Source organism: Solanum dulcamara, chromosome 6, assembly GCF_947179165.1.
Source record: "Solanum dulcamara chromosome 6, daSolDulc1.2, whole genome shotgun sequence".
Lineage (NCBI taxonomy): Eukaryota > Viridiplantae > Streptophyta > Magnoliopsida > Solanales > Solanaceae > Solanum > Solanum dulcamara.
In genome coordinates this window covers 37,470,053-37,542,141 of record NC_077242.1, presented here as the reverse complement: position 1 = coordinate 37,542,141, position 72,089 = coordinate 37,470,053, and the positions used below count along the sequence as shown (strand labels likewise).

General features: G+C 37.5%; 1 protein-coding gene and 1 pseudogene across 1 annotated transcript; both read left to right on the top strand.

Moving 5' to 3' along the window:
• The first annotated feature begins 12,429 nt into the window (after window positions 1–12,429).
• Window positions 12,430–12,549, top strand: LOC129893563 (5S ribosomal RNA; annotated as a pseudogene).
• An 11,141-nt stretch (window positions 12,550–23,690) lies between these two features.
• LOC129893487 (pre-mRNA-processing protein 40A) lies at window positions 23,691–68,579 on the top strand. The gene is made up of 29 exons (XM_055969023.1): window positions 23,691–23,847; window positions 24,252–24,314; window positions 25,123–25,185; window positions 25,274–25,591; window positions 25,712–25,849; window positions 34,515–34,579; window positions 34,756–34,825; window positions 41,350–41,402; window positions 41,499–41,556; window positions 41,640–41,983; window positions 42,080–42,149; window positions 42,632–42,730; window positions 42,814–42,882; window positions 42,953–43,030; window positions 43,160–43,246; window positions 43,770–43,804; window positions 43,902–44,007; window positions 44,320–44,400; window positions 44,537–44,629; window positions 46,178–46,231; window positions 46,380–46,496; window positions 46,874–46,972; window positions 47,354–47,401; window positions 47,487–47,579; window positions 56,268–56,375; window positions 56,473–56,537; window positions 56,654–56,756; window positions 67,681–68,073; window positions 68,166–68,579. Exons 2-29 carry the CDS (start codon window positions 24,282–24,284, stop codon window positions 68,295–68,297), a joined length of 3,072 nt encoding a protein of 1,023 aa, XP_055824998.1. The 5' UTR covers window positions 23,691–23,847; window positions 24,252–24,281; the 3' UTR covers window positions 68,298–68,579.
• The last annotated feature ends 3,510 nt before the right edge of the window (window positions 68,580–72,089 follow it).

The window sequence follows — 72,089 nt, the reverse complement described above, 5'->3', positions numbered from 1 at the left end:
TCAAATTTGGGCTTGTATTGAAGGAGAAATTGAGGTTTGAAATGAAGAAGTGAAGTCGAAATTTGCTCTAGGCCTTTTATTAAAAAACCAAGATTTTACCTTCGCGAACGCGGCCTAAGTGGCCCGCTAACGCGGAGGCCAGAAAACTTAGCCTTCGCGAACGCGGCATGAGGCCTGCGAATGCGAAGGCAACAACTTCACACTACCGCAAATGTGAAGAACAAGAACCTGGGTCTCCGCGAATGCGGCCAGGGGCCCGCAATCGTGGAGAACAAAATCCCCTGCACCAGATATCAGCTAAAAAGCTGATGTTTCTCAAGTTCAAATATTTCAACGGGGTGCTTGCAGTTCATTCGAAATCCCGTGTATGCAAATGAGATATGCTACCCCACCAAAGTCGACGTTCTAAACTCAATGGCGCAATTGAAATTTCCATATGAGGTCGTTATGACTGAAAGTGGGTCCCACACCTAAGGCTATTTTGAGCAAAATTCCATAATGGGCCTTGAAATTAGACTAAAAGCCTCAAGAAGAGAACGAAGGGTCATTCTAGATCAAACTAAACATTCTAGAGCTACCTGTGCTATCAGAATTTTCATCCAAGCGCATTTTCCAAGAATGTTGACCAAAGTTAATTATGGGCTAAATTTCAAAAGCAAAAGCTCCAAATGGTCTCAAACTCATAAGGGTTTCCTCAGTACTTGTTTCCACAATGCTACTAGCCTAATTTGGTCATTTCAGAGCTGATAAAACCGTCAGAATTCTATTCTAAGGTTGTTTTCTTGAAGTTATGACCAAAGTCAACTTTTCAAGTTATAAAAGCTCCAAAATAGGGAAACAGGTCTAAATCCCAAATAAATGACTAGGAGACCGCGCTACTGGCGCCTGTAGGTCATAAATGAGTTGGGCTCGCTATAGGAATTCTCTAATCGATGAAATGGAAGTAGTATTAGGAAAATGACCTGGAGAGTCATTACAACATCTACTACTAAAAGAACTTTCATCTGTGAAAGTAAAGACAAGGTTATACGTGGATGCTCAAATAAGCTAGGGAACTGCTCCCCCATCTCTTGCTCGGTCTCCCAGGTAGCCTCCTTGATCGGACGATGGTGCCATTAGACTTAACCACAGTGATGGACCTATAACAAAGCTGGTGAACATCTTTGGCTAGAATAGAACCCGATTTCTCAGCAAAAGTCAAGCGATCATCCAACTCAACAGAACCATACTGAAGCACATGGGACTCATCTGGAATGTACCGACACAGCATAGAGACATGGAAAATAGGGTGTACAGCTGAAAATGCTAGAGGAAAAGCCACCTCATAAGCAACCTCTCTAACTCTCCTCAGAATCTCAAAATGCGTGATATACCTAGGGCTAAGCTTAACCCACCTGCCGAATCTCATCACACCCTTCAAGAGAGACACCTGCAAGAACATCCGATCTCCAACCTCAAAGCGCAAGGACTGACGCCTACGATCAGCATAACTTTGGTGCCTACTCTAAGCTATCCTCAGCCTATCCTGGATAACCCGAACCCTGGCTATGGCATTCTGAAGTAAATCAATACTATACGACCCATGCTTTGAAGACTCAAACCAACCAACTGGAGTGCGACAATGCCTACCATATAAGTCCTTGAATGGGACCAACTGAATACTAGAGTGGTAGTTGTTGTTGTACACAAACTCCACCAAAGGAAAGTACTACTCCCAATAACCCTCAAACTCTTATACAAAAGCTTATAGCATATCCTTAAGAAGCTAAATAGTACGCTCTGACTGGCCATCGGTCTATGGATAAAATATCGTGGTAAGATCAACCTAGGTGCCCAACTCTCTTTGAAAGGCACACTAGAACTTGAAAGTAAATTAAGATCCCCTATATGATATAATGGACACCGGTACCCCGTTAGACAGACCACCTCCTGAATATAGATCTGAGCCAGACGATTTGTAGTAAAAGTGGACCGCACCAACAGGAAATATGCTGACTTGGTCAATCGATCAATAATGATGCAATTACCATCATTACCTCTGGGTGTCTGAGGTAATCCTATCACAAAGTCCATGGTAACCCTCTTCTATTTCCATTCGGGAATGGGTATCTCTAGAATACTCTACCAGGCCATTGGTGCTCGACCTTAACATGCTAGTAACTCAAATAACGTGATACAGACTAAGATATATATCTCATGATGCCACACCACCAGTGATGTTGTTTCAAATCTCGATATATATTTGCAGTGCCCGAATAAATAAAGTACCTCGAGAAGGATCAACTAAATAAAGTCTCCAACTCTGGAACACAAAGGTGACCATCAAACCATAGTATCCCATCTATATCTATAAAAGCCTAGAACCCTCGCTCACAATACCAACTCTTGAAGCTCTACCAATGCTCCATCCAGAAACTGTCGACCACGAATCTGATCCAATAAAGATGACCAAGTTCCAAAAGCCAAAATCAGTCTGGAATCTGAGATGTCCAACCTAACCATCCTATTAGCCAAAGACTGAATGTCTAAGGCTAGGGGTCACTCCACCGCAGGTAAATAAGCTAAACTATCCATACTCCCCACCTTCCAGCTCAAGGCGTCTGCTACTACATTTGCCTTTTCCGAATAGTAGAGAATAAAGATGTCATAATTGGCTAATAGATCAATCCAGCACCGCTGTCTAGAATTCAGGTCCTTCTGACTCATGATGTACAGTAGACTGCGGCGATCTGTATATATCCAATAATGAACCCCGTATAAGTAGTGCCTCTACATCTTAAGCGCAAAAACTACCTCCGCCAACTCTAGGTCATGAGTAGGGTAGTTTTTCTTGTGCGCTCTTAACTGTTTGGAAGCATAAGCAATAACTCAGCCTTGCTGCATCAGAACAAACACAAGACCTAAACTAGGAGAACACAATATACTGAAAAGCTCTCGCCCTCAACTGGAAGAGTAAGAACAGGAGCGATGGTAAATAACTCCTTGAGCTTACAAAAGCTCAACTCATACTTCTCGGACCACACAAAGGGAATATCCCGACGAATCAAATGGGTTAATAGGGATGCAATGGTAGAGAAACCCTCGACGAAGAGCCTATAATACCCAGCCAATCTGATGAAGCTCCAAATCTCTATAACAAATGTGGGCCTAGCCAACCAAAATAGCCTCAATCTTTGTTGGATCCACCATAATATCCCCCTAGACACCACGTGTCCCAGAAATGCCACATACTCCAAACAAAACTCGTACTTTGAGAATTTAGCATAAAGTTATTGATCTCTAAAAGTCTGGAGCACAACTCTCAAATGTTGCGCGTGCTTCTCACTACTCTGTGAGTATACTAGTATATCACTGATGAATATGATCACGAAAGAGTCAAGATAAGGCCTGAATACTCGAGTCATAAAGTCCATAAAAGTTGGGGGGCATTAGTAAGCCCAAAAGACATCACAAGGAACTTATAGTGGCCATAATAAGTCCGAAAACCAGTCTTAGAAATATCGGCAGCTCTAATCCACAACTAGTGGCTGTCGGACCTCAAGTCAATCTTAGAAAACACGGATGCACCCTGAAACTAGTCAAAACAATCATCGATATGAGGTATAGGGTAACGGATTTTCACCATCACCTTATTCAAATACCTATAATCAATACACATCCACATAATCCCATCCTTCTTCTTAACAAGCAGGATAGGTGCACCCTCATGGAGACACACTCGGACGAATAAAGCCCTTACCTAGGAGATCCTCAAGTTGCACACTGAGCTCCTTAAGCTCTATAGAGGCCACATGGTAAGGTGGTATAGAAATAGGCTTAGTGCCCAGCTCTAAATCTACGGCAAGGCCAATATCTCTCTCTAGGGGTAGGATAGGTAGGTCAGTTGGGAAGACATCAGTAAACTTCCTAACCATAGAAACTGAATCAGCCGTAGGGGCCTTGCTGTACATATCACGAACATATGTTAAGTATGCCAAATACCTAAATGCACCCAACCAACAGGCCCAAATAAAGGATATAATCCCAGTCGATGAGCGACTATCAGCACCCTGCCATAAGACCTGGGAATGCCAGGCATGGCTAATGTAACGATCTTGGCATAACAATCCAAAATCGCATGGTGAGGGGATAGCTAATCCATTCCTAAAATAACATCAAAGTCCAGCATATTAAGTCAAATAAGATCTGCCCGAGTCTCATGCCCTTGAATAAACACCATACAGGATCTACAAACCTAATCCACTACTAAAGAATCCCCTACAATGGTCGAAACATGAAATGGCACCTCAAGTAACTAATAAACAATACCCAGACAACGAGTAAAATATATAAACACATAGGAATACGTGGAACCTGGATCAAATAAAGCTAAAGCAGTTTGCTGACAAATAAGGATAGTACATATGATGACATCATTTGAAGCCTTGGCTTCTGTCCTCGCCGGAGCGGCATAGAAATGGACCTATCGGCCTCCCTCACGTCCATTTTCCCTGCCACTTGACTGGCCTCCCCAGGGACCTTCCCAAACACTCTACTGGTCGTCGCCTGATCTATACCTCTGGCAGAGGTGGTACTACTGCCAACGGTCTAGCCCAGTCGAGACACTCTTTAGCCTAATGCTCTAGTGAGCCCCAAACAAAATATCCTAAAGTTGAGCGGCCTGTGATAACTCATCCACGGTAGGAAAGAAATGGACTTTATCCCCTCGATCTCTACCTTGTAGTGGAACCCTCTAAATGGGGCTGACTACCCTCGGCTACTAGCAAGGCGGCTGGACTGACCCTGCTAATACCTACCCTGTTGGAAGCTGCTGCCAAGGCGACTAGACTGACCCTACTGATACCTATCCTACTGGAACTGCTGGTGGGGTCTATCATAACTATCATGGCCCCTAGACTGGGACCCACTGTAGTTACCCTGATACCTGGGTCTCTTATCACTGCCTCCTTAGGCCTGGTGATGAATAATCTTGATAGTGCGGGCATGATCCACCACATCAAAAAGAGAGCAGCCCGTAGAAACCAAGTGCTCGGTCCCCAACCTCAGGTTGGCCCTCAATCTACGCAAAAAACATCGTACCCACTCCTGTTAGGTGGGTAGAATCATAGTAGCATACCGGGATAGCTGGTGAAATCTGGCCTCGTACTCAAGAATCATCATCTGACCCTACTCAGACTAAGTAAACTGATTTTGGAGTCTGTCCCTAATGCTCTTGGGGATGTATCAAGCAAGAAAGGCCTTTGAAAACTGGGCTCATATCAATGGTAGTGACCTAGTTAGCTTGGATAAAATGTAAAATTGCCACCACTGCCTGGCAGATCCATAAAACTGGTGAGCGGTAAAGTCGACGCCTCTGGATTCTACAAGACCCAAGGAGTGGAGCTACTTCTAGAAGGTAGTCAAAAACTCCATGACATTCTCGCTAATGGCTCTAGAAAATATCGAAGGTGACAGCCTCTAAAAGACCTCTAACTTCTTCTACTCCTGTAGTGACAAGAAAACCTTCAGAACTACGGGTGAGGATGCAATAATTAGTAGAGGCGGCAGAACCTCAAGTGTTGGCTAGGTGGGTGAATCCCATAGTGTTGGTATGTCTGCCACTAGAGCTAGGGCCTGTGGTATAACCCCAATAGCCGTAAGAAGCTGAACAATCGCTGCCTGCAATGCTGGGGTCATAACTGGTATGGTAGAAGGCTGTGCTGCTTCTAGTGGGCCCTCCAACTGAGGAGGAATAGGAGCATCCCAATGCTTCTCTACATGATCCAAAACTATCTCTAGGTCAGGAGCTAGTGTTACACCCCTTCCTACTCCCTAGTGCCAACCTCTAGGCCTGCCCGACCCTGGCGGGTCATCACCATCTATGGCACCGCACGTACAAACCATCTTGTGAAAGAGTTAAACAAATGTGATTTCGGGAAACCAGTAAGACAAAAAACTGCACGAGATAATACAATATAGAAAACGTTCCAAATAACATATTATAGCCTCCCAAAGATAAGTTACGGACATCTCCACACCCAACCGTGAGACTCTACTAGACAGTACCTTAGTACTAATGAGATCAACCAACCTAGCGCTTAGATATCAACTTGTCACGGCCCTATTTCTCAGGTCATGATGGCATCTATTATAACCAACCAGTAGGTAAGCCAACCCGGAATGATAAGTTATGGGTTTGAGGGAAGAACCAAATCGTGAGTAGGGAATTTTTAACATAAGAAAAATAAATAAGCGGAAACAAAGTCAAAACCTGTATTTTTAACTAAGAATCCCTCCTAGAACCTAGAAATCACAAGTACAAAGATACTACAACATAAAAGATGAGTACAATTCTCAAAAATGGATCAAAAATATCACGACCCAAGACCGTAGGCCGTGACAGATGCCCAAACTAGGAACTCGCGTATATCCCTACTATCTGTAAGTAAATCTGTCCCCTATTTAAGTTATAGCATATCAACAGGCAAGATAACATATAAGCCGGTGAGGCTTATCATAGGCACCACTGTACATACATGCATATACAACTCATACACAACCCACATACATGTCCACAGACCTCTAAGAGTAAGAACAGTAACATAAGGCGGGAGGGGGCCCCCGCTATACCCGTGAACAAATAAATATATACATCAAAGGTTAATATCAAAACTAGGCTCTGACACAATAGAGCGCTTCTGAATTGCTGAGTGGAACTCCTACGCTGACAGATCCCCAAAGTGTGTATCTGTACCTGTGGGCATGAATGCAGCCCTCCTCGAGAAAGAGGGGTCAGTATGACATATGTACTGAGTATGTAAAGCATAAACATTATAAGGAGATTACAGTTGGCATAAGGATGTAGGGGGCAAGTATAACATTTAACCATTTACCGTACTCGCATCGTATAAAAGAAAGTCATACATATTACCATCATGTATTGTGCCTAGCCCGTTAGGGGACTCGGTGTACCATCTACATCATTCTTTCATCCTAAGCATATACATATTATTAGCGGTATGGAACATACAGCCCGATCCATGTATATAGTAAGTACATACTGAGGAACGTATGGCCTAATCCGTACATCGTATAATAATGTTGAGGAACGATGGCCCGATCCACATATCATATAGTAATACCGAGGAACGTTCGATCTGATCCATGTATCATATAGTAATGTCGAGGAATGTTCGTCCTGATCCACATATCATATAGTAATGCCGAGGAACGTTCGGTCTGATCCACATATCACATACCGTACCCAGCCTTTTATGGGACTCGGTGTCATTATATTATTATATACCGTACCTAGCCCTTTATAGGACTCGGTGTCATTATATCATCATATACAGTATCCGGCCCATTATAGGACTCAGTGTCATAATTATCATATATCATACCCGGCCCTTTATGGGACTCGATATCATAACCTTATTATTGCATTACCTTACCATCATAGCACCACACTTATGTCAAAGACATATCAAAAGGAAAGAAGGGTAGCTCTACGTACTTATGCCAAAACATGCCAAGAGAAAGGAGATAACTTCACATACTTACTACTCTCCATCATATAGAAGCCTTGAGAGGCAATAACTCAACTAGTATAGGAATTCTACCATCGAGAAGTGAATAAGACTTATGAGTCATACTTGGGGTTATATGAATGGAATTATCTCCACATTTCATATATCAATCACTTAAGGCTAAGACATGCCAAAAGAAAGAAAGGGTAAGCTTCACATACCTCTTACGGATTACTCTCACACGTTCGCCTCGTCGTCTCTTAAATAACATGAAAGTAATACTAAGGTTAATGACCTTTCACTTTCCAATTTCCAACTCTACACCCAAGTACTCATAGGAGTTATTTCCTTATTCATTACTCTCAACTAGTTTGTTACTAGTTTCGAATCTACCAAAAATCGGACAGCATCTCCCCTATAACTTCAACATCCCTGAGATTTCAACTCGGCCACAATATCCAGAACCATACCACCAAAAACAACCAACAGAATAATTACAAGTAAATCACTTCAACCTTACACAATACAAGCTCCAAACTATAATACGAAAATAGAATTTTTAATCTTTATTTCACAAAATCTTTAACCATACCAAACGGAGGGTAGTGTCGATAAAACCAGAAGAACCCATACCCTTTTTAAAATATTTAAAGCCCTAAAACACGCAACCCAACCAGCTGCACCCGCAACACCACAACGACAACCCACTACTCGACTTCGATTTAGCTATAACCACTTCAATTTAGTTTGTTTCTAACGTCAAACATCCTTATATAATTTTTCTACTTCCAACCTTATTAAAGACAATTAATATACCTCATAACAACATCATAAACTCCAATTTGAAAGGGAAGCCCTTATCTTGCCCGAAACTCGTCAAACTCGTCGAAACTTGCTTCAGAAGTTTCTTTAACGAGCCTAAAATTTCATAGTTGTTTTCTAACATTTTGGGCAACTCCAAACCATAACATTTTATTAATAACACCTTCATACCATCATGGTATACCCTAGATAATTAATTCACGGAATGAAATTGGAAAACTTACCTTTTTCTCCCCTTGGCCGCCACTAGTTTCTCTCTAGCTCTAGGGTTTCATCTCTTCTTTCTTTCTCTAGAATTTTTTAGAATTTGTTGGATATAAGGATGAATTTTTGATAAGAATTAGTCATCCAATATATATATATATAGGCCACCTTAGAAGGTGACACGTGTCAACCCCTAAGTGGTGACATATGTTAAACCCTAAGTGGTGACACGTGTCAAGCCCTCATTGGGACAACACACCCCTTTCCTCTAATCATAGGCTGCCACATGGAATATGGGTTCCACCACCCTTGCTCCAGCTGCTGCCATATGGCACTCTCTCATGCTGCCACGTGGCTCTCTCTCATGCTGCCATGTGGCACTCTCTTTTCCTCCTTGTGAGTTCGTAATCCAGTCTTACTTTACGAACCTATGTAATTCTTGCTACGTAAGCTTAGTATGTACTCCAGTAGCTTAAGTATGTAAGATTTCCAAGTTGATACCAAGTTTGTCATGACCCAAGCCTAGGGCCTAGACATGACATGGCGAATAAGGAACCCAAAAGTACCTCAAACAAGCCTCTTAGCATTCTTTTATCCTTTCATAGGTAATGATGATAAATAAACAAGCGGAAATTATAATAGTAAATCTTCAACTTACATATATCCAACAATACCTTTAACTATTAGATTTAACAGGGCTAAGACAAGTTCCTAGCTCACCCTCAATCATAATAGAAGAAATGTCATAGTAAAATATCTTAATATATCATAAGCTAGAAAGATAAAGAAGTATTATTCCCAAAACATGGGAACTCACCAAAAGTAGTCTTCAACGAAATCTCAACTAGCCATATGGAGGAGAACGAGGAGGAGCACTGATCCCTAATGGTGATATCATCTAGGCAAAAGAGTATGCGTTAGTACTTTGAATGTATTAAGTATGTAAGGATGCATGAACCTTGAGGAAATATTAAAACATTTATGTAATATGGAACATAATATAATAGATGCATAATAAATCATATAGATATCCTTTAAAACTTTCATTTTGTGGGAAATTAACCATAAAAAAATATTACTTGAAATCAAGAGACTTAATTGAAAGAGTTTTTGAACTACATGGGTGGAAGAACCCATGGATAAACACCCACATAACTTAGAGTAGAGCTTAAAGAAAATAAACATAGTTTATCATATAATTAAAATACTTTAGGCATGAGAGTGAAAGGAATACTCTCATTAAAGCCTTACATATCTGGAATCTGAAGCTTTAGTCAGAACCGAAAGACTTAATGAACACTCTTGAGTCCTAGCTTTTCTCCTTGCCGGAACGTTTTGTGTACTACCCGGAGTATATGAATCACCGGAATAGTATTTCTTCATTACTAAGAACTAAAACTATATTTGAGAATGTGTAAAGAAGTGTATAGAGAGAAGACTTGCTTGAGAAAGCTTGATGAATAAAATGAGGAAATAAGGTGGGTATTTATAGGTGGGAAAGAGGGACCTAAAAATATATAAAATAATTATTAAAAAAATCTAAAAATTTAATAAAAATTTATAATGTCATGGATGATGTTAATTGGAGGACAATTTATGTCATGAGTGATGTCAAATGTATCTAGATCTTTCCATGGTAGGTAAAATGAGTTATCTTTGACAGAATACCCCTTTTTTGAGCTGCTTTTGAACAAGATAAAATTCATTATTAAGATTTGGTGTTTCATAAGAATTGTAGATATAGAAGTCTAGTTTCATGTTGTTCAAGAATTAACCTATTTGGAGCATCCTACAGGGAGATATGAATTTTCTTCTACAAATACTCTATTTCGTCACAGTACACTATCTTACAATAATTAATTTATTTGACCGACATAAACTCCGAAACTTAAATTATAGTCTTCACAAAAGTTGTAGATAATGATCATGTGGTTACTTAGAAATTTGAATCGTCCAATTTGGATAATCCTATAAAACGTTATGCCCAAAATACAGAGACTATAACATTTTTAGGCGAGAATTGAAATATCGTATACAACGTTTTTAGGGGATGTTACAGTAGCTTACGTAAATAAGTCATGTCCTACGACTCATCATTCGGTCTCCAACTACTTCCAGATTCTTATAACTCTATTTTCAATCTTTTCTACTATAGGGTATCGCATTCTCTTTTGTTGTTTGATAGCGTTATAGATTATTCGGCTCACATGGTAACTCTTAAGAAGATTAAGAGTTCTTAAGAAGTCTTAAGAAGCTTTAAGAAACTTAAGAGGCTTACGATCCTTCCATGAAACTTAAGAGCCTTTCAAGAGACTTAAGAATGCATTTCAAGGTACAAAAGTATGGGGTGTAACATCCTTCCCCTCTTTAGAACATTCATCCTCGAATGTGAACCAAAACCTTCCTCAAGATCTTATACAGACTATATGGAGAGTTTCTCTATTCCATTGCAATAACATATACTTTCATCGAGCCATCACTATCAGAGTCCCAAAGGTTGGGATTACCTGTAGCATAAGGGGTAGGTACGGATACTTGTATTTTATTTCCTCCTCCACTTCCCATGTCATCTCTTCACGATTTTTATTTTGCCACAATACCTTAACGGAAGCTACGTCCTTAGTTCACAATCTTCTACTTCGCCAACCCAAGATGGCGATAGGTTGCTTCTCATAGGATAACTCCTCTATAACCTGGATACCCTCTACGAGATATACCCGAGTTGGATTACCAATATACTTGCAAAGCATTGATACATGGAAGACTGGATGTACCACTTCCAGATTTGCTGGTAAGTCCAGCTCATAGGCAACCTTGCCTATTCGGCGGAGGATCTGATACGGCCAATGTATCTGGGACTAAGGTCCTTTTTCCTGCTAGATCTCATTACTTTCACTGTGGGTGGTACCTTCGAAAATGCCCAATCATTAACTTAAAACTCTAGAAGTCGACATCGATTACCTACGTATGACTTCTGTCGATTTTAGGCAGCTAATAACCTCTTCTACATTAGCTTCACCTTCTATACAACTTATTGGACCATGTCCGAGCCCATTAGTCGTGTTTTACCAATATCAACCCACCAATTGACAACCTACTCTTTTTGCCATACCAAGTCTCTTCCGGGGCCATCTGGAGACAAGAATGATAGTTGATGTAGTAAATACTCTTAACATGGAGTAGGCAATTATCCAAGCTACCTTTGGAGTCAATCGTATAGGCTCGCAATACCTCTTCTAGCGTTTATCTAGTAAGCTTAGTCTGTCCTTTGGTCTGAGGGTACAATGGTGTATGAAGACCTATCTGTCTTTCCAATCTTTTCTTGGACTGATATTTAGTAGTTAACTATAACTCGAGCTCCTTCGTTTGAGACAATAGCTATGGGAACTCCATAAAGTCTCACTACCCTCTTGACCTATAATTTTACATAATCTCGATTGGACACGTAGTCCTTTATTGAAGGAACATGGGTTGATATTGTTAATCTACTGATAACATTCCATATAGAATTATCTGTCCAGGGAGTGCAAAGTGAGTCTTGTAGCCAAGGTCGTATTGTGGAATCTTCGACCTCGTATATTACTTCTTGCCTTCTTTAGATGACATCAACTGGTACCCTCGCCTTTTGGGTTTTGCTTTTTGCCCATCAGAGTTGGCTACCAAGTTGTGCTGAAGTCCCCTCACACAATGACCTGTATAGCCATTCCATAGTTTGCCGTATCATTAACTGGTATTATGTTGAAGAACTATGGCATACAAGTGCGCCATCTATTAGTAATCGGCTAATCCTGTTTGTTTTGCTTAAGCTCCTTTACAATTCCTTTATCATAACGTATAACACTCTAGGTACATAATCTCATATCATTGCTTCACTACTATTTCGGATTCTTCTATCTCGTGCGATCATAGCATCACTAACGCACCGGATCCTACTAGAATTCCAAAGTTAAACGTGCTTGGGCAAGAGTAGTACTATGATGGGTGACCCCCGTAGGAAGTCCTCGTGTCACGTTCCATTGCCATCCCTATAATAATGTGTGAAGGCACTCATGATGGGTGACCCACCTGGGAAGTCCTCGTGTCACGTTCCATTACCCGGATACACATAGATAATTTATCCCATGGTGCCGAATATTCTCCTTTCCAACTGGATGATAATAGTTTCAACAATCTCTTTCCCAATGCGTCAACTAATATGCCACAAAAGCTTGAACCGGAGCAAAACCGAATACTCACAAAGTTTCATATCGCCAATGCATCTTGAAAGTCACAGTAATGCTGAGTAATGGATGAGGTGTTCTTAAGAGCAACGCTATCGCCTAGCTAAGGCCAAACTACCAGGCATTAGCCCGCTACACCACTCTATAAGGATCTAAGTCCGTCGGAGCCATGCCAGGGCAACTAAGGCAAGTTTACAAGCTATACTAATGCCAACATACTCCGCAATATCAACAACATAAGCATTTAACTCTACTTATAAACAAATAACCGAAAGGAACACATGCTTCCATTTACTCGAAAAACCTGATAAAAGCCTAAAACATGATTTTTAATACCTAAGATACACAAATAAGCTACCCAACCCAAATTTCATCTATTTCAACATGCTTTCACATATTTCAGCTTAATCTAAAAAAAGAAAAGCCGTAGCCTACTTGTAGGCCAATCGCGCGTGCTCCAAATAACTGTGCTTGAGCTTTTCATTTTTGAACAGCTTTAGAACACTGCCATACTACCAAAAATAGAATCACAACGTTGTTACGGTCATTTAGACAATAATTTTATAATTTTTGGAGACGGACTAATTTTGAGGTCTAAATTGAGAAATATTGGACCCACGTCTGAAATTTCTGAATTGACCTCAAACATAGGTTCTAAACAGCACCTCAAGCTTAAAGATCAAATTATAATATAATTTGGGGTGGAAAAACAACGCAAAATGATCATGCAACAAAATTCTCAAAATTCGAACTAAAGATGTGAAAATGGCAGCTTCTTTGATCAATGATTTTTCAAAAACAAAACTCTCCTAATCCAAAAGAAAATTACACCATGACATTCCTTGTGAAAAAAACCATAACTTAGCCTCAACATTTATTAAAAATGGAGCTCATATGATCAAGATACAATATTTCAAAGTTCAATAAAATTTCTTTCCAAAAATGACTTAACCAGTAGCAAGTTTCTTAAATTTACCTCACACAATGCCTCCCTTCAAGATTCTGAGCTCACCACTGAATTTTCCATGAAATTCTCTTGAGTTTAGACCTTTAAATCATCAAATTTAGGCCTGTGTTGGAGGAGAAACTAAGGTTTGAAATGAGAAAGTGAAGCTGAAATTCATTCTTGGTCTTTTATTAAAAGACCAAGATTTGGCCTTCGCGAACACGGCCTAAGTGGCCTGCGAACGCAGAAGTCAGGAAACTTGGCCTTTGCGAATGCAGATAGAGGCCCGCATACGCGGAGGCAAAAGCCTCACCCCTCCACGAACATGGCCAAGGCCCCGCGAACGTGATGAAAAAGAACCTAGGTCTCCGCGAATGCGGTCAGGGGCCCGTGATCGCGGAGAACAAAATCCCCTGCACAAGATATCAGCTAAAAAGCTGATGTTTCTCAAATTCAAATATTCTGACAGAATGCTCAGAATTAGTTCAGAATCATATGCATGCAAACAAAATATGTTACCCCACCAAATTCGACATCTAGACTCAATGGTGAGTCAAAATTTCCATACAAGGTCATTACAATTGAAAATAAGTCACCACACCCAAGGGCCATTTTGAGCCAAATTCCACAATGAGCCTCGAGATTATACCGGAAGCCTCGAGAAGTAAACAAAGGGTCATTTCAAACCAAACTCAACATTCTATAGCCAACTGCGCTGTTAGAATTTTCATCCAAGTGCATTTTCCAAAAATGTTGATCAAAGTCAATCATGGGCCAAATTTCAAAGGCAAAAGCGCCAAATGGTCTCAAACTCATACCGATTGCCTCGGCACTCATGCCAACCATACTACTAGCCTAATTTGGCTATTCTGGAGCTGATGAAACCATCATAATTTCATTCTGAGGTCGTTTTCCTGAAGTTATGACCGAAGTTGATTTTTTAAATTATAAAAGCTCCAAAACAGAGAAACGGTTCTAAAATCCAAATGAACAACCAGGCAACTGCGCTACCAGTGCCAGCAGGTGATAAATGACCTGGGATCACTATAGAAATGCTCTAAATGATATAATGGAAATAGTATTAGGAAAACGACCTGGAGGGTTATTATATTATTAACCTCACTTTTTTTAATTATTTTTTATATAACGGACCTTACCCAAGGATCTCACCCCTCGTGGCGGTGACAGGTTGAGCCAAACACCTCAAGCCTTAACATAATATAAGAATACAAAAGTACAAGGAGGGGGACATAGACCTTACCTCCAAAGTTATGGTAGTTCATAAGTCGAGGGCATACTAAGGTCGTTCGACTTATCCCTATTTATAACAAGTAGTAAACTTAGATTATGCACCTAAGAGAGGACTCCTCTCAATACAATAGTTCAAGAAAATCTTAAATAAGGGAGACTCTCCCCTTCAATAAACATAAGGAAGAAGTCTATTCAATTATAGATAATGAAGGATAGAATAGATAAAGGAACTATCCTACAAGGAGGTTACAATGTTGTAGGTGATTGATGTAGTTGAGACTCTTGTTGAGGAGTGCACCATGCAAAGCTCAATAAATAAAGCCTCTTCATCTATGTGAATAAGTATAAAAGAGCTCTAATGGATATAATCCACTCCACTACAAGTTTTTGTAAGTTGTTAGTGAGCCCATGCAAAGCTCAACAAACTGCAGCTTCTTAAACTCTGTAGATACAAGGTGACTACTACAACTTCAAAACAAAGTCCAAAGGACAATAAGTCTTTTTTTATCCTTGTCAGATTTGTTCTTTTAACACTCTCAGAGTTGGATCAAGTATTGCAGGTCAGTGTACCTGCACAAAAAAAGCAAACAAGAAGGGAAGTCCATGTGTTGGATCAAATGTTGCAGGTCAGCAAAGTACCTACAATATACCTGCATGCAGAAAAGAAGAAGAAGAACCTACTCTACTCTTTACCTCTAGTGGTAAGTTGGTTAGTCTAGGAAAGAAATAAATGAGGGAGACTCTCCCCTTTACAATATAATCCTAACTCTAAGTTCTTCAAAAAAGGCTATAACTAACTGCTAGAGACATCTAATATCAAGAACAAGTAGTACATCAAAAAATGGAGAGCTCCTGGTGGTTTATTGATCCTCTTGAGTTTTCTTCTTCTAAAGTTAGCCATTTCCAGTTTGTCTAATTCAAAATATGATCTTGCTTCTTTGGGAAGTTCTTGCTTAGTAAGGAATATTTATGGAGATATTTGTGGCTGTGTTTGGACAAAGTATCAGCTGTAAAGTTGGCTTCTCTATATGTATGGGTACACCTGAAGATATGAAATTGGTGGTTGATGTTCTGCAGCTTCTGAAGATGTTCCTTGACAGACCATGGGAGCTTTGTTAGATGTTTTATCCATATGATTAGTAACTCAGAGTCTACTTCTAGGGTCACATTTGTATACCCCAAATGAAGACACCAAGATAAGCCAAAGATGGCCGATAGCATCTCAGACTGGTTATTTGTGCCCTCTCTAAAAGGGACTGCAAAGGCAAAGATAAGGTCACCTTGAGAGTTTTTGAGCAGTCCTCCTCCACCTATGTTTCTAGGATTGTGGAGTGCACTGCCATCAGTGTTCAACTTCACCATATAAGTTGATGGTTTCCTCCAATAGACAGTGCTAACTTTGACTTCATTAGTGCATTTGTCCACAAGAAGGACCAGTTCCTTCCAGTTAGTAGTCCAACTGATGTAGGGGTATGCAGTTCTCAGTAAATTGGATGTATCTTTAGATACTAAGTACATTAATCTTGTAAGATTAGATTATTTCCCACCATATTTGACATCACACCTATTCTTCCATAGGTTCCAATATATAAAGATGGGGATGGATTGGAGGATAAGATTATGAACATTATTCTTGTATTTAGTTGACCACCACCTCATTATTAAGTTTCAAAGAGGTGTGTAGTTCTTGTTCATTCCCAGAAAGTCTGCAAATGCACTGCAAGTCTTCTTGGAAAAGTGTCCAGAAACAAAAACATGATCAATAGTATCCTAGACAGGTCTGTAGCAGCAGTAGCATTGAGATGGGGACTGTCCAAAGCTAATGAGCTTCTTATTGGTTGGTAGCTACCCTCTAAGTGCTCTCCATAGTAGAAAAGAGCATTTAAAAGGTATGTGCTTGTGCCAAGTCTGAGAATTGATCCTTATCTTGTTCCTTTTGTCCTTGATAAAATCCCATGCAGAGGAGCAGCTAAACTCTCCACTACTTTTGTGTGTCCAGGGTTCTTGATCAAGCTTGTGAGGGTGATAATTGATGTGAGTTCTCATAATGTTAGAAACAAAATAAGAAGGAGCTTCTTTAATAACCAGATCTACATTCTATTGGACATTGATCAAGAAAGAAAAGACCTTAGTGTTGTTCATTCTGGTACTTGCAGATCTGTAGTTTGCTAATGGTCCAATTCCCAACCAATTATCCCACCAAAAGAGGCATGAACCAGACTGGATTTGACATTGGATATGAGGTTCAACTTTGTGCTTGTTCTTCATCAAATATTTCTATACCAGTGATCGTCTAGTACGCTATTTTTTAGTAATAGAATTAGACCTTTGACAATAGTTGGCTTTGAGGAACTCACCCCATAAAGTGTTCTTAGTTTTGAAGTTCCACAACTGTTTATATTGGAAAGACTTAGCCACATCTGAAATTTGTCTCACACCAATACCTCCTTCATTATATGGATAACTTAGATTCTTCCAAGAGGACCAATGGTATTTCGTCTTGTTATTTTTCCATCCCCGGTAGAAGTTTGTTGTGATACTTTGAATTTTCTTGATGGTAGTTAATGGTGGAGAACTAGCTGAAAGCAAATGGATAGGAAGGGCCTGAATTACATGTTTAGCAAGTGTAACCCTTCCTCCATAACTGAGAATTTTGGCTTACCAACCTGTAATCCTAGCTACAACTTTAGCAGTAAGCTCTGAGTAGTAGATGACTTTTTGCCTGCCAATGTAGAGAGGACACCCTAGGTAAGTGATAGGACTGCTCTTTTGCTTGAAACTTGTAACCTTCCTGATTCTTATCATAGTAGAATTGAAAGCATTACAAGGAATCATGAAGTGACTCTTGTCTCTGTTGATCAACTATCCTGAAACACTCTCATAAATCTTCAAAGTTTCCATGATGAGCTTCAAGTTATGGGTTCTCCCTGAAGCAAAGATGATTATGTCATCTGCAAAACTGAGATGATTAATATGGGAGGCCCTGTTTGACATAGAGAAACCATGATATTGAGGGTGTTGGTGGAGATTATTCATGAGTCTAGATAGAACTTCAGCACCAAGAATGAACAAAGTTAGGGAGAGAGGATCCCCTTGTTTAAGACTTCTTGTGGAATGGAAGAAGCCATGTCTTGAATCATTAACAATAATAAAGTACTAATTATCAGACATAATCCTCCATACTATGTACATGAACCCTTGCTCAAAGCCCATTCTTCTCAAAACTAGACAAATATAGGACCAAGATACCCTATCATAGGCCTTGGCCATGTCAAGTTTGATTATAACATTGCCTTCCACATTTGGCTTCTTGATTTGGTGTATAATTTCTTGTGCTAGCATGATGTTTTCTGAGATGCTCCTATTCTTGACAAAACCAGATTGGTTGAGAGATATAAGATTGGGTAGGATAGGTGCTAGTCTAAGGTATAGGAGTTTGGAAATGATCTTGTTGGTGAAGTTGCTAAGGCTAATATGTCTGAACTCAGATATTTTATTAGGATGGTTTACTTTTTGGAGTAGGACCAAACAAGTATGGGTGTAGTATTTAGGCATAGTTTGTCCATAAAAGAAAAATAGGACTATATTGAGTAGATCTTCTTTTATGATATCCCAGCATACTTGGAAAAACTTGTCATTTATACCATCAGGGCCAGCTGTTGAATTGGGGTTCATAGAAAAGACCACATTCCTCAATTCCTCCATGGTAGGGGTGGCTTGAAGATCTCTATTGTGATCATCATTGACCATCCTAGGGATATAGTGAATAGCCTCCTTCTAAATATGTTTTTTCTCACTAGTGAAGATGTATTGGAAGTGCTCACATGCAGCCCTGGCTATAGCTTCATCACCCTGCAGCCAAGTACCTTCTTCATCCTGAATCTTATGGATGTAAAGTTTCCTTCTTCTTCCTCTGATCAAAGCATGAAAGTACCTGGAGTTCATATCACCTTTTTTGAACCAATGCAATTGAGTTTTTTGCTTGAGCATGGATTGCTCCATTTTCAAGTACTTAATATATTCTGCATTGATGGCATGTAACTTGATTCTATTCTCATCAGAGTTTACAGAAGTCAGCTCATCTTCAGCTTGTCTAGTCTTGTCTTTATATTCTTTAACCTTGGCATAAATGTCCCCAAATTGTATTCTAGACCACTTACTAAGTGTAGCTGTTAACCTCTTCATTTTCTGATGAAAAATCCACAATGAATTACCATCTATACACCTGTTCCAGCAGCTACTAACAATATCCATAAAGGAAGGTTGATCAGTCCAATAGTTTAGGAACTTAAAGTATTTGGTGGGGTTCTAAGAATGATCAACCATTTCTAAGAGTAATGGATAGTAATCAGAAGCCACAGAAGACAAATGAGTAATGGAAGTTTGAGGCATAGTTTCCAACCATTTGTTATTGACCATTTCCCTATCCAACTCTTCCAAATTATGAAGAGTATGCCTCTCTGATTACACCATGTGTATCTCTGGCCACGAAAGCCAAGATCCTATAAACCACAGGCTTCAATAATGCTGATAAACTCCATTCTCTTTCTCATATTGTAGGTGATAACCCCAAGTTTTTTCCTTAGGATCAGTTATAACATAGAAGTCACCTAAAGTGCACCATGGAAGAGAGGTGGTTGACTAATGTAGTATGATGTCCCATAGGATTCTTCTGAGATGATCCTTGCATTTTGCATAGACAAAAGTAGTAGTAAACTGGTTTGGAACCATTACATGATTAAATTCACAAGTGATCAATTGCTCCTCGTTCTCCAAAATCCTGCAGTCCACATCTTTGGTCCAAAAAATCCAAATTTTACCATTTGGATTATAAATAGCATGGTCCATGTTGAGCTGGTTTCTAAAATGCTGAAGCTTAGAGTTATTAGAAAATGGCTCCAAGATAGCAATAAGGGAAATCTGGTGGATGCTTTTAAGTTGTTTGATTCTTTCTATTGCTCCTTGGGTATTAATACCTCTCACATTCCAGCTGAGTGCACTAATCATTGGGAGATTTTGGAAGTGAAGAGTGTATGGTCTGCCTATTAGGGCAGAGTTGGCGGGGCTATTTGACTTGATACTGAATCTGGTTTTGTGCACACCTCTAGGGGACAAACCTTGAGAGTTGGTGACTTGCTGAATCTCATCCTCTAAATCTCTATCTTTTCCATTGGCTAGACTAAAAGCTCTGATTTGTTGCTCACTGACAGCATGATCCTCATCTTGATCCTTCAATGATTGAATATCATTTTCACCCTCATTCTCAGACTCAGTCACTGCATGTTCATCCAAATTAGGAGGGACTTTTATGTTAGTGTTGGGAGTGCATTTGAGATGAGAGTTTGTGGGTTGCTCTGAATTCTTTCCTGTTGATTGTCTGTGAGGGGTGTAGTTGTATTGAACTTGGAGAGGGATAATTTTTTTTCCTCAATCCTTTTTTTGATTGCATCTCTTTTTTTTTTCTCATCTTATTCTTTTTTCAGTAGAATCCTTGGCACTTGTACTTGCTATAGACCCCATATCTTTTACCATTGAACCTTTGATTATTTGATGGAAAATAGTAGGTCTTATAGTATCTGAATTCTCAATTGTTTGCACATTTGTTTCTGCAATTGTTGAGAGTTCAATAAGGTGCTGATCAGTGTATTTAGTAGTAGCTGGGGCTCAAAGGTCACACCTAAGGTCGGTGTTTGGATTCTCATGCATAAAATGAGACAGATTACCACCCCTTTTGGTCACCCCATCCTGCAAGTTAGTGAGGGTCTCCTTTACATTTCCTTCCAGACCTCCAACAGTTTCTGAATCAACAACAACAGAGATATAAGATAGGGGTACAGGGGGATTGAGAGTATTGAGTCAATACCTGAGGTCCTTAAATCATCACCTATACATTGAATATAAGGGGAAAGGGTCTTTAGGAGTCTTAAGTCAATACATGGTCCTTGATGATTGATGTTGTCTTGGTTTGTTGGTTGCTTCCACATGAAAGAATTACTCTTGCTAATTTGTTCCCCTGCAGCTTTGTTAGTAGTTTGATCTTGTATATCAAGATCAACATAAATATTAGAATTAATAATAGGATTAGAATTCTTACCTGACAAAGTATGTTTCTGTTGTATTTCAACATCTTTGGTTGTTTCTTGTGTTCCTGTGGGTCTAGGACCTTGGTTTTGCTTAACATTATTGGGTCCTTTATTTTGTTTTTTTTTTAGTTTGCCACCCATCTTCATCCTTGTTATCAACAACAGCTTGTGGTTGTGCCTTAGGACTAAATGTGGAGGCATTGTTCTTCAGTTGCACCATAGTATTTTGTGCTTCTTCTTTATCTTTGCTCTCCATTTCTCCTTTGTTTTTGTTCTTCTTAGCATCTTCTAATTCTTTTCTTTTTTCTACTCCTCATCCTTCTTTTGAACAGTACATACATGTATCATGTGTCCCTGATGATTGTAATACATGGAATATTCAGGGACATTTTCATATTGTATTGTTTATCATCTCCCTAAAGTGATGTCCTCTTCATCATACCCCATCCACACATGTGATGGCTTTTCTTTAGTAAGGTTCACTTGCAACCTTACCTTAGCTATACTTCCTCTTGTCTTTTGAATAGAGGCAAGAGAGCAGTCACAAACTCCTTGTTGTAGCAATGCCAGGGCAATTTAGCTAAAGCTACCCAAATAGACACTATATGTGTTTCTTCTTCAAGTATGAATGTAGGGATCCCTCAGGTTCTCGATTGTTGTGTCACTCCTAGGGTCTAGCTTGGGGTGTGACAGTCAGGCATCCAAAGTGTAGACTCGGGGCGTAACATTTTTTCTATCACTGTTTACCGACTCATTATATTTAAAATAATGCAAAAGAAGTTATTTTTTTGGAAGGTGCATTCGTCGAAAAAAAGGTATTATAGGGGTAGCAGATACACCATCCGATAATCATTTGATAATTGATAATTTATTACCAAATCAACTGATATCTTATTGGTTGGCTAGTAGATTAGTACATTTAAAAAGTGATGTCCGGTAAACCAAATTGTTAAGCAAAATTATTCGTTTGATCTGCCCGATATATAGTCCTAGACGACGCATTGCAATTTTTCTTGAAAGAAAATTTTAAAATTTACAACCTATTTATGAAGATCTAATTATTTGTATTAATATTCTTAATTGCAAAAATATTCTTAAACAAGTAACTGATGTTAAATATAAAAATGTCTTGACACATTGCAATTCTCCTTGTATATAAAAGTAAAACTGGAAATTTACAATTATGTTAAGATCCAATGATTTGAATTAATATCCTTACTAAAAGATTCTTAAATAAGCAAATTCTATTTAAGTCGAAATATCTAATATAAATTAGAAATGAAAATATGCCAGTGTAATTTTGTTTGTCCAACTTTTATTCATGACTCAAAAAGAGTTTTTAATACAACATTAATGTAGTTTTTTTTCAATTCTGTTCATGGAATGGGGTAAAAATGTCCTGTGTGTAGCGATATAATATTTATTTATATTATTTAAGAAAATATAGTATTTATTTTAATGTCAATCTTATTTTTTTAATAATATTATTCTTCTTGTGTATGAAATAATCTAATGGACCCATGTACTTGTACAAGTTTGTATTATGAACCCTTTTACTTAACCATTTATCAGCCAAACCTTTACACTCAATCAAAAAAAGATGTTTAAATCCCTTTAATCATTGACCAAACTTATGTGACATTAAGATAACTGATTTGGCGAAAGTGTGTGACAACACTTGTTAAAGCGAATGAATATCATATTTAACTTTAAAAAATATTATAATTATAAAAGAATAAAATAAATAAATAATTTAAATAGTTTAATTAAAAAAACTCCTTCTCTCCACCCACTCCACGTCCTTTTCCAGCCATCCCCATCCCTTCCCAACTCCTTTTTCTTTTTTCTCCCATACTATTGCCATCTTCATTAGTAGATCTTGGCATTGACACTTAGTTGAGTCCATCTCGCCGGCGGAGGAAGGGAGCGGCGTTGGCGGTGCTCGCCTGAGACCACTGATTCGCAGTGGAGTGAGAGAGAGAGGCGACGTTGGTCGGTGGAGAGGAGAATGAGGGAAGTGAGAGTGCGATGGTCTGATTACGAAGACGAAGAAGTATTTCGTCCAGATCTGATGGTGCGGCGGCAAGGTTGTTGGTTTTGTGGAGGTTGGAGAAGGAGGAAAGGAAAATGGTGAGGGTGTGCGGTGGAAATGAAGCGGGTGAGGGAGAGAGTATAGGTGGTCCCGTTGGAAAGAGCGGTGGCGACGATGACTTTCTCTAGTAGATTTGGCTGTTTCACGTGAGAAGGACGAGAGGATGTATGAGTTTCAAATTTTATTTTAAAGAATAAATTAAAAATTTATTATTTTACCTTATATTAAATACGTTTGGTTAATAAATTTTAGAAAATAGTTAATGAATTTGACATGTTATTAATTTATGTGACATGGATTTGACATATCATCTATTTAAGAAAGAGTGAACTACATACATGATAAGAGAAGTTTCAAAAATCTTCTTTTGATTAAGCGTAAAGGATTCAATTGATAAATAGTTGATAGAAGAGTTCATAATACAAACTCGAACAACTACAAGAGTCTATTAGATTATTTTGCCTATTTTTATTAATCCATATAAGACACATTACATAACACGTACTTTAATATTTAAAATTAAAATTAAACTAAAAAGAAAGGAGTACTTGTTGGACTAGCCACATTGAGTTAGAGCCACGCCGGTGTTATCGACTGGGACACGACTCTTCCGCTCGCTAGGGTTTATATTCGGTTTTTGCAGTGCCATCTTCCAATTCTTTCTCAGTCATTTCCTCTGTTCGGACAATCAATACCGTGTTGAGGAGAATTTTCTCTTCAGGTAAATTCTTTATCAACATCTTCTATCGCTGCGCCAATTTATTTTCTCAACTTATTTCACATTTTCAATCCCCCAATTCGCTGCATATATGAGAATTTTGTTTCCCTTTTTAAAGACTACTGCTGATTCAGCTTGGTGCTATTTTTGTTGAATTTTAATAGGCGTATCATTGCTTATGTTTCAGATTGACGAGTGAAACAAATTTTATTTTGACATAAAATTTCATTATAAAAAGCAAGAAGAAAAGAAGTATAATATGTAGATTTTATTTTAACAATTGAGGTGAATGTCCACACTTGCTCCAAAAATGAGATGACTTGACCCTTATACTATGAATCATCTTCCATTGTTTGGGATGGAGGGATTGATATTGCATTTGCTAATCATGTATTTGTAATGTGCAGTCTTTAGTCGATACTTGTTTATGTGCAGACATGGCCAGTAATCCTCCGCCATCTGGTCCACAGGTAATTTCTTTGACTGTATTGCCTTTGTTGAAATACATAGACAATTGTTGTGCTGAAAAGAGTGTGGATTGCAGATTATCATCTGGAAGGGAACTTTAATTTAAGGTTGTTACTGGCAAACCAAATCACTTAAAAAGAACATCCCTAACAAAAAGCATGAGAATAATGGAGTAATGAGAAGAAATGGAAGTGGGATATATATTTTATTTGTATTGGTAAAGTTCTTGTATTAAGGTGCAGATAATTATCACAAAGTATTTACAGAGGAAAGTCTCATTATAGATTACAAAATGGACTCAAAGAGTCAATAATGGCTATTGCCATGATGCACCAAAGAAAACCAGTGTAGCAATGCATTTGTACTTTGTACTTATTACAGGTTCCATTTTGCTCTACGAAATTCTTGATCTATTTGAGTTTCTTTCCTTCCAAATACACCCCCAGATAGCAGCAGGCATTGGTTCCATATTTTTAGTGTCCTTTCCCAGATTTAACCCCTGTGATATTTTGAATGAGATGCTAGATTTGTGTGGTGAAGGAGCAATGTAAGAAGAGATGAACTTGAACATGCTCCGTCCTCAACTGTAAGCCTGAGACCAAAGGGGCCTACTAAAATATGGCTCACTAATTTAAGTCTTATATTACCACTTTAAGGTTATCTGGTATCCTGTGCTTACTGTAAAATTCTTAGATGGTCGGATACCACTAGCACATCATCCTAGATTTTGTGATTAGCATGCTAGACATGTAAAACGTTTGTCATTCTTATTAGGTCTTAATCTTCTGATCTTTATATTTCCTTTTACAGCCTCTTTGGCCTCCTTCAGTTGGATCCACACCACCTCAAGGTTTTGGTTCATTTCCTATGCAAGTAAGCTATGCAACTTGCTTTTATGAAATTATTTTATCTGTTACCTTTGAAGACTTATCGTAAGTGCATAATGCGTCTGTTGTCGCAGTTTCGACCTGCTCTATCAACTCAGCAAGGCCAGCACTTTGCTCCACCAATTTCAGCCTCTCCACAATATCGCCCTGTTGGACAAACACCAAATGCTGGAATGCCTCCTGGTCAAGGTCAAATACCTCAGTTTTCTCAAACAATGCAGCAGTTTCCCCCAAGGCCTGGCCAGCCTGGTCATGGTACACCATCATCTCAGGCAATTCAGATGCCATATATCAATTCAAGTATGCCACAGCCTCAACAAGTCAATCCCCCTTTGAATAGTCACGTGCCTGGTGTTAGTGGTGCTGGAAATCCATTCTCATCATCATATACAGTAAGAAATAGCACCAGGTTCCTTTGAATTTTTGTTTTTTTTTCTATTGTTATTTATTACTTTCAGTTTGCACCACCTCCTTTTTCCCTGTCATGAAGTGGCCTGAACTTGCCTTCACAGGTTCAATCTTCATCCCAAATGCATGTTCCAATTTTCCCTGGACAGCCTTGGTTGTCATCTGGAAGTCAAACCACACAAGTGGCTGCCCCTACTCCGCTGAGTAGTCACCAATTGTCAGCTGTAGCTCCAGCAGTTCCGGTATGCTTCTTACCAGTACCTATCAGAAAATTCTTTCAACATTACTCAATTGAGACCTAAAATGTGGACTTCTGAATTGTCATATTTCTGCAAGATGTTGCTGTTTGTCTGTTCTTCTTCTCTTTTAAGTCTGCCCAAGATTCTGGCTATGTTTGTATCTGATGCACGTATAATCTTTATCCTGTTCTTTACCATTGGCTAACACTGTGCAGAACAAGTTCTCTTATGATCTGCATATTTGTATAAGTTGTCGATTTCCATATTTGCAGCAAAGGTGTTCCCAGTTTGTGGGTATCAATTGATTTACGTGGAAAATGTTAGGCAGCATATTCATGCATTTTAAAGTAAAATCTCACTAAATTGATATAGGTGGGATCATGAAATATTAGTATTTTGTAGAGGTACTATTTAATCGATATATTAATATTTATTAATTTAAAGAGTGTTTTGAGATTCAATGAAAGTTAATTTTGATTACATCAAAATCATTGTATCTTACTAATTTATGTGTCATATTTATTGAATTCACATAAAAAATAAATTTATTATACATAAAGTACAATGAATACATCAAAATCATTGTATCTTACTAAATTATATATCATATTTACTAAATTTATATTAAAAATAAATTTATTATACATAAAGTACAATGTATATGTATGATTCATTTTAATATAGTTTTTTGTTAAATGATTCATTGTAAAATAAATTCAAGAATTCAATAATTCATTGTAAAAATGAATTCATTATACATAATATTCATTGTTTCTTAATAATTAAATATTATTCATTGTATCTTTACTAAAAACATTCAATGTATGATGGTGAGAGACTAAATTATATAAGCAACATAGGAAATTTCTTGAAATCATATCCAAAAATAGCTTCTCATTTAAAAGGTGTCACAAAATCAACAATAACAGATTAAATACGTTAAGAATTATGTGAGTATGCACTCAAAAAGATTTGCCGTCATGACAACACCGAAACTTTTGGATGCAATAAGTAAAGCTAGAGATGAGCTTCAACTAAATTTAAATTTTAACAAAAAAATCAAAACACAATAGAATCATATTTCACTAAATTGTCTTAGATATATTTGTTTTTTTGAAGAATTATTAACTTATAATATTAATAGGACCATATATTTATATAGGGATCTTCTGAAAATATATTATCTTATCGAAATGAGTTATTTTTTCTATTGGCTTAAGTTGAGACCGGAAGAAAATATTATCTTAGAGAGATTATTAATTTATCGAGTATTAATTTAGTGAGGTTTTACTGTAGTTGTATCATCTTTTTTCCAGACCAGCCTTGAACTTGTAGCCAAGTCATCCAAAAACGCATCTGCTAATGTTTTTCCCTTAAAACTTACAATGGTGAAGTTCTTGTCTGCAATCTGGTGGGAAGCCTATTGTCGAAAATACCACTTTTTTATAAATCGTTTTATCATCGATGCATATTGTTATTAAGTGTAATTGCTCAATGATGTATCAATGTTGAATCTGAGTAAGATGAGATGTTTATGCATTTATTCACTTGTTACGTGGTAGGAGATCTTCAAAGTATTTCCTATTTTAAGCCAAGACTTAATACTTTAGAGGAAGGGCATCGAAGCAACTATGCTATTATTGGCATCCAAAACTAAAACCCGCAGCTGGATAGTTGAGGTTCCACTATGACTAGCAATCACTCTTTGGAGAATTTTTGACCTAGCGTATAACACGAGGAATCTTGTTAGAACCATATTTAAGAAAATAAATGAGTAAATATGTGTCTTATGTTACATTGTAAGTGGTAAAGAAGATGTTCCTTTCTTTCATTTCCCACACTTCTAGCTTTGAAGAGTAAATTGTTGTTGTATAGGTGAGAGGTGGTGTAAGTATGCGATGCGTAAAGTATCGTACTAAGACAATGAAAATATTTAGATAATATGAGATTTTTGATAGATAAGCATAATGTTGAAAGACAAACCTGTATTGACAAGGATGAATGTTTTCTTGAAGAAAGCTTCATGCACAATTGCATGTTTATCAATTGGAAAGAGTAAATTGTTGTTGTATAGGTGAGAGGTGGTGTAAGTATGCGATGCGTAAAGTATCGTACTAAGACAATGAAAATATTTAGATAATATGAGATTTTTGATAGATAAGCATAATGTTGAAAGACAAACCTGTATTGACAAGGATGAATGTTTTCTTGAAGAAAGCTTCATGCACAATTGCATGTTTATCAATTGGAATGAAGCATTGCAAATGCTATCAGTGGTTGTTTCTTCCTAATCATCTATTTGTATGTGGTGCATCATGCATATTGTCCTAATCTTTAATTGGATTAGACTTATACATGCAGACATTGGTGGAAAACCATTGTTTATTACAAGAGGTTTACACCACATGTGAAACAACATAGGGTAAAACCTGCCAAAAAGAGTGGAAAGAGTACTTTCTACAAATACATTACTAAGTCTAGTGCATGTTGACTTGGTGGGCCGTGGTCAATGAAGTGGTTCAATCCTTGGAGACAGGACTCAACCCAGCAAAGACAAAAATGCTAAGTGACTTATTCCGACATGTGTAAGCTTTGGTGGGCACGATTACTTGATACCTGTGCTGGTGGGAGGGCGCTGGTACCCGGTGGACCACTCAAGGTGCTGGAAGCTAGCCTTTGTACCACCGTTATTCTAAAAAAAGTATAGTACATGCTTGATGCTAATGTTTATTTCAACTTTTTCTGATATTTTGGGCATAAGATTATCATTTGAAGACATGGAAGTTGATCACAACTACAAAGAAATAGAAAACCAGGTTATTACTGATTCTTAAACAGAATTAGTGAGTTTTGTGGCAAGGGTGAAAAATGAAATGTGCTTCCAAAATTGAGATTTGAGTATTGATCCCATAGTCTACATTTTCCGATGTGGAGCTATGGCCACAACCATTTACTGCATTTTTGTAATCTTTTTTAATAACAACAACAACCCGGTGAAATCCCACAACGTGGGGTCTGGAGAGGGTAAAGTGTACGCAGACCTGACTCCTACCAAGGTAGGATTTTTTTTTTTAATAAGATAATGGTAATTAATTAAGCTAGTACCAAGGAGGCAGCACAAAAGTACTAAAGGATTATTATTTCTTTGACAAGGTAGCATTTAGCTAAAAGTTTCTATGAATCAAGAAGCTGTGAGACCTCCCTAACAATATGTTCCTTACACCAAAAATATGAACTTAGTAAGCACCAATATAATTTTTAAGAATGGTAATTGTTTCTATTCTGTAAAACAGTACATAGGTTGTACTGAAAACCAAATTACATAAGGAAACTCTAATAATACTGACCTATCCCTATAATGAGTCTAAGACATCAATGATAGAGACAATATCATTAGAGTAAATCTGATTACACCAAAAACACAGAGTTAAAATGCAATTCAGTTTGGCTTATTGCATACTAGTCTCCCTATTCTCAAAAACTCTAAGGTTCCTCTCTTTCCATAATGTCCACCATATAGTGGCAGGGACAATTCTCCAATTACTTATGTTTTTTGCTTGTGTCCCTGCTTCTTCCCAGCTATATAGAGCCTTTGAAATTCTCCTCGGCATGGACCAGGAGATGTTTTTAAGTCTCAGGAACAAATTCCACAATTGGCCAGTGACTTCTCATTGGATGAACAAATTATTGATTGTTTCTGCAGTTTTCCCACAGAAAAAACATCTAGAGCATAGTGTAATTCCCCTTTTCATTAAATTCTCCTATGTCAACACTGCTTTTTTAGCTAGTAACCACACAAAGCAAGCCACCTTGTAGGGGATCTTGGCTTTCCATATGTGTCTCCAGGGCCATTTGAGTAACGACAGGTTTTGATGGTTCAGCTTCCTATATGTTGCACCTACTTAAAAATTCCTTTACTGTTTCCCAACCACTACAATCTGTCCTGCATAACCTGATTTCAAATTGTTATCTTCTTCTCTAGCGAGATTCAAATTTTTTCTCGGCAAGATTTCATATCTCGCTTTCCTTTCAACCCATATCGGAAAATGGTATCTTATTCCTCCATGTGAAATCGAAACCTCTTTCGATATATTTCTATCATTTTTTGCAACCAAAGTTCTTTCCCACTTCATACGGTTCTTCAACTCTGTCTTCTCTTCTGTTGCCACCCAACCACCACAGAGTTGCCCTATTTCTGTAAATACTTTCTGTGACCACAAATGTAGGGGGATCCCGATAATTTTTATCCAAGTTTTTTAACTTCCATGGAGTTCGGCATTCAGCCTACAACTGGGCTCCACCTATTTCTGCACCGCTTGAAGAGTTTGTTTTGCCATGAATTTATTGGAAAATTCAAAAAGGAACATGTCACCATATAACTCGTAAATATTGACTCCGATGGCCTTCTTCCATTTAGAAGATGACCACCTTTTGATTTCAGACAGAGGGTTTTTCTTTGCTAGCCTTTTCCAGAAACCCTATAAGACACCTACCCAAAAGCCTATCCTTTTGCTTTTCTGATGAGTTTGTCTCCCCTATCTCCTTGTGGTTTTTTGATAGCCATTTACTGTCCCTCACAACCTTTGAATATGGGTATCTGGAGTTTACAAGTCTTGGTAAATTCGTTGGTATCGACCTTTTGGAGATTTAATAAAGTTTTCTATCTTAAATGCTAAATCGTACCATCCAGAATTCAAGACTAGTTTTGGAATAATGATAACAGATCTACCCCCAACATTAATGGGTACGATGCTCATATATCTTCCATATTCATTATGCTTCCTAGTGCAGAATTATTCCTCTTTTCTTTCGGTATATCTCCATCTCCTTGTGACTTTCTTCTGATTAGTGGAAGCTAATCTTAGCAGGAAACAAATCCATTCCCTCACCTTACTGCTCACGGTAGTTCTTCTCGTCATTCTTCGACTTCTCTCCACCCACTTGTACCAAACACAACCTTCATCGTTCCATTTGGTAATATCAAAGGACTTGAAACCAGCATTAAAGTAAATTCTATTTCCCCCCATGGCTTGGCCAAGAAAGAGAGTAGAAAGAAAAGAAGAATAATCGCAGGAGGTGATTACCGGAGGCAATAGGTGGGTGGAAGGAATTCATGCGGAAGGGTGTCGGAGAGAGGGAAATAGAACTGCCTTGATAAATGTGCCAGAGAGCATTTTTAACAGGTTTCCCGTTGCACCTATATTTTGCAAAAGAAATGTGTTGCTTCTGTCCAATAAGTTTGTTTTGTTCCTTTCAAGCCAAGTACTCCACATGATGTATGAAGGATGCAACTCTCCAGGCCTTTTAAAGTCTGATATCATATTCTTGTCCTTTCCAGCTGACAAGAAGATTATTCACCTCATATGGCCTAATCCATTTTACTCCAAAGATATTAAAAAACATAGCCTGATTTGGCAAGTATGTAAATTCACTATGAAGAAGAGATGATTAGGAGTCTCTCCTGGTCTTTCACACAGAAAACACCTGCTGCATAGTCAAAATCCCCTTTTCTGAAGTAATTCTTCATCATACTGGGATTTTTCCAACTTTTATCCTGACTAATTAGTGTACTATTAATTTATGTTTAGAGTTGTGTACCTAGTTTAGTCTGACAATAACCTTTTTGATAACCAGTGTGATGAGTAACTTTTGATTGTCTGCGTAAGACATTGTAAAGATTAACAATGTAAATTTTCCTCTATTTATTTAATAAAAACAAAGAAACAATGAAAGGAGACGCCACATTAAAGGTCAAGCTCTCTCTCATATTCCCATTCAAAGAATTTTATCTCAACGCTAGTTTGATCCACCTTGAACCAAAGTTGGGATTGAGAAACTAATGTTACAAAATCTCCTGAGTGCCTCACTGTCTATGGTGAGCCAATGGCTGAGGAAGAAAATGATGAGCAGTTTGTGGATTATCTGGAAGTATATAAAGAGTAACCATTTGTTGTAAATTCCACATGGTCAAGGGAGGATTTTGGATTGTGCTCTTTCTTGTACTCCCTAGGATGATAATTTGGTTGAAGGGATGAGGGGAAGAAAGATAAATGGCTTGTCTAGGATCATAGCACTTCCCAGTGGCGATGGGGTTGCATCAAGGATCAGCTCTTAGTCCTTTCTTATTTGCCTTGGTGATAGATGGATTGACGCGACAAATTCAAGGTGAGGTGCCATGGTGTATGCTTTTAGCGGATGACATAGTCCTGATCGATGAGACTCGCAGCGGAGTTAACGCTAAGCTGGAGGATTGGAGACATACCTTGGAGTCTAAAGGGTTTAAGTTGAGTAGGACAAAGACAGAGTACTTAGAGTGCAAGTTCAGTGAGACAACTCAGGAGGTTGGCATGGAAGTTAAGCTTGGTGCTCAGGCCATCCAAAAGAGAAGTAGTTACAAGTATCTTGGGTCTATCATGCAAGGCAGCGGGAAAATTGACGATGATGTCACACATCGTATTGGGGTAGGGTGGATGAAATGGAGGCTCGCTTCCGGAGTGCTATGTGACAAGAATGTGCCACCAAAACTTAAGGGCAAGTTCTACAAAGTGGTGGTTAGATCGGCTATGTTGTATGGGGCGGAGTGTTGGCCAATTAAGACTTCTCACATTCAAAAGATGAAAGTTGCCGAGATGAGAATGCTGAGATGGATGTGTGGGCACACCAGGAGCGACATGATTAGAAATGAGGCTATTCGGGACAAGGTAGGAGTGGCCTCGGTGGAAGACAAGATACGGGAAATGCGACTGAGATGGTTTGGACATGTGAAGACGAGAGACACTGATGCTCCAGTGCGGAGGTGTGAGAGGCTGGCCATGGATGGTTACAGAAGAGGTAGGGGTAGGCCGAAGAAGTATTGGGGAGAGGTGATTAGACAGGACATGGCGCAATTACAGCTTACGAAAGACATGACCTTAGATAGGAGGGTGTGGAGGACCCACATTAGGGTAAAAGGCTAGTTCATAGTCTCGTTATTCTTCTCTATTCATAGGCGTAGTAGTGCATTACGATCTCTTGCGATTTGACTTCTGATTTTTGTTATTTCTGTTATTATTTATTACTTTCTATGTTTTGATTACTCTATTTTATCTGTGACGCTTTCATTATTTATTTATTCGTTATTTGTTATTTGTATTTATTTATTTGTATTTATTTGTTATCTATTCGTTATTTGTTTGTTGTTTTTCTCATAAAACTTTTAATTTTCTATTCTTATCTAACATTTTTTATTCGTTTATGCTTTTACTGAGCCAAGGGTCTCAAGAAACAGCCGTCCTACCTTGGTAGGAGTAAGGTCTGCGTACATTCTACCCTCCCCAGACCCCATGTTGTGGGATTTCACTGGGTGGTTGTTGTTGTTGTTGTTGTTGTAAATTATGTTATCCCCAAGTAATTCATAGAAGTACAAATTAGATGAGAGCGGATTGATAAATGTTCATATTGATAGAAGTACAAATAGATGAGAGCTGATTGATAAATGTTCATATTGATAAATGAATTATCCCCAAGTAATTCATAGTAGTACAAATAGATGAGAGCTGATTGATAAATGTTCATATTGTCCCAAAAAGAATAATACCTTTATATATATAGAATAAATTCAATTTTAAACTTTCCAATTTTTACCTATGGTTTGTTTTAGACCACAAGTTTCAAAAGTCTTCCGTTCTTTCTTAAACACCGGTTCCAATCGATGTGCATCACATATTGAGACATAGGGAGTATTAAGGATGTGAAAAGATTATTTTAGAAGCTGAATGACAATCTGCTAATTACCTTTCTATTGGTGCCAATGAAATTTTTTCTGTCTCTAGGAGATCTTTCATGATGCCATCTTATGTGGTATCGATAATAACGACTCCCTGATTTATCTTTTTGATGGCGGTGGTGGCTGGGCCAATTTGCATGCATGTCGATCGTTCCATTGGGTACTTGCTACCTCCCATCAATAAAGGTACCGAGCAATTTCCCACCAAGACTTGCGAAGATGGAAAGAAACCTAGTGTTTTTGTTTCGGCTGGGATCTGAACCAGAGATCTCATGGTTCTCCACCCACTTCATTGACCACTTAGCCACACTCTTGAGTGCGAAGGCTTTAGAATTCTCCTTTACTGCTTTCTCTGGATTTAGAAAAGGTTTGTCATTTTGGTATGCTCCTTTTTGATAAGGTTCACATTATGTTTTCATCAATCAAGTGATTCATATTTCTAGAGCCTCATAGCCTCAAAACAGTATTCCTCTTTCTGGTTCATGACTTATTAAACATGTAGAGCATTTCTATTATTTGGATATTAGCAATTTGGAGATTATTGGGTGTAGTAGCCTCATGACTTCAAAGCAGTATTTCTCTTTCTGGATCATAACTTACTAAACATGTAGAGCATTTCTATTCTTTCGATATTAGCAATTTGGAGATTGTGGATGTCTCGTTTCACCTAATTGTCTCAAACTTCAAATGTAGTTTGCCATGAAAAAAGACTGCAAGATTTTCTAATGCATGGTGAATTCAGTATTCTGGATGTTCATTGTAATTGCAAATGGAGGCTGGAGCTTCAATACCATAACTAGAAATCGAACTTTTCTCTCTCTAAGTACTTGGCTTTGATTCTCTCATCTGTAGTGGTTTTAGTCTTCATGTTGTTATTACCTTACTAATTTGCACTGTAATTAGGTGAGCACAGCTTCACAGCAGACTGCATCTGACTGGCAAGAGTATGAAGCTGCTGATGGGAGACGGTGAGTTGCTTTTTTGGTATTCTTTTTAAAAATGTTGCCCTTTATCGATTAAATGTTACTTTCATATTATGCTGCTTGTAGTGCTAAGATATAACTCTCCAATGGTTCCTATTTTTCCTGTTTATTTAGTTTGGGATTGAGGTGTACTTGAGTGATTAATTTGTTTGCTTATTTAGATATTATTACAATAAGATTACAAAGCAATCTAGCTGGGAGAAGCCTTTGGAGCTGATGACACCTTTAGAGGTTAGTTATACTCTTAATTGCTGCTGTTTTGATTATTGAAGTCTTTACATACTGTTTGGTGGAGTGCACATCTTCTCTTTTGCCTCAAAATCTGCAAATATTGTTTCCTTTTCGTGGATGTTAACAACTGCACTAGATATTAAATAGTTCAAACCGTTTTATGTGTATTCTACTTTTTTTTGCATGTTCTTCCACTGGTTTGTAGATGTCATGGCAAGTCATGGACATATAAACAACTGCGATTAGTGCTCGAATTGAAGGCCTTTCATTTTTTCAAGGCAGGCAACAATTTGTTATTCCATCTTATGTTGCAATTTAGTGACTTGATATTATGAATTGGTCATACAAGTTGTTGGTAGTTATAAATCTCTTGTTGAAACTGAAGCACCATCCTCCATGTATTCACTGAGGAGGAATTTCATAGCATTCTATTTTTTTTTTTGATGAAGTAGCATTCTACTTTTATCTTATCTTGTTGACATTCATTGATTGTTGAGCAATTTCCCAACATTGTTCTTTATTTTATTGCATAAGATTTGTTAGAATAAGAATAGGAACAAGAATAGTATATCGAATCCTACTTGGAATGGGAATAATATATAGAAACCTACTTGGAATAGGAATAATAAATACAATCCTACTTGGAAAAAGATTGTAATATATGTCTATAAATAGGATTTCCGTGTAATAATGTAGATACATAGTTCTATAAATAGGATTTCAATGTAATAATGTAGATACACAGTTCAATAATATTCTTCTCCAATATTCTCACATGGTATCAGAGCTTTTACAAATATGGTAGAGAATCAGAGAGCTTTTGTTGCCGACTGGCGGCGATGACCATATATGCCGTCCGTCTAGCCAATGTTTATGTTAACAAAAGTAGGGCCAATAATATATGCACAAACCCCATATTCAGGGGAAGTAAGCTCAGTCAGATAGGTCGCCAGGCGTCAAAGGTTGTTTTGTGTCAATCCCGTACCCGTCAGTGTTTGTGTAGCATCGTGAATCTTTTCGGTGACTATTTTCTCATATCTAATTCGTGTAGCATCGTGCCATCTTTCCGGTGACTACTTTCTCATATCCAATTTGCGTAGCATCGTGCCATCTTTTCGGTGACTACTTTTTCATATCTGATTTGCGTAACACCATGCATCTTTTTGGTGACTACTTTCTCACATCAGATTTGTGTAGTTTTGAGCACTTTTCTCTGATTGCTGCACTGTTTCCATTAGATTTGAGTTTTCCAGTAGTGTTTCTCTTTGTTTCACATTCACTTTTGCCAAAGGGTATACTCAGATATTTGGACTGGATGATGATGATACTCTCTCCTGTGGCTAAAATAGCATATGTCCACCTTTTTTTAATCTATGATTGCCATTCGCCATTGGCCATTGGCCTCTTAATCAGCGGACATTAAGAATGTTTTTCTCCATGGTGATCTCGAGGAAGAAGTCTATATGGAGCAACCACTTTGTTTTGTTGCTCATGGGGAGTCTAGTAGCTTGTATGTCGATTGCGCAGAATGTTTCATCGACATTCTACATCAAATTCAGTACTTCATGAGAGGACTTAACACATTGAGATTGACTGTTACTTTGTTAGAAAAAACAAAGAAGATACTCTCCGGAGATATTGTTATAAAATTTGTGAAGTCAAGTGATCAATTTGCAAATATCTTCACCAAGTGCCTCACATGTCCTTGTATCAATTACATTTGTAATAAGTGTGGTACATATGACTTGTAGAGTTGTATGCACCCACTTGAGGGGGGAGAGTTAGTATAGGAATAGGAATAGGAACAAGAATAGTATATCGAATCCTACTTGGAATAGGAATAGTATATCAAATCCTTCTTGGAATAGGAATATAATATCGAATCCTCCTTGACATATGAATAGTATATAGAAACCTACTTAGAATAGGAATAGTATATACAATCCTACTTGGAAAAGGATTGTAATATAGTTTCTATAAATAGGATCTCAGTGTAATATGTAGATACACAATTCAATAATATTATTTTCCAATTTTTCTCATATGCTTGTTGACATGAAAAGTTTGTTCTTCCCTCTTGTTCTTATTAGCTCCTCCTAGTTTCTATTGTCGTTGATTGGGTTTATCTTTATCTATGTTTGGATAATTTAATTTGTGAAGAATGCAGCATAACAGAGGAACCTAAAGTAATAACCAGAATGCTTATGCCTTTTCTGGCAAGTGAAAAACCAACTTGTTATATTTGACTCTTAGCTTAACAATTGTTGACCCCCTATAAAAGGACCAGGCTACAAAATGAAGAGGTTTTCTTCGAGATATCACTATGTTGTGGAGATAAGGTATCTCTGTGAATGATTTTGAGCATCCAATGTAAAACTTTGAGACAGTGTCTGGAACAACCAAAGAGTTTTATAAGATCCTTTAGGAAGCCCTCATGCATATTATGTGGGGCAATTATATAATTCAATGTTCTCCCGTGGTTTTCACTTGATTTTGGGGTTCTCACGTGGAGTTCAATGCGAATTTACTAGTGTGATAATGATCTTACAAATGTTGGCTCTAATTATGTAAAACGCCTCATCTCAACTTAAGCTGCTAGAGAAAGTGCACTTCTACTTTATTAATTATGTCCTAACACGTCCCTCACTTGCGGGTGGTCAGTTTCTTTTTTTGGGCCAAGAACTTGGGGGTACTTTGTGGTAATGGGTGATAGTGAGATTTGAATTTAGGATCTTTTGCCTGCTTTGGTATCAGTTGGATAGATTCACTGAAGGTCTATTGTGAGTTGGAATGTATGAAAGAAAGTTTATGGGTGTTCTTCTCCAGGTAGTTATCCTGCTATCATTTTGCTTTCGTTCCTCCAGTTCTTATTTTGTTTCTGGGCTAGAATTCCTACCGTGATCGTCTGATTTGCTTCCACAATCCTGTCCTTTAGGATCTTGTAACCTACTTTTTCTTGATTACTTTTTTCCACAGTTCTTCCTGAGCTTCTGCCAGCCTCCATGGCCACTTGAAGAATAGTTTTCTTATTGTTTTGAATAGAGTTCACCCCCAATTCACCCTCCTTTTATTTTGTATCACTACAAAGCTATCTCAATAAATGGAACTTCCTATCTTCTCGTTTTCATTCTGATAGAAAGCTGTTCTGATTCTTGTTAACTACTTCTTCAATCCGTTTAGATTCTTCTTGAACACATGGGATATGTTGGTATTTCATGAAGGGATGAGACGCCTTTAATGATAACATTGGTTTCAAAATTGGGGAAATAAGTAGGGTTAGTTTTTGGTGGCAAAAGTGGTGTGGAGGTTTGGTGCTTAAGGATGAATTCTCGGTATTGTGTATATTCTTTTGTCAAAGGGAATTGTCTGTTCACCAAGTTAGGGGGGACTCATGGGGATGGGATCTTATGGGATTTGAGGTTTAGGACGACTTTCTGAGATTGGGAGGTGCCCAAGTTTTGGAGATTCTAGGCTTATTTCAAAAGCAATGCGATCCAGTCGACAAACCTGATGCTTTGAATTGAGAGTTGAGGAATAACAAAGTATTTTCGGCTAAGTCCTTCTATGAGAAGTTTCTGGTTAAGGCAGAGGATAATTTTCCATATGCATATGTCTCGGTCGGGATACCGAAGGTGCTAGGGAAGGTGTGCTTCTTCACGTGTTTAGCTACTAGAGGAGTGTTTTGACGACGGAAAATCTTAGGAAAAGAAAGGTCGTTTGCATGAGTTGGTGTTTACTTTGTAAGGAGGCAGGTGAGGATGTGGACCATATTTTGTTACATTGCAATCTAGCCACGAGGTTATGGGAGGATATTTTAGATGGTCTGGAGTTTCTTGGGTTATGGCAAGAACCGTTAAGGAGTCAATGCTCAACTGGATGATTGGAGCTAGTAGAAGAAGGCACAAGGCTTGGAATGTTACTCGCTTTGATGTGGGTCTCTTGGAAAGAGAGGAATAGGAGAGCTTTTGAAGGGGTGGAGATGAGCTCTGCTCAATTGAGGAGTAGTCTCCGATCCCTTATTTTCTTTTGGAGCACCCATGTAGTTCCTTTTCCTGTTTGTATAGAGGATTGGGTGACTTCTCGAGAGAACCATATTTTGTAGGTTTCTCCTCTTTTTGGTATATCACTTGTATACGGCCAAGTTGGCCTTGTTAGTATCAATGCAACCTTTTACTTGATAAAATAAAAAGGTTGGTATTTCATCAAGTACTCTGGATACTACTGTCACCCTTCCTGGAGGCCATCTCATTAACTGAAAGAATTTAAGCATCCAACCAAAAATCTGAGGCAATGGGTTGAGCAAAGACCTCTATAAGCTCCTGGTATCCCTGATATGATACAGGGACAACTATGTAACTCAACTATCTCTTTCTAAAAATCTTCGACTATGGTTCCCTTCTAATTTCGTACCCTTTCTTGTGACTGCTATGGTTGGTCTGTTTCAAAGTTAATATTGCCTCCTTTCTCTGAATTTGGTTGTCGTTTGCCCTTTTAGTTTTCCTGGCTCCTGAATATTTTGATGATTGTCATGAACCTCCTTCCATTTTCCTGATCAGATCCAAAAATACATATCGGACATCCCTAATTCCCTTATTTTCCCGGTCTCTTTGGAGATTTTATGTTGTCTCTATTCATGTTAATGGACTTAATTAGGTAATTAGCCCCTCTTTCAAGTACTCTTTTACTTTAAGTCAGCAACCTTGCTTGTTGATTCTCCTCATCCAGCCATTTTCTTCATGAGTGGAATTGCCCCTTTTGTGAACACCCTTGCTTGCTTGCTTGATGAAGCAAAGTAGATATTGCTGCTATATGAGCCTCACTTTGGTTTCTGATGCCTTTGCTGTCTCTCAATGTGTCACCTTTCCTCAACTTCTTTTGGTATCTGACACTCTAAATTCTCTCTTATACTTTCTCTTCCAATTTGGAGTAGATTTTGATGCACTCGTTACCTCTCTAAAAGTGTATGTTAATGGGGAGGAAGGAGATATTGAGACGCTGACAGATATTTAGTTGTTTAGATTAGATTTTTCGATGTGCTTTCCTCTCTTTATTTGTGGAAAACTTTCCCTGACCTAACAAATTGGAATCTGAGGTAGAATCTGTCAAATCTGTAAGCTGGGAATAATTTAGGTTGATATGTGAAATTTTTTGGTCTAAGTTGGTATGGATGCGTAAGTGCTTCATTAGTCTTTACTTCTTGATCTAAAATCTGATCATTGCTAATTATTACCTATGTTGCTCGGACTCTCCTAAAATGATGCTACACCTGTGTCGGATCCTTCAAAAATACTATACTAGTACTTCTGGAAGATCTGACTCACACCCATTGACATTTCTAAAGAGTCTGAGCAACATAGATTATTACCATCAAAAAGCCAGTTTATTGCAGTTTCTTTGTGATTTTTGACTTCTCTTCTTGAACATGACATACTTGATGTTTATGACCTTTCTAGTTTTACTGGTACAACTATTATTCTCATATCAAGTACACATGTAATGTTACATGGAGCGTACATGCTTTGTCTTGGAATATTTTGCAATAATTTCCTTGTGTTTCTTTTAACTATCTTTACAGTTGTCTCAGTTCATTTTAATGGTTAAAATTTCCTTTTTGACATGACAAGAAGTATCATGCTATGATCAATACTAAATTGACTGCCACAACTGAAAAGTACAATTGATGGTTAGATTCATGTAAAAAAGGTGCGATTAACATAAAATGCTACAGTTGTAGCTGAACAACAAGCTTGGATTGAGATGTTACTTTTTTAGCAAAGGAATATGGTTTGGCCAAATGTTGTTTCTCTTTTAACATTACGTTCTACAGTTATACCTTAAGCACACCAGCAGTTTTCATCAATTGAGTTCCAAATTTGGCTGCTTCTTTGGATTTATGATCTGCATTGACAGTATGGTTCTTTTGCTATTTCCTCCTAATTTTTGAACTTGTGCCTTTTCTTTCCTTTGCTTAAATGTCCTCTTTCTGCAAGTAGTAAAAATATATTTAAAAAAGATAATTGTAAAAGGTTTCTGTAATTTGTTTTCTTGATAAAAATGTTCAATAAAGAGTTGCTCCTTGTAGAGATATTTAGGTGTCTTTTATGAGTATAATCTAGTTCGTTTGATTCTTTTCCTGATGGAATCATTCAAATGTGGCAAATCAGTATTTGTATTTAACAAATGCGTGCACTTGGCAGATTTAATAACAACACTTGGTAGCATTTACCTCACTAATGATCATTTATTTTTCCAATCAAAATGGAAAAATAAACTAAGCATGGTTGATCAAAAAACATTTACCTCACTAATTATCACATAAATTTATATGCATATGCAACATGTTGCCTTGCCTATTGCTAATAGAATTTTAGTTTCGTTGTTGCTGGGCTTGCTTATGTTTATTCGTTCATTAGTGCCTGGAGCAAGAACATTGGGAGACTTCCAATGCTGTTCGGATGTTCATTACTGCTCTTTTAGTTTGAGATTTACACTTAAACGGTGCATATGTTTTGTTCTTTTAACAGAGAGCTGATGCTTCGACTGTATGGAAAGAATTCACAACTGCAGATGGTCGGAAGTAAGATTTACCAGTAAAAGCAATTTGGTTCTCTTGGCTACTGCAGTATGCTTTTTTATTTTGTTTTAGTGATTTATGTTTCATTGGATCTTTCAGGTATTACTACAACAAAGAAACAAAGCAGTCTAAGTGGACAATGCCTGATGAACTAAAGGTTCATGAAGAAATTGCCTTTATCAGATATTTCTGTTTCTTCTCTATATGTTATGGAACTAATTCATCAGCATGTACCGTCAGTTGGCTCGTGAACTGGCTGAAAACGCTGCTGGTCAAGTAGTTCAGACTGGAACAAGCACAAATTCTGGTGTGCAAATTGGTGAAGCTGTGACCCCAACAGAACAACCATCTGCTGTCACCCCGGTTAGCTCCACCCCTTCTTCAACGGTTTCTGGAGTTGCTTCAAGCCCTGTTCCAGTTACACCTGCTGTTTCTGATGTTAATACTCCACCTCTGGTGGTTTCTGGATCATCAGCCATTCCTACTGTGAGACCTACTGTGACAAGTTCAGCTGGTGTCTCTTCACCTGCTATTTCAGGGAGTACAGGATCTGCTGCTCTAGCTAATGCCTATCAGACACAAATGTATGGATCCTTTAATTTTCTAAAGGTGGTTTTACTTTAGTTGTCTGTCATGATTTTATGTCTAAATAATGAAAGATGAATCTTGACAATTTCTAGGAATGGTGTTGAAATTTTATCTCCTCAAGTTGCTAGTTCTTTAAGTGGAGCTTCTAGTCAGGATATTGAGGTATGCCCAACGCCTTCAGCAGCTCTATTTGAAATTTGATTGTGCTGGCATATTCATTGTCAAAAAGACTCTTTTAACTTTTCTTCCCCCATGTCACTGCCAGTATGGTCAGAGCTATGTAGAGCCAATGGATTTTGTCGGAAAATTGAACTGTGCTAATTGGGAAAAGTCCTCTTTTGAGTCATATTGAATCCCCTTGACATAAGGAGTTGGCAAAAGGGGGTTCAAGAATTGCTTTAGGTCACAAGTTCACATCCCAAGTTCGACATTCTAATATTTGTTCAAATTCCCTCTCCTAAATTCCGGGCTCCAGCACAAGCTGCTAACTAGGGTTGAGATTGCTCCCATCTATTTTGCATGAGCCTGTCATACCTTGGAAATGCTCCCTTTCTTTGTCCAAATTGTGGATTCCTGTGCATAATAGATTTTTGAGATGAATTATTGCTGTCTTCAAGTTTATTGTTTAAAATCATGACTTACAGGAGGCAAAGAAAGGCATGGCAGTTGCTGGGAAGATTAATGTGGTACCTGCAGAGGAGAAATCAGCAGATGAAGAACCTTTTCTATATGCCACCAAGCAGGTAAAGTGATTGAATGTGTTCCTCTATGTAGTTATTTGTTTAGTGCTTAATATTCCACTATTACTCATTTTATATCTTTTTAGGAGGCTAAAAATGCATTCAAAGCTCTATTAGAGTCTGCTAATGTTGAATCTGATTGGACATGGGAGCAGGTTAGTTGAACATGCTATATTAATTTAAAATCTATGCACTTGTGTATCTGACAGTGAACTATCATACCAGACAATGCGAGTTATAATCAATGATAAACGATATGGGGCTTTGAAAACACTTGGTGAGCGGAAACAAGCATTTAATGAGGTAACCACTGGGTTTGTGATTGTTAAATTGACCCCCCTCCCCCCCCTGATGCTGTCAATCTGGAGTGCGGAAGTTTAAAGGTATCACCAATTGGTTTCTGAGTGTTGATGTACCTTTTCTGCCCAACAGTACTTGATGCAAAGGAAGAAACAGGAGGCTGAGGAGAGGCGCCTTAGACAAAGAAAGGCAAAAGAGGAATTTACAAAGATGTTAGAGGTAAAATATGTGCTCCGTAAAGGTTTCTGGTAGGCTGCTACAGTTTTCATGGTGGTTGGTGCTTTTACCTCTACTTTTTTTTGTAAGTAACAATGTACACAAAACACTTAAAAAGTTTCCACTGACCATACTGCCAATAAGATAATCCTTCGTTTGATGCATTAGAAGAGTCCCATTTTTGTATCTTACCTATCTTTTGTGATTATAGTATGGGGATGAAATGGGCCTGAATAGAATGAAAGGATATAGAGAATTGAATTTGTGTAGCTAATCCTAACTGATGGGGATTGAGGCAGAGTTGATTGATCAATTGGTTGAAGCATATTAGTAGCAATTTCTTGAAAGAGTAAAACTCTCTGTAATACCTTTGCTCTTACGATACTTAATTAATTGATAAGTTTTCTTTAGAGAAAAATTGCGTCAAGAATTTGTTTACCACTTGTGCATCTTTCATGTCAAACATCACTTATGGTGTACAACTATGTATTACAGTGTTAACCTGGTTTGACTTTAACTGTTTCAGGACTCCAAGGAACTCACTTCATCTACAAGATGGAGGTAGGTAACAGAAGCTTCTCTTTTATTAATACTTACTAACTGAAGTAACAGAAGCAGCTTTCCCCCCTTTAATGATCTCGTGATATTGTGGTACCAGTAAGGCAGTAACAATGTTTGAGGACGATGAACGGTTCAAGGCTGTTGAACGAGAGGCTGATCGTGAAGATCTCTTCAGGAGCTACTTGGTGGATCTTCAGAAAAAGGTAAGCTGTTGCTATTCTCACTTTTGAAAATGCATGCAACAAACATCGCTCAGATTTTTGATCTGGACATGGATCATTCATAAAATCTGTTCAAATTGACAACTGTACTTTTGCTCAAAAAATATGTAAATAAAAGATAAGCAATTGAAGGAGCAACCCTATTTTTTTTTGCTTTGAACAGTTTGTCATTTGGTTAATTTCTTTGTGAATGTACCCTGTGTGCATCCTACACATCCTGTTCCTTGAGCATTTGTAATTTTATGGTGTGCAGTTGTTTATAATGTCTTGTCGTTATTTGGTATGTTATTCCAGGAAAGATCAAGGGCTCAAGAAGAGTATCGACGGAATAGATTGGAGTACAAACAATTTTTGGAAACTTGTGGCTTTATCAAGGTATTTGTTACTTTTAAGTCTTTCTTCACCTCCTTCCCCAAGGGAAGTGGATCTGGTGGTTTGAGCTTTCTATCACTTCTACCTTTTGTTTCTTTTCTTTCTCTGAAGTTCATCCTTTGTTTCTTTGGAACCACAGGTAGATACACAGTGGCGCAAAGTCCAAGATCTTTTGGAAGATGATGAAAGATGTTCACGCCTTGAAAAACTTGACCGCTTAGAGATTTTCCAGGTAAAGTTTTTATGTAGGCAAGTTACCTGAATGGAATGCAAAGTCTAGTACTGTGTTATCAAAAGCAAAAAACGCAAAAAGGCAAAAGGTCTGTTGGGGCTTTTAGCAAATAAAGCATGGGCTTTAATGAAAAGAGGTGCAAAGGGAGAAAACATACATACATATATATATATATATACATATATATGTTTAGTCTAAGACTAATAATTTATAAATTTGAATGACAAATATATGAACGAAGTAATGGAAAAATAATTACAATAAACTGAAATATCAATTGTGTAGTGTCGTCTCTTCAGAAGAGGTTCATTGACAAGGAAAAGTATGTCTTAGAACCTTGATGATGACACTGAAGCGCACATTAAGCGAGATGAAGCGCTCAACGTGTTTTGAGCCTCGCTTCAGGGCTTAATCGCACTTTAAGCGCACCTTTGATAACACTGGTCTAGCAAGAATAGGAGTGACAAAATGGGTAAAATTATGGTTATCCGCTCGACCCAACCCATTTTAAATGGGTTGGTTATCCAATCATTTAAAAGTGGGTCAAATATGAATCAACGCATATTATCCATCATAAAATATGGATATTTCATGGGTATCAACCAATTGCACTCCCCTTAACGTATGTAAGGGTGTAGGAATCTCTAAAAAGTACACTTACTAAGGGTGTGTTTGGTATGAGGACAATTTTTCTTGAATTCATTCCCCAATTTTCTTTGTTTGCTGAAATGTTTTGATAATATTTTTCAAATGGACTTATTTTCCTCTAATTTAAAAAAATTACTTCCACACATAAAGTAAGGATATTTTTTCCAAAACTTCCCTTAAGTCAGGAAATAATTTTCAAAATATTCCTTAGACCTCACCACCCGAAATGGGTCCAAACCTGGGATCCGACTTCCAACCCTGGCCCAACCTGACCCCATCCTGAGACCTATATTTTAACCTGCCGACCTCGACTCAGGACCACTCATTTTCCAGAAAAATATTTTGTAGGAAAACATGAAAACATTTTCCTTCATATCAAACACACCCTAAAAGGAGAAAAAGAATTAAAAAAAAACTTGTAATATTTCTTTACATAATAAGAAGCAATGGATAATATGGATATCAATATTATCCATTGTATTTACCCCTTTTTATCCATATCAAATATGGGTTGGGTCGTATATTTTATCCATTTTGACCTGACTCATTTCGATCCGCCCATATCTGACTCGACCCGCCCATTTTGCCACCCCTAAGTAAGAAAGAGGGAAACTTCTGATTTTTTTTTTCTAAGAGGAAATTCAGAAAGTTACTGGAATGGAATAGAGAGTCTAGAAAGAGAAATGGGGCATAACATTTTCAAATTCTTAAAAGGAGAATTCACACAGGTGAAATTATGTACACATTATTTTTAGAGTTCAAGCAGTTGATGCTCTAAAGTTTATGTTGAGGTTTTCATTTCGTCTCTAGTAGCTTCTTCTTCTTCTTGACCTTTTTTTAAAAGGAAAAAATGCACCATTTTGTAATAATGGATGCCCCTGATATCTTTCTTCTCTGAAGGAATACATCCGTGACCTGGAGAAGGAGGACGAAGAACAGAGAAAATTGCAAAAGGTTCTTTCTGATGCCTCCTTTTTGTTTGTTTGTTTGTGTGTGTATGTGTGGGTGGAGGGGAGGGGGGAATGTTGGAAGAGGCTACCCTCCTTTTCTATGCCTCATTCTGGGCGATCAACTCACTAAGTTTATTTTTGTTAATTTTAAGGAGCAACTGAGGCGTGCAGAGCGCAAGAACCGGGATGCATTCCGGAAGATGATAGAGGAGCATATCGCTGCAGGCACGCTTACTGCAAAAACATCTTGGCGCCATTATTGTCAGATGGTATTCCACTTCTCTACCTTTTGTTGAAGTGTGACAGATATTTAAAAGCTTAAACATTTAGAGAGAGAACACACTTTTATTTATTTAATTATGTCTTCAACACGCAAAAATTTGATAGTGAATGGTGGTTAGACTCGAAGCCAGGACCTCCATCTACTCTGATACCATGTTGAAGTGTGTGATCATCTTATTGAGAAGCTTAAGCTTTTAAAGGAAACAGTTTTATTTATTTAATTATGTCTTCAACACCTTTAAACAATGATAAAAAAGTTCTTTTATTTTAAGAAAATTTAGTCTCTAATGTTGTATCATATCATTATATTTCTTATTAGTTCCACCTTTCTCGCGGATTGACCTGTGGATGTGTGAATATGTAGGTTAAGGAGTCTGTGGCTTATCAGGCTGTTGCATCAAATACTTCTGGTTCGACACCAAAGGATTTGTTTGAAGATGTCACTGAAGAGTTGGAAAAACAGGTCCCAATATGTCGTAGCCCCACTATTTCTTTCCTTCAGTAATTAGGTGATATAGCACTATTTTGTTATTAACTGGTAAAGTGACTACTTTTTCAAAATTTGTTGCTGGACTCATTAGATGTCAGACTGCTCTTCCATATGAAAAAATGGAACTGGGCACGTGTTTCAGCTGTTTGATGTGTCACTCGATATTGGGTGGATGCATGCCACATTTGCTGAGAAAATAGTTACGCCATATGTGGCATTCAGCATTGTGCCATCTGAGTTGGGTCTTGTATATATGCGATTTGTTTGTTTGAAGTATTTCATTTGTGCTATAATTTGAAGTTTGATAGTTGTGCTTTTTCCAGTGACGTTGTTTTTCCCCCTTCTATTTAACAGTATCATGAAGACAAGATTCGTGTAAAAGATGTAGTTAAGTCAGAAAAGGTAGGTTTGTGTACTGTAATTTACTTTTTCTCTCAAATATACCTGCTGGTGTATGATTTTCTGTCTGTCTTTTCACTATTTTCAGATCACGATTTCATCAACATGGACATTTGAAGACTTTAACGTTGCTATTTTGGAAGGACTTGGTTCCCCATCCATTCATGATGTTAATCTACAGGTATAAATTAGTGTGCCCCCTAATTCAATAAAGGAGGTGGATTTTCATCGTTTTTGGTTAGCTTATTTCTGTATCTAGATGACTGAAGGCAATTCCCTTTTTAGATTAAGCATTCAAAACTTGTTATGTTTGGGTAGTGTGTTTGGATGTACATTTGCTGTCTTTATTGGAGATAGAGGTTTTAGGACTTTGGTTTTTAATTGTGGAAAGGAATATTTTTCAAATGATTGAGCTTGGTGTTGAGAAGATGCATGTTGCGGAGATGAGGATGCTGAGATGGATGTGTGAACACACTAGGAGTGATAAGATTAGGAATGAGGTTATTCGGGAGAAGGTGGGAGTGACATCTGTGGTAGACAAGATGAGAGAAGCGAGACTGAGATGGTTTGGAGATGTGCAGAGGAGGGGTGTCGACGTCCCAGTTAGGAGGTGCAAACGGTTGGAGTTGGGGGTTATGCGGAGGGGTAGGGGTAGACCAAAAAAGTATTGGAGAGGTGATTAGACAAGATATGACGCTACTCCATATCACCGAGGACATGGCCTTAGATAGAAATGAGTGGAGGTCGCGGATTTGGGTAGAAGGCTAGTTGAGATAGAATGGTCTTGCCGTGTGTCGGTTTAGGGGGGTCGTAGGTCTAGGCGTGCCTTTATAGTTGTGTTGTTATTGCCTTTGATTATCACATTACTTTGCTATCGTTATTGTTCTTGTCTTATAAATTTGCATCATTTTTTTCTTGCCATTATGCTATATATATATTGTTTGCTTTTCTCTCTTACTTGGAACTGTGACTTTTGAGCTAAGGGTCTTTCAGAAACAACTTCTCTATCTCCATGAGGTAGTGGTATAGTCTGCATACATCTTACCCTCCTCAGACCCCACTTGTGGGACTTCACTGGGTATGTTGTTGTTGTTGTTTATTGAGCTTGGTGTTAAACATGGAACATGATTGCTTCTCTAGTATTTTATTTCAGTTTTAGATTATGATATGTGGGATTATCATATATTTTGCTGGTGTCTGAGCTTTTAAGCTTTGTTTCCGTACTTGTAGGAACCATTTCTGCCTGTTTATAGCCGCAAACTAGGCTCTACTTTTTTTCCAGATATTTGTTATTCTTGCATTTCAGTCTGCTAATCTAACACAAATTTTACGTGTTCCAAATAACATGGAATATGCATTCCAGCATTCTATGGTGGTTTATAATAGGAAATTCTTATAACCGTTTTTCATATGATTAAATTAATATAATTGAATGGGAAGAAAAACTTCCGTATACAAGTGGTATAAAAAGTGGAGAATGTATGAATAGATACGATTCTCTACTAAAGACACCCAATCTTGTATACAAATTGGAATCTCGTGGGTGCACCCAACGGCGAAGGGGATTCAAAATTTAAAGAAATAAATACATGAAAAGCCAAGGGAATTCAACATCTAGTATAAATGCATAGAAAATTATTTATCAGCAAAGAGCGTACATCCGTACCCCTTACCTCCCCAGCTCCGCCTGTGGGAGCACTAAAAGAGATAAGAACAAAGAGGCTTTCCTCAAAAATGTAAAATATAATTTTTCTATCCTTCAAAGGCTCTCGTATTTTCATCTTCCATACAATCCACATGGGTGCTAGTGGAGTAATATCCCACTTCTTTAGTCTTCTCCTCATTCTTCTGAATGTCCAGTTGAATAGTGCCGCCTTCCTGGTGCGTTGCATCACCTATTGAAGTGCAAACCAACAAACCATTTAATGATTTCCCATGCGCGAGATACTACTTGACATTGTAAAAAGAGGTGGTTCATGTCTTCACCGGACTCTTCCACATAACACCAATCGGTATATGCAATTTCTCTTCTTCCTTAAGTTTTTAGTTGTTAAATCATCCCTCTTGCTGAAAGTCTTAAGGAAGTTGTGTCTAAGTTGGTGGATGCTCAACAAATGACATTCATGAAAGGTAGATGACTTATGAATGCCATTTTGATAGCAAATGAATGTGTGGATGTGAGGAAGATTTCCAAGGTCCCCAACATTCTATGCAAGTTAGATATAGAAAAGGCTTATGATCACTTAAACTGAGAATTCCTATGGAGGACATGGGAGAGGCTGCGGTTTTATAGCGGACGGATTAATTGGATAAAGTTCTGTTCTAGTACAATGAAGTTCTCTGTCCTGATCAATGGTTCCCCCTTGTCTCTCTTTTTTAGCTAATGATGAAGCAAATCCCTAAAGTCAAAGTAGTCCATGAAAGCATCTATTTTTTCCGTTCAAGAAATTGCTTATGTAAAGATGGGGAGAGTCCATGTTAACTAATCGATTACGATAAATTTGATGTCTCACCCTCTGGTTTCTTCTCTTCTAAGAGAGGATTGAGACAAGGGAGATCCTATACCCTTTTCTCTTCATTCTGGCCATGGAGGGACTCAATGATATGTTGAGAACATCCAAGTATAATGATATGGTCAGGTGATTCAAGGTTAATCCTGGAGACAATCAAGGACTATCAATTTCTCACCTTCCATATACAGATGATACACTACTGTTTTGTGATGCAGAGAGTGATCAATTGAAATATTTGAGAGTAATTTTATTCTTTTTGAAGCTATCTTGGGACTTCACATCAGTTGGGGGAAGAGTTCTGTTTATCCAGTAAATGAGGTGCCAGGAATCAATAGTTTGGCCAACATATAGGGTGGCGGAATAGGAGAGCTGCCTACTACTTATCTTGGTATGCCCTTGGTGCTAAGAGTAAATCAAAGAATATTTGGAATGTTGTAATGGAGAAATGTGAAAAGAAACTTGTTAATTGGAAGAGCCAATATCTCTTTGGGAGGTAGATTGACTTTAATTAACAGTGTATTAGATGCCATGCCAACTTCTATATGATGTCCTTATTCCCTATGCCAGTGAATGTTGTCAAGAAACTGGATGCAATCAGAAGGAATTTTCTCTGGCAAGGAAATTGTGAGACCAAGAAGATATACTTGGTAAAATGGGATACAGGTATAACGGGATACAGGTATAACCACAAGAAGGAAGGTGGAATGGGAATAAAGAACCCGAGGACAAAATCATAGCCTCCCACTGAAATGGCTTTGGAGATTTGCAACATATGGACATTCATTGTGGAACAAAACTATCTTGACAAGGTATGGGATGGAAGACCACTGGATTATAAAGGAAGTGAAGAATTCAGATGGTGTTGGGTTGTGGAGATCCATCAGGAACCGGTGGCCCAAACTCATAATTAATTCAAGATCAAAGTAGGTAATGGAGGGCAAATCTCATTTTGGGATGATGTGTGTGTTAGCCAACACACTATGAAACGTCGGTTTCCTGATATCTACTACCTGAACCAACAGAAAAAGGCTAGAATTCTGGAGGTAAAGGATAACTTAGACTTCTCAATGGCTGGGAAATGGAGAGGTTGACAGATTTCTACAACTCTCGGGAATAGTTTAATGACTTCTCCCCTAATGATGACGGTCTATTCTGGTTAAAAGATAAGCTAGGAAGTTTCTCTGTCAATCTGCATATAAGTGCTTCCACAACACAAATTCTCATTCAGGGTTTTGGCCTTGGAAGATGATATGGAAATCTTTTCATACAAGGTAGTATGCCTTACATGGTTAGTGGCAAAACAAGCTGTCTTAACCCAAGATAAGCTAATGAAAAGGGTTTTGCAAGCTATGCTCTAGATGTTTTTCTTGTGAAGCTGAAGCAGAGACAATAAAATCATCTCTTCTTACACTGTAAAGTGGCTATAACTTTGGCAGGTTTTCATCACCTTGAGGGAATCAGATGGATAATGCCAAGGAGTACATTGGAAGTTTTAACTTGCTGGAATGGAGATGGTAATCTCATGAGAGATGGAAGATTGTGCCAACTTGCATCTAGTGGACAATTTGGAAGGAGAGAAACCAGAGGTGTTTTAAAGATAAAGAGTACTTCCCTTCAGAGGTTGAAGATGAATTGTCTAGTGCTTTTCTGCTTTTGTTGTATTCATGAATATTCTCAAGAGGCAGAGGACATTCCTAGAGGTTTTGATTATTTATGAGGTTTAGGTGGTAGGTTTTGCTCATATGATGACTACTAGTTATTATTACTGAAGTATACCTTTGGTGTAGTTCTTTGTTTACAATATATATGTTTACTGCTCAAAAAAAAAAACAAAAAAAATCCCTCCCCGTGCTACTACCAACCAAATGAAGGAACTCATCAGTGTTTTTTACGAGCAGCGGGAAAAAGCGACAAGAGATACTATTGCTTTAAGAGAAAGGTGAAGCGCTCGCTTCATTGAAGTGAAATAAAAGAATATCAAAATCAACATTGCACAGAAGATTTATAACTTCTATAATTAAATAAAAGATTAGCAGAATAAGTTGAAACTATTTTGGGCTTCTTTTTCCGGATGCAAACTTTTTGAAAACAGAGAAAGAAGGAAAACAGCTGCAATTTAATAATAGATATGTCCATTTGACTTATGTGGAAAAAGGAAAAAACCCAAATAAAATGAATTAACAAACTAAAAAAAAGACAAACAAAGAACATAAAGTGAAAGCTGCAGGAGCAAGGAAACAGAGAGGAGAATATAACAAAAGAAGCCGCATTGCGACAGAAAAAAAAAGAATTGAAGATGAAGTCATAGTGAGAACCTTAGTTATATATAAGAAGGAATTGTTTTCTCCTTTTTCTTAATAGGTCCCTACCCTTTCGTTTTTCATCTTAAAATGCTCACCTTTAAAAAAAAGTAACAAAACAATCGCTTCATCGTGTCATCACCTTCTTGGACAAAAGTGTTTTCTTCCTTTGTGCTATATAACTTCAGTCCCAAGAAGCCCTACTATGTAGCTTCATGTGGCTTCACTACTTAAGCCATGAAGCGGTACCCCCTAACCTCCAAGAATCTTGACCATCATGTAAGGAACTCCGTTCATGGAGCAGTTGGACCAAATTTTGGAGTTCTGCCTACCTTCTAAACCTTAAGTTCGATGGATCTCCCCTTCATGCAACCTTTGAACTTGTTGGACTATTTATCATCTCGTTCTGGTAGAAAATTTTGAGCCGAGGGTCTTTCGGAAACAGCCGTCCTACATTGGTAGGAGTCAGGTCTGCGTACACTTTATCCTCCCCAGACCCCACGATGTGGGATTTCACTGGGTTGTTGTTGTTGTTCTGGTAGAAAATTCTATTGATGTTAGAAAATGTGAATTTTAGTGCATCATCCTAACATCACCTATGCCCCCCCCCCCCACACAAATAAAAAAGGATGGCCGTGCTCCCTTCCTCAACCCTAAAGGTAATACCATCATTAGACTCTTTCCAGCCCTTGAAAATATCCCTCACATGCCGCACTTGAAAGGAAGTGATGTTCTTTTTTCCTCAATTACACAATCTTATATTTTTTGGTTGCCGCCTTTCTTTATACGGGGCATGCACTTCTATCCTAAATCTGCATAGACATTTCCCTAAGGGGTCGTTTGGTTTGAATACAAGTTATGATGAGAGTAATTATGATGGGATAAGTTATGCTGAGATTATTTCTTGTGACTGTTTGGTTTGTTGTATTCAAAATAATATGTATTGTATAAATTTTAAGAACAAGTAGTTTGTTTACAAAAATACCCTTCACTTTATTTAGTTTTTTATATTTCTTTGCAAGCTTTACTTTGGTGTGTGCCTTCCCATGATAGTATTGTATGTATTTAAAAACAAAACTTTCATCTTATTTAGCTTAAAAATAGAACTTTCATCTGAAGTTTGTTAAAAGTAAACGAAGATTTATTATTTATATCACTTTATTTAAGAATATATCACTCTTAAATTGTAAAATATTAAAGTTATCTTCATTATAATTGATATGTGAAATACAAGCTTTCAAGTGACTAAAAGAATATATAATTAAAAATATATAATTTAGTAATAGAGAAATCAAAATATAAATAAACATAAGAATTAGTCAAATAAATTCATAAATAAAAATTATATTTATAGTGTAATTTTTTAATAGAAAAATATGTAGAATTATCATAAAAATAAGGAGTAGTGAAAGTTGTGAATGTTATTATAAATGATGTTAAAAATAATGTGAATATATACATGAATGTGAAAAATGATGTATTAAAAGGTTTTAAAAGGAAATCTTTGCCATTTACCTATTTTCACCCGGGATAAGTTATCCCGGGATTACTACTCCACCCAAAGGTTGGGATAATTTATCCAGTAATAATTATTAATCCTGGGATAAGTCATCCCAAACTTTGTAACCAAACAAGGGATTAAAGGTTACTCAAAATTTATCTTGGGATTAATTTTCCTTATCCTTTACACCAAACGACCCCTAAAGGTTTTGGTAAGAACCCAAAGATCTTTCATCCCAAAACCGCCTGACTTGTTGGGCTCGCGACAGTCTTCCAACAAACTAAGTAAAAGTTACGAGTGCCATATAAATTCCTTTGAAGCCTTCCTGCGGCCCACATGAGCTTGGGCTTGGCTAGCCATTTTAAAGGGCCATCAAAGTGGTTGGCCAAATCAGCCTAACTTTTCAAATTTCAAAGACCATGTGAGTTGGGCTAGGTTGGGCTGCGCTGGGCTTGCCAATATTGACAACTCTACTCCACATGCACCCTCACTTCTTCCCCAATCACCCTCTCGGATGACTCACTTATCTTTCCTTGTATGATCAAATTATCCCCTCATTTGACCTCCAACCCATCTCCCCTTTAAATAAATGCTCATAAAAGCTCACTATGACTTCTTTTACCTCCTCCTCCCTCTCAAAGACTACCTCATTCACTGTTATTGACTCAATAATATTTCTCCTCCTATTTGCAACGACTACCATCTGAAAGAATTTTGTGCTCAATCCCTCTTCACCAAGCACAAACCCACGATTTTGTCTCAACTAGTCTCTTCAGCTAGCTAACTCTTCAACTCCTGCTTCCTCTTCATTAATAATCTTCCTCACATCCATCCCTACCCTCTTAAAAATCTCTCTTTTTTGCACCTTTATATTTCATTAAATCATCTTCAACTTCTTTACGAGTTAAAATGACAAGTAATCCGTCACTTTTTAGCTATTTCACCATTCTGCCACTCTATCTTTGAAGTCAATTTCTCTCAGCCACATATTCTTGAACCTGTAAAGGGTTCTCAAGTTTCTTCCCACCTTTCATCTAGCATGATCTATGAATGGCCCAAGGTTACAACCCATAAGGGAATTTATAACCTGTGTTACTCGGACTCTCCAAAAATATTGCTGCACTCGTATCGGATTCTTTAAAAATGCACTAGTTTTTGAGAATCTAACACGCACCCATCGATATTGATCCTTGTGCACCTCCTAAACCTCACTCCACCTCGTTCCATGGTTTCTTAAGTGAGTAGCCAACATAAATTCTCCTTTCTTTATCTCCATTTCATCCAGTTTTATCTCCCCCCCCCCAAACCAAAACCTCATGCACGCAACTCTATTAATAATGCCCCCGGCACCACATTTTATAAGCATTTTGCAAAATTCAACTTTTTTTTAAATAGGTGTATAATTTAATTAATAACAGAAAAATCTTACATAGAAAAGCAATATACCAGGAATAAAGAATCTATAACATAGTTTGATTCTACTCTACGAACGATACCATATTTTCCATACACATTGGAACCTCATGGGTGCCCAAAAAAGAAATTTGAAATACGAGGCTATTCGTCAAACGTACATAGTCGATCTATATCCCATCAGAAGGTCTCTTATTTCTTTCTATCTATGGACCACATGAGTAGTAGTGAGGCAACAGTTCAGGGTCTTCGACTTCACTTCCTTCTAAGTTTTCAACTGAGAGTGCCTCCTCTCTGTGCCTAAAGGGTAACAGTTATTACTTAATTCACCGTGTAAGCTGGGGGGATGTTTAATTGAGGAGTCCGAAAGGATAAAAGTTGAACTGGTCCATTAATGTTGCCTCACTAGCATCACCTATTTATTATTGGTGGTATATTACTGTCTTTTATTAGTTGTAGCAGGGCACGATAAGGACTGCAATTCACAGTCCTCTGCACTGGCTTTAAATTAAGAGTGGATGAAGTTCATTACCTTGTTGGATGTCTTTGTTCGTGCAGAGATGGTGTAGGGGAGAGAGAGAGATCAAAGAGGAAGAGTGGAAAATGAGGGAGCGACCTCGCACACTAAATGACAAATAAGGGTAAACAAGGACATTTCATGGGCTTAATACTTCGTTTGCTTGGTTGGGATATCCTGAACATGTATAAAGCTTTCAAGTAATTTTATGTCAGGATTATGCCTATCAAACGTCTCTCAGTGTCTCTAAGTTGCAGATCTACTTAGACATACTTGTGGGAAACTGAATGCTAGCCCATCCATAGTTCCTCTCTGGCATACAGTATGTATGATGTCTCATCTGTTGACCAGAATATACAGCTACTTGTTCCAGCTGCTTTAACTTTTAAAATAATAGTGCTTCTATATGTGGGGCAGACTATTTTGTTAAAGCACATTTGCCTGTGAATTTCCGTCAGTTGAATAATTTAATTTTTCCTTAAAAAATGAGGCCTGTTGTTGCATTTGTCTACTGATGTCCTCAGTATGGTTGTTCTGATAATGTAGGATTGTGTGTATATTTACGAGGTGAAGGACTTTGCTGTTGTTATGCTGTTTGCCAAATGTCTTTGTTGCTTGATTGCAGCTTATTTTTGAGGATCTAATTGAGAGAGCAAAGGAAAAGGAAGAGAAAGAAGCTAAAAAGCGTCAAAGGCTTGCAAAAGATTTCACCGACAAGCTCAGTTCCATCAAGGCATGTCAAATATTGTGGAAAGGATTTATTGAGTTATCCTTTTTTCTTACATCACCTTTGTATTTGTTACTCACTTTGTGATCTGGGACTTTTGTAGGAAATAACTGATTCCTCTAGTTGGGAGGAGAGCAAAGAACTTGTGGAGGACAGTTCAGAGTTCAGGTGACTTCTTTTTTCCCATATTAGTTGCTTTATATGGGTGCTATTATTTATTAGAACTCCATTTTTGGTTTCACTATATGGATCATAATACCTTTTGTTAATTTCACTACTTTCAGAGCTATTGGTGAAGAGACAATCTCAAGGGCAGTCTTTGAGGAATATGTTGCATGGTTGCAGGAAAAAGCAAAGGAAAAGGAACGCAGACGAGAGGAGGAAAAGGTAAATAACAACATACGTCTCACAAAGTGGGGTTTGGGGAGGGTAGAGTATGCGCAGACGTAACCTCTACCGCAGAGGTAGAGCGGTTGTTTTGGATAGACCCTCGACTAAAGATAAAAACAGTCTAGAAAAAGAAGTAATGGAAATAAAGAAAACAACATACTGTACACCTCTCAACTATGGGAACTCTTCCTAAACATTTCTGGCCAAAGCTGGTCCATGCCAGAACATACTTCTGACCTCCCAAGCTGCTGGATTAGAAGAGGGGGCAGCAAGACTCAAAAAGATGGTGGAAACTGATTCCTTCATGTATTTGGTGGTCCGTCTGGAGAGAAAGGAATGATGTTTCGAAGATAAATCCAATTCCATTCACATAGTCAAATGGAATTGTTTAGTATCTTTACTTTTTTGGTGTATACAATTATGTATAGACGATGTAGATCAAATCATAGAACTGATAGGAAGCTTGTAAATTTTTTTGGGTAATGGTTGTAACCCTTTTTGATGGTGGCCAGCATTTCCTTAATGGTGAAGAATTCTACTTACCAATTGTCAAAAAAAGAAAAGAAAAGGAAACAACATAGTATAATAGAATAAGAAATAGTAGCAAAACAAAATACTACAACAAAATAATACTACAATCAAACTAACACGAAATGACATATAATAACAAAAATCGAAGAACAAGAAACAAGAGTAATACACAACTACTACAATGGACAAATACACTCCTACCTTAATCCGTGTCTTCCACATCTTCCTAAGGCCACGTGTTTGATGAGCTACAATTGTGCCATGTCCTGTTTAATCAATTCTCCCCAATACTTCTTTCGTCTACCTCTAGCCATCCATAGGTAACCTCTCACACCTTTGCACTGGGGCATCCGTGCATGTAAACACCCTTTCAGAAGGATGCCACTTCTTAAAAGAAAAACTAATATCATACTAGTGACATCTAAAATTAGCTTAATGTAAGACATCAACAACAACAACAACCACCCAGTGGAATCCCACACTTAATGTAAGACATTAATTATAATCTAGTAGTGAAATTAGGCCTATACAAAATAGTTAAAGGTATAAAAATTTTCCATTTAGAAATTCATTTGATCTCAGGATTAAACAAAGTAAGAGCTTCGATTTATGGAGGAATTACCTTTCAAAATGAATAAGCAAGTGACTTACAAGATTCCATGCGTTGTTCCATACTATTGCAAGTTAAACTTCTGAGTATCAAAGTTCACTAGTTCATTCTCTATACAAACATCCAAAACAAACAACTTTAGTACATTACAAGACTTGGGTTTACACACCCTAAAACAAAAAAACATGACACTAAATAAAAGTTACAAACCATGGTGTCATGATCAAATTAGCCTTCAAAATTACATATAAATGTATAACCCATGGATCATATACATGTCCATGACTACTACAAAATATAGATGCCTATATGCAAATGTGATCTTCCTTAAAGCTCTCAAAAATTCTATCTCCAATGGCCAACTTTAAGTATCTTCTCGGACATTCCTGATGATAGAAACAACTATGGCTAAGCATAAAGCTTGGTGGTGTAAAAACTATTGGTTTGGAGCCATTAGATTCTCCAATTTACATTTCTCAAGTCATGGGTAGCTCAATCGAAACATATATAAATAGATCAAGTAAACAAGCATGTCAAGAATGTCAAGTTCGATAGTCAATGATTCAAGTGTAAAGAAAGCTCATAGCATCATTTCAAGCGGAAAAATAACCAGTTTTGCCCAATATGTACATCATGCCGTCACACCAAGCACACTCAAGTATCAAGAAGGACCGAAGTCCTGCATCAAGAAGGGTCAAAACCCAATAATTAAGAGATTCAAGAACCATATAAAAATAGCTTTCTAGTTCGTACTTAAAATGGATAACTTTCATACTTAAGAGGAACCAAAAATTCAGAGTCAAGATGGCAAAAGAACTAAATCAAACGACATGCCAATAGTGACAAAGTCACAGGCACAAGAAGGACAAAGTCCCAACAAGAATGCCAAGTGATCGAGCAATCCGTACAAGTAGGCGCGTTGAGCAGGTGCCTTGCAAGTCTCAAAGGATACCAATATGACCATACAAAGTGACAAAAAGTAACCAAGGTACCAAGATAACTTTTCAGATATACTAGCAGGTAACAAGAGTACAAGTACAAGCTTATACACAAACCTTAGCCTTTTAGCACACAAACAGTCCAACACAACTTCAAGAGTCCAAACCGCAGGTCAAACAACGTATCAAGTTCCTCAACTTGTACATGAGTATGTATAACCAAAAGGTAGGGTGGTGTCTTGAGTTTTAGCCAAAAGGAACAAGTTTTTCCTTTGGTTTTTGTGGACTAATATGGTTATGGGAGGGAAGGTTGCTTAGCCTTTAGGAAAACAAATTCTATAGAGAAGGTGTGTGAAAACAAATGTTACATAAGTGATATATATCACTTAACACAGCTTGAAAGGTGGTTGCCCAAAAGTATGTTGGTACCCAAATGTGTGTGTGTGTGTGTATATATATATATATATATATATATATATATATATATATATAGGTATCTCACCTCCCTTTATCAAGTTATAGGTAATTATAATTAGTATATTACGCAAATACCCCAATACAATTCCTTAAATTACAATCATAATTTACGGTAATCAAATTTTCAAATATCACAAAATTTTAAGTTCCTAAAATGTGAGTAAAACACACTCTAGTTATCAAGGAATGTTATATCGAAGTGTGAAAATTGGTTTTAGTATTTTGGGGTGTTACAATGCATCTCCTCATTACATGCCTCAAACCATCTCAACCTTGCTTCTCACATTTTGTTTTCCACCGAAGTCGCTCCCACCTTGTCTTGGATATTGTCATTTTAATCCCCTATCTTTTCTAGTATAACCACACATACCATCATAACATCCTCATCTCTGGGACTTTCATTTTCTGAATGTGAGAGTTTTTGATCGGTCAACAGTCCGCTCCATACAACAAAGATGGTCTAACCACCACTTTGCGGAAGTTGCCTATAAGTTTTGGTGGCACCTTCTTATAACATAAAACTCCAAATGCGAGCTTCCATTTCATCTACCTTGTACTAAAGCGGTGAGTGACATCCTTGTTAATCTTCCTATTTCATTGGATAATAGACCCAAGATACTTAAAACTCTCTCTTTTGGATGACTTGTGTATCAAGCCTCACTTCCACGTCAACCTCATGCACATCACTGAACTTGCAATCCAAGTGTTCTGTCTTGGTTATGCTCAACTTAAAACCCTTAGGGATCGTTTGGTAGATTATATAAGAATAATGTTGTATATGGTGTATTAGTAATGCTTGCATTAGTAATGCTGCTATTAATTGTGCTGACATTATTTCTTATATATTGTTTGGTTTGATGTATTAGAAATAACAAGCCTTGCATAACATCTACAAAAAAGTGTTTGTTTACAAAAATACCCTCCACATTCTCTAGCTTTGGAAAATGTGAAATGTTTTGAGAGGGATTTGAGGGGTAGTTACGTCATTAATCAATTTAATTCATATGTTGAAACCCTTTTTATTATTAATACATGAAAATCCATGGTATTAGTGATGCACATCTCAATACACAATAGAGTGTAACTAATGCAAGTTTTACATAGGCTAAAAAAGTGTACCAAACAAGGTACTAATAATATACAAAGCTAATGCATGCATTATTTTTCCTAATATACTCTACCAAACGATAACTTAGACTCTATGGTCGGTCTCCAAACCTTCAGTATAGCGTCAACTCCTTTGTGAGTTTTGTCAATCAAATTTATTAGATATTTGATTGATAGTATTATGTAAAATTAATTACAAATCTCGTTGTTGATTAAAGAGTTTTTGAATAATGCCACCCATGAATATGAATAATATATGCTTTCTATGTCAATTTTAGCATTCAATCTATGTCTCCACTGTCAGTGCATATTCTCGAGGGGCATCTTTGGACGTAGCAGTTGGCAGAATCATGATTGTTGTTTATCTAGCTCATATTCACAATATTAATTATAACAAAAGAGAATACAAATAACTTTTTTTTTGATGGAGTAAAAGTTGTATTAAAAACAGAGCATCCAGTGAATGCAAGAAATACAATAACTAAAATTTCTGTGCAGCATTAGTGAATATAGTTGGGAAAGTTGCATAAATCTAGAGGTGCATGTGGAATAGAAGAAATTGGTGTTGCAAATGGCACCTTGGAGAGAGTAATCCATTCTATAGAAATTAATTATGGAGGAAGTTGGAGATCATGAGTAGCAGTAGGGGTCGCAATTGGGCGTGTTGGGTCAAATTTCGGCGGGTCATAATGGGTTAAGACAACAAATGGGTCAAAGACCGAACCTAACCCGAGTTTGCTTGGATCAAAACGGGTCAATTAATGGTTTATAGAACGGGTTAAAATCCAACCCAACCTAATTTTTACTAAGTTTAATTATTTTATTTGTTCTTTGAAAATATTTTGGTTCCTAATAAATTTATTTTTTTCTTTATTATGACTATATAACATATCAAATTAAAAAAAAAAATTAAAAATATTTTGACAAAATATCTCATTAGTCAATTCGGATTACATATCAGCCCAATTTTTAATAGGTTGAAATAGGTTGGATTGAAATGGGTTGGGCTAATAAATGAGCGGGTTAATAACAAACGGGCTGGGCGGGTTTGGCTGATTGAGTTTGATTTTGCCACCCCTAAGTTGCAGGGTAACTGTTTGAATCAATTGCGAGTGTAAATCTAGTTGGTAGGAGAAACAGACAGTAAAGTGGGAGCTTGATGCAAAAGGTGCCAAGTATAAAGCAAAATCCACGAGGAAGAACAGTGTAAATTGTAATTATTATGACTTTCAAGAAAATATCTCGAGGGCGTAGTACTTCATACTTTGAAGGGTTTCCTTATTTGGGCATTAGATTTCTTTTTTAAGTGTTGTACACTTCCCAATATAGGTAGTAAATTATTTCACTTATCCAAATAAAAAAAGAAAAGAAAAAGGAAAGGGAAGATAACAAATGTTAGAGTGTAATGTGCCCAAGTTTCCTTGTACAACACTTAAACTCGTTATATCAGATAACATTCAGAAAGACTCTTGATCCACACCATAATTTGGAAACTTATACATCCTAAGTCAGTGTCCACTGTTCCTTTTTCGTTCGTATCAAAACAATATTCACTTTTACTGAAAGTATTAGAACATTTTGTTCAACTCAGGCAACAATAATAAAGACAAACTTTTACTAATTTTATCATAGTTTTTTTTAATATATTGTCCGAAAACAGAAAATTTAGCATATGACTCTTTGTGTTCTCCGAAGAATAGTAAATCGTTTAAATTTGTAACTTTGCTCTTATCTTACAAAGTCAAACAAAGGTGTTCAATTTGGAATTGAGCAGGCACCTTGAACAAAAATTGCCCGTAACAAAAGTTATTTCAAGGATTTTGTAAATTGTGAGAAAATTTGAAACTGTTTTTATATTTAGTTACATGTTTATGTATTGTAAGCCATGTACATGTACTACTTTTTAAATTTTAAACATCACTATTAAGATGTTTTGTCATTTGGCCTCCTTAGATTAGGTTTTCCTTCCGTTAATAACTTTTAAGAACCATAATGGATTAAGCCTCAATTCTATAATTTCTCCATCGGAGTATTAATTTAGTGGAGAATAGTTACTTATCCAAAACCAAAGTTTAATTAGTATAGACCTGTGCATAATTTTTTTGGCCTACTCCATGGTGTAATTTTATGAGTATGAAAGAATTGGAAAGTTAGTTCAACCTTAATTAGGTTGTGGAATAAGATTGCAAATTTGGAGAAAAGAACATACATCAAGATTAGATAATATTTATAAAAAGTGAACCAATTAGACCATAAGGGCAGTATATCAATATGTTTATAAACTGTCTTTACCCAAAAAAAAAACAAAATAATATCAACATGTTTATAAACTGACTAATTCTTTTTTGGAATAAGGATCAAATTGACTATATCTATCCTCTTATTGCTATTACGGAAGGATATTAACAGTCTATTGTATTTTCCCAAAAACTTTTAGATGGAGAATTTCATGGTATGTGATATATTTTAATCCAAATCTTTGATTTTAACACATTAATGCTATGAGAGTTGAATTATTTTTAAGGTTAATATAGTGAGATATCATTTGGTTCTAAAATATTGTTTAGGGACACTATGGTGGTACTACATGAATGAAATACAATTGTAAGAATTTTTTTCCATGATTCAACTGATTCAGGTTAAAGTGCAGTCTGTACAACAAGCAAGTTTATAAAAGCCTTGTATGTTTAATTCGTGAAGACTATTGACTATTGAATTACAATGTTTTTGTAGAGTACAGTTAAAAAAACAAGATTTTCCATGTAATCCCACAAGTGGGTCTTGAAATGGTAGGATGTACACAAACTTTACCCCTATCTTTGTGGGGTAGAGAGACTGTTTCCGATGAACCCTTGATTCAAAATAAACGTTATTGAAGCAAGATTGAAAGAAAAGTGAACCAAATAGCAAGATACAAAGAAAATGAAGCAACAAATAGTACCACACATAGAAGAATAAGACACTACGTAGTTACTAAATAATACTACCAATAGTGAAAGTAGGGGGCTAGCACCCTACCTCTCCCACATAAAGTGCGACAACACCCGGCTACCTACTAATCTTCTATTTTAATCCTCAACCTCCATATCTCCCGACGTAGGATCATGTCCTCAATAAGCTGTAGATGTGCCTAGTCCTGTCTAATAACCTCCCCCAATTCTTCTTTGGCTACCTTGATGACACATTCTTATCGCAAAGTACCCTGGAGGTGTGCCTCCATTTCATCCACCCTGCACCGTTAAGGTGTGTGGCATCATCATCAATATCCCCATCTCCTTGGATTATGGACCCAAGGCATTTGAAACTCTCTCTTAGGTATATTTGTGCATCGATCCTCACTTCCCTCTCTACCTTATGAGTCACCGAGCTTGCATTTTAGGTACTTTTTTAGTCCTGCTTAATGTGAAATCATTAGACTCTAGGGTCTGTCTCCAAATTTTCAGCTTATCGTTAACTCCACCATGCGTTTCATCAAACAATACTATGTCATCTACGAATAACATACACCACGACACCTCTCCTTGAATACGTCATGTCAATTCGTCCATCACTAAGGCTTAAGGCATCATGATAGGATTGTGTTCTAAGTCACCTCCCACTGTTCTAATTCGGGTTGGCTCCATCATACATGCCCTTAATTTCCCTAATATATGCCACAAGCACACCTTTAGATTTCAAACATCTCCAAAGGACCTCCCTAGGGACTATCATATCCCTCTTCTAGATCAATGATGTCACGACCCAAAAATTGAGGTCATTATGACACACATCTCAAAACCCAATCTGATGTGTAACCCTAAAAATAAAACTCATCCAAGACTCCCAAAGGGAAAAGTGATGCCACAATTTAAATAAAAAGAAAAACAATAAAAAAAAATTATCCCAAAACCTGGTGTCATAAGTATAAAGAGCATCTAATACAAAGTTCAAATTTGAAGATACAACATAAGTCTCTGAATGATACAAAAAACAAAAAAATAAAGATAGACTAGTGACGATCCGAATTCTAGGACCTCACCACTAATCTGAGAATACACAATCCGCTAGAATATCAACTGCCACGTGAGGTACTCCGACTAGTATCTACATAAAAAAAGAATACAAAAGTAGGGGTGAGTACAATTCACATGTACTTAGTAGGTTTTAGCTGACTGAGTATAAGGAATTAATCAAACCTATGAAATAAGCTAAGGAACGCTTCCACCTGCATACAGAAAAGTCCCACTTCGGCATCGCTGCCGCCAGTTTATATATATATATATAGTGACGCGAGTAAAGTAAATCCATAATAACAGCTCATAATCGCAATTAATCAAATAATTCAAGCAGCACAGATATCAATGCAATGCAATGCAATATGATGATGCAATGATGTGGTGGTACGGTGGAATCAAGACTGTCGCACAACCTGTCGTATACACCTGCCGAGCTGTGCTACCAAGCAGAACCCATGGGGTCTCGCAGACCATATACCTCAATCACAATATCTCATTATCCTTGCCACCTCCTCGTGGTCAAGGGATCACAATGCATCTACTACCCTGTCGTAATACTGCCTCGGACAGGGACTCAAGATACAAAGGTTTAAAGGTGTTTCATTTTCTTTCTCAAAAAGAATTTCCATATTTCTCAACTTCTATGATGAATGAGGATGAATGCATCAAAACACATATGACATGGAAGTAATATTCAACTCACATGTGGTAGAAGGTTCAAAGTTCTCAAAACTTAACCTACACATGATATTCACCCTCAATAAATAGTAATAGGAATATTCATCCCTTTCTCAACAATATTTCAATACTCAAAGCATTCTCAAAACCCCCAACTCAACCTCTCAGGCAAGCATCACAAGTCAAACTAAAGCCTCTCTCTTAGGCAAATCACGAATCACATGCTCTCAAAGCAAATAAGATAACAAATAAGGCCTCCACACGGGTTATGTAATACAAATAAACCCCCACATGGCAATACATTGATAAATAAGCCCCCACACGGGCATCACAATATATATAACATTCTCAACTCATACTACGACCTCATCCCAAAGTCTATAACATATGAATGACTAATTACCCCATCTCAATTTCAAAGAAGGATAGCCAAACCTACCTCAATTGTCGAAACCGCACTCAAACACCTCCACCGAACAAGCAACTCTCGAATTCAATGCCCGGACTGACAACCCACTATCAACAATAAAACATACACATCACAAGGAGTCCAATGACACCCATATTAATAGGTTTCGGAAGCTGGGATAAAATGGTTCAAAAATTAATTATTTTCGAAAAAGGTCAAATCTGGAAATTTATTGGACTATAACATTCTACTTGTAATAAGGAACTCATGGTTGAAAAACCCATAAAAATAGAGCTCAAAACGAGTTAGAAATCACTATTTTCCTTAAATTCAAATTAGGGGAAGAAACAAAGATTTTTGGGGTTTGAAACTAAAATTTAAGAGTTAAAATCATCAAATACTTAATGAAAAAGGAAGTTTTTAGGTCAAAAATCACTTATCCAATACCTTGCCTCGAAAATCTCTTCTCAAATCGCCTCAAAGAGTTCAAGAACTCAAACAAATGGTGAACAAAATATTGAAATGGGAAGAAAGGGGTTTTTTTTGCCCAAAAAGTTACTATTCACGCGTGTTACTGTTCACGCGTGTTGACCACGGTCAACTTACACCACCACCCTTCAAAACATGTTTTTGACCCTCAAAACTCATTCGGAACTGTATAAGTATGAACCAATAGTGCAAATTGATCAAATAACACTCGGGGCACTAAAACAATAGGGGTAAAATGATAATTTCACATAAATTTTTAAAAATGACCCTCAAGGTCATTACAAATGAACACCAGGTGTAAATCTCTCTTCTTGTCCCTATACAACTCCAACAATCTCCTTATCGCCCTGGCAAGAATTTGAATTGGTTCCCGGAGATAGGCACACCTCTCCTCATCCTCAACTCGACCACAATATCCAAATTTTCATAGTATGGCTTAGTAACTTGATGAATGTCACCCTTATTCTTGAACAACGGAATCATCGTACTCGACCTCCATTCTTCTGGCTTTTGGTCATCCCAAATAAGGCTGTTTGGGACAGAAGATGCAGGAGGGGAGCCACTGAGATGATTCAGTAGACTCGGGTACCTTTCTAGTTTCCAATCATTAAAGGAAAGTTATTATACCATCTTTCATGCCAAAGTCTAGCCTTTATGTTGTTCCCCACTTTTATTGAGGAGTTCAACATGAAGAAATCCCACCATGCCTGAATGTGCAAACATAGAACAATTTCCCAAACTGATAAGGAGAGGAGAGAAGTGAATCGGAAGAAAACAAAAGCAAAACAACAAATAAGGGATAAACACAAATTAGGAAGTCACAATGAATTTAAGGGGCTTTAAATGGCCGTGACTGAAATGGTCACTGCATCGTGATCTTCAACTGATTTCAGTTACTGGAGAAGTTACTTGAGAATCAGTCTGTGTTGGAGAGCCTTAGTGTTCTAGTTAAAGAAAGAGGAGAGTAAAAGAGAGAATTGCAGTGAGGTGCTCATCGGAGAAGGTGATACTCCGGCAAGTGTTAGGGAAATGTGAACCCACAAAATTCTTCCCCAAAATAAGTCTTTGTTGGAGAGCTTTAGCTCTTTCTCGTTGAAGAAAGAGGAGAGGAAAAGAGAGTTCCAGCGAGGTGCTCATTGGCAAAGGTGATACTCCGGCAAGTGTTAGGGAAATGTGGACTCACCCAATTCTTCCGCAGTTCCAAATATGCTCACCCTCAATATGCAACCACTTTAGATCCCTAAATTGTGGCGAATAATCTAATCAATTTCATTGGATTGATGTTTATCCTTTTGGAATGAAGAATTTGATCAAAGGACTCCTACCATGAGCACCCAAAGGAGGTCCAACTGATGTGTATCTTTGTATCTCCTTTTTCTTTTTTGTACTTCTGTTACTGATATGTATATTTTGTTTTTAATTGATTTGATTTGCCACGGCATAAGAGAGTGCGCTCACACACCTCTATTGAAATGGGACTGCCAAATTTGTGTTTAATAGGCACAATTTTTTTAAGGTTGGAGTGTTCAATTGAAACATTTCTTAGTTGAAGTTTCAAAATGAAAATTGGAGCCAACATTAAGTGATTATTTATGCATTTGGCCTAGATTCTATTGTTAACAAACTCCGGAACAGCTATTAGATTCTATGTCATATCAGGTCATTGTTTAGATTGTGCTATTTGCAGGTCAAAAAAGAGAAAGAAAAAGAGGAGAAAGAGAAGAGAAAGGATAAGGAGAGAAGGGAGAAAGAAAGAGAGAAGGAAAAAGAAAGGGAAAAAGAACGAGCAAAAAAAGATGAGCCAGATTGCGTGACTATGGATGTAACAGACAGCTATGAGCACAAAGAAGAGAGAAAGAGAGATAAAGATAGAGAAAGGAAACATCGGAAGCGACACCATAGCTCTAACGAAGAGATGATTTCTGACAAGGATGAGAAAGAGGAACCTGAAAGAGACAAAGAAAGGAAGCACCGGAAGCGTCACCATAGCTCTAACGATGAGGTGGCATCTGACAGGGACGATGAAGAGGAATTTAGAAAGTCCCGCCGACATAGCAGCGATCGTAAAAAGTCAAAGAAGGTTCTAATATCTCCATTTAAAATTAGTTCTCTGTTCTTATTATGCTGTTTGGCAGTCTGCAATATGATTTTCTTTTTCTGCTTTCATGACAGCATGCACATTCACCTGAATCCGATGGTGAAAGTCGGCATAAAAGACACAGAAGAGATAGGGATGGATCACGTCGAAATGGTGGTCATGAGGAGCTAGAAGATGGTGAGCTTGGTGAAGATGGAGAAAGTTGAGTAATTATTAAAGTCATATTAAGGGAATGCTGACTCCTGCATCTGACATCTCGTAATGTTTTGACAAGTATTTTACTGACGATGTATGTATCTAAAAAGACTCATTAGAACTGCTGTAGCACTTAGTAGTTGCAATTGGAATCTGGAACGATTGATGTGCTCCAAATCTTGGCACTTCCCTATGCTTGTATTATCAGCTGCTATTTTCATCTTGACAAGATGAGAAAATAGACTCAAAGATAAGGCTGTTGTGAGTTGGACGTTGATGTGTTGAGTTGTGAAGAGCTTCCCCGTGCACTTCTTTTTCCTTGCGCTTGTACTTACGTCTGGACAGATTTCCTTATTTACCTGTCATATAATGGCATAGAGAAATTTTGAAGGTGGCAGTCTGCCGAGGATCTCTCCCGCTTTGTTTTTTAAGTTCAGTTATACGTATCTTTCAAGTTGGCAAATTTGGAAAATTTATCTTCGTGCCTCACTTAACACTTAATTTGTCTGAGGCAAGTTTTTTAATGTATGGATGTTGAGCCTTGTGTGAGGATTCCATGATCAATTTAGGTTGCGTTTGCAGTTACATGATTCGAGTCCGAGTTCAACGTTGGCTTACATTTGAATCTCTTGTAAAAACCATTGTGAAGCTTGGACATTTCGTACCAGTGTCACCTAACCTTTACTACAATTCAGAGTGAAATGTCCATTGAGGCTTCTATTCTTCGTTGCTGGATAGGTTTCATGCCTTGGTCATTAGACATGGAAAAGAAAAAGACGTTTCAGCCAGTCAAATTGGAAAGCTTATGTTAGTCATAGTTCCTACAACTCTTCTTTTACTTAATCCATGAAAATATATCATCTTTAATTAAAAATAATGCATAGTAAGAAGTAATATAAATACTCAACTAGGGTTCATGTGGATGTAACCATGAACAGTAAATTCAACAATTTGAATTATAGGAATAATCATTATCTCAATAAATCTACATAGAACTCAATGAAAGAAGTAATAACTCATTCGAAATTCAATAGAATTAGGGCTAAAACTCAACTTGAGCTCTTAAATGATGGAATTAAGATGTAGCGTGCATGGACGAGCCTCTTATGATACAACGAACTACTCTCATTGCCAGAGTCGTCCAATACCTTGCCAGGGTAAGGAACACAACATCATCTCATGGATCCATATGAAAATCCCTCAGTGCGGGCAGTGAGAACTCACCCGAATTAATGGCACTATCCTATCTACGCTGGCTACGTAGTTTATGGGTTTGAGTTGTCTGAACTCTTACCCAAATTGGTTTTCAATACTACTCCCAAAACATGCAGTATAATGTTCATATAAGTAAGTGAGTAAGATAATAAAAATACATCTCATTTAGTCTCATTGGACTTTACTTTTATTTACTCAAACTCTTTCCGAACTCTTTATGCTTTCTCCCTAAAAATCATCATGCATTTCAGACTACTTGTGTTCCCACAGAACTCATTCTCAAAAATGAATTTCTCATAAAAAAGTAACTCATTTAAGCTTAGGAAAATCATGCATAAACTCATAAATATCAAGTTCATAACTCAAGAAAAATATATGCACTTTGGACACTCACGTTTCGTAAAAACTCTTCTTTTACTCAATTCATGAAAATATATCATCTTTAATTAAAAACAATGCATAGTAAGAAGCAATGTAAATACTCAACTAGGGTTCATGTGGATGTAACCATGAATAGTAAATTCAACAATTCGAATTATAGGAATAATCATTACCCCAATAAATCTACATAGAACTCAATGAAAGAAGTAATAACTCATTCGAAATTCAATAGAATTAGGGCTAAAACTCAACTTGAACTCTTAAATGATGGAATTAAGATGTAGCATGCGTGGACGAACTCATTCCAATGCTATGAATAGCCTTCCTATTGGAAGAGTAGTGTTTCTTGATGAAAATCAACAAACTCAATGAACGCTCTTGAACCCTAACTTTTTCTCCTCTTGAATCCTTGCTCCGAGTCTTAGAAGTGATTATAAGGGAAAAAGGGTCTGAGGGTACTTATAAAGGACTTAAATTAGTTCCAAAACGTCAAAGTTTTGACTTGGAAAGGGTGGGGAAAGATGAAAACACCCTTCATTAAAACTTTATGAAGCTGTCTATGGGTACCTCCTACGGTCCGTAGAAGCTTCTACAAGATGTAGGAACCCTCTTGTAGAAGCTGGGTGCATTTTTCAGAGATCACTAGAATTTGCAAAGGTTGGGTCTACGGACCCTTTCTATAGGTCGTAGACCCTTCTACGTCGTCCTGCATGGTTGTAGAATAAGTGTTGAGAAGCTTCTCTAAAGTTGGGTTTACGAGTCCCTTCTATGGATTGTAGACCCTATTACTGTTCGTAGGGATGGTTCGTACAGAGGTACTGGGGAAGAAACTATGAGGTTGGGTCTATGAGACCCTTCAACGGGTCGTAGACCCTCCTCGTCTTGCAGGGTACAATGTCTGAGTCTATGAACATTACCTACGAGCACCATCTACAGTCAGTAGGGGCTCCTACGGGCCATATAAGCCATTCATAGGATAAGTTCAAAGAAACTCTAATTTTTCTAAGTGTAGGGGTGACCTACGAGCCTCACCTATGGCCTATCGCTCCAGTTATTATCTGTAGTTGCTTGGTCGTGGGTCATAGTTTTGAAAGATTTTTTTTCCAGTTCTTCAGGGCTTTTCTTAGGGATCTGAGCTAGGATGCTTTGGAGTATTACAAGAGCTCCCCTTGGAATCATTCGTCTTCTAATGATGACCAAGCTAGAAATATTCACAAAGCATGAATGTAATGCAATAATTGACACACTCAAACTCATGAATAGACACCAACTCTGAGATGGGAAAATGAATTATTACCTTTAACATCATCACTAGGAGGAACAATAGATAATGGTATTTAAATTTCATTTCCTTTTCGACTTCCCATGTAGCCTCTTTAACAAACTGATTTCTCCACAACACTTTGACTAATGCAACCTCTTTGGTCCTCAACTTGCGAATCTGACGATCAAGAATCAGAATCAGAATCTCCTCATAGGACAAACTATCTTTTACACCAATACTCTCAGTAGGAGCGATGAGTGAAGGATCTCCCAAGCACTTCTTAAGCATAGAAATGTGAAACACTAGATGAACAACCCCTTACTTTGGGAGTAGGTCTTACTTATAAGCTTTATTACCAACTCTCTTTATAATCCGGTAGGGACCAATATAATAGGGACTATGTTTCCCTTTCTTTCCAAATCTCATAAAATCCTTCATGGATGAAACCTTCAAATACACCCAATCGTTTAACTTAAACTCTAAGTCTCTTTGACAAACATCGGTGTTGGACTTTTGACGACTTTGTGTAGTTTTCAATCTCTCTGGGATGTCAAACTCTAAGTTTCTTTAAACTCTAAATCTCTTTGCCAAACATCGGTGTTGGACTTTTGATGACTTTGTGCGGTTTTCAATCTCTTTGGGATGTCAAACTCTAAGTTTCTTCACCAAACATCTATGTAGAACTTTTGACGACTTTGTGTGGTTTTCAATCTCTCTTGGATGATCTTTACCTTGTCCATAGCTTGATGAACCAATTCTGTCCCTATCAACTCAGCTTCATCAAACTTCGAACCACCTAATTAGTGATCTACATCTCTACCCATAAAGAGCCTCATAAGGAGCCATCTGAATATTTGAGTGAAAGCTATTGTTATATGCAAACTCAAAAAGAGGCAAGTGGTTTTTCCAATTACCTTTGAAATCAGTGACGCAAGCTCTCAAC

Bases quoted from the DNA above. Each gene is read 5' to 3' on its own strand.
- LOC129893487 (XM_055969023.1), top strand. From the start codon at position 24,282: ATGGCCAGTAATCCTCCGCCATCTGGTCCACAG. The intron at 24,315-25,122 runs GTAATTTCTTTG...TTCCTTTTACAG, and splicing joins CTCCGCCATCTGGTCCACAG to CCTCTTTGGCCTCCTTCAGT. The intron at 42,150-42,631 runs GTATGCCCAACG...CATGACTTACAG, and splicing joins CTTCTAGTCAGGATATTGAG to GAGGCAAAGAAAGGCATGGC.